The sequence below is a fragment of the Melanerpes formicivorus genome, unplaced genomic scaffold, assembly GCF_026170545.1.
Source record: "Melanerpes formicivorus ecotype bairdi unplaced genomic scaffold, bMelFor1.0.p_v2 SCAF_34, whole genome shotgun sequence".
Classification (NCBI taxonomy): domain Eukaryota; kingdom Metazoa; phylum Chordata; class Aves; order Piciformes; family Picidae; genus Melanerpes; species Melanerpes formicivorus.
The window spans coordinates 5,574,546-5,638,327 of record NW_027142386.1 but is presented as its reverse complement, the minus strand read 5'-3'; the positions used below and the strand labels follow the sequence as shown (position 1 = coordinate 5,638,327).

The 63,782-nt window shown below is 65.4% G+C and overlaps 8 protein-coding genes across 10 annotated transcripts in view; 6 read left to right on the top strand and 2 right to left on the bottom strand.

Annotated features, from left to right (window-relative positions):
* Window positions 1–26, top strand: part of PURB (purine rich element binding protein B) — a 2,303-nt gene extending 2,277 nt beyond the window's left edge. The window contains exon 1 of the mRNA XM_068156614.1: window positions 1–26. This exon is cut by the window's left edge and continues 2,277 nt beyond it. The gene's annotated coding sequence lies outside the window, so the exon portion shown is untranslated.
* Window positions 27–8,337: 8,311 nt separating this feature from the next.
* On the top strand, window positions 8,338–13,490 carry LOC137450284 (histone H2A.V). The gene is made up of 5 exons (XM_068156641.1): window positions 8,338–8,496; window positions 11,504–11,581; window positions 12,623–12,736; window positions 12,830–12,959; window positions 13,165–13,490. Exons 1-5 carry the CDS (start codon window positions 8,353–8,355, stop codon window positions 13,224–13,226), a joined length of 528 nt encoding a protein of 175 aa, XP_068012742.1. The 5' UTR covers window positions 8,338–8,352; the 3' UTR covers window positions 13,227–13,490.
* Window positions 13,491–15,317: 1,827 nt separating this feature from the next.
* MAT2A (methionine adenosyltransferase 2A) lies at window positions 15,318–22,141 on the top strand. Its single transcript, XM_068156597.1, has 9 exons — window positions 15,318–15,504; window positions 17,556–17,633; window positions 17,730–17,852; window positions 17,941–18,053; window positions 18,718–18,861; window positions 18,954–19,172; window positions 19,435–19,617; window positions 20,236–20,369; window positions 20,872–22,141. The coding sequence occupies exons 1-9, from the start codon at window positions 15,414–15,416 to the stop codon at window positions 20,972–20,974; spliced, it is 1,188 nt and encodes a 395-aa protein (XP_068012698.1). The 5' UTR covers window positions 15,318–15,413; the 3' UTR covers window positions 20,975–22,141.
* On the bottom strand, window positions 21,972–38,933 carry GGCX (gamma-glutamyl carboxylase). Its single transcript, XM_068156569.1, is given in 15 exon segments — window positions 21,972–22,360; window positions 23,130–23,325; window positions 23,970–24,117; window positions 24,192–24,322; window positions 25,311–25,480; window positions 28,244–28,395; window positions 30,182–30,313; window positions 32,584–32,846; window positions 33,522–33,642; window positions 33,644–33,686; window positions 34,861–34,967; window positions 35,065–35,143; window positions 36,562–36,727; window positions 37,821–37,979; window positions 38,851–38,933. Coding segments are annotated over 14 exon segments (2,031 nt in total). The 5' UTR covers window positions 37,972–37,979; window positions 38,851–38,933; the 3' UTR covers window positions 21,972–22,188.
* A 614-nt stretch (window positions 38,934–39,547) lies between these two features.
* VAMP8 (vesicle associated membrane protein 8) lies at window positions 39,548–42,755 on the top strand. Its single transcript, XM_068156658.1, is given in 4 exon segments — window positions 39,548–39,631; window positions 40,670–40,828; window positions 42,557–42,587; window positions 42,590–42,755. Coding segments are annotated over 4 exon segments (303 nt in total). The 5' UTR covers window positions 39,548–39,628; the 3' UTR covers window positions 42,700–42,755.
* Window positions 42,756–43,533: 778 nt separating this feature from the next.
* LOC137450236 (uncharacterized) lies at window positions 43,534–47,704 on the top strand. 3 transcript variants are annotated; one of them, XM_068156565.1, is made up of 3 exons: window positions 43,534–43,832; window positions 45,540–45,671; window positions 46,339–47,632. In XM_068156565.1, the coding sequence occupies exons 1-3, from the start codon at window positions 43,632–43,634 to the stop codon at window positions 47,251–47,253; spliced, it is 1,248 nt and encodes a 415-aa protein (XP_068012666.1). In that variant the 5' UTR covers window positions 43,534–43,631; the 3' UTR covers window positions 47,254–47,632. The 3 variants fall into 3 exon arrangements, with proteins under 3 accessions (XP_068012666.1, XP_068012665.1, XP_068012664.1); XM_068156564.1 differs by lacking the exon at window positions 43,534–43,832 and having other exon boundaries at window positions 44,011–45,671; window positions 46,339–46,737; window positions 46,895–47,704; XM_068156563.1 differs by lacking the exon at window positions 43,534–43,832 and having other exon boundaries at window positions 44,020–45,671; window positions 46,339–47,640.
* Window positions 47,705–48,771: 1,067 nt separating this feature from the next.
* CUNH2orf68 (chromosome unknown C2orf68 homolog) lies at window positions 48,772–50,960 on the bottom strand. Its single transcript, XM_068156652.1, has 4 exons — window positions 50,746–50,960; window positions 50,544–50,659; window positions 49,655–49,773; window positions 48,772–48,975 (listed from the first exon to the last, which is right to left on the bottom strand). Exons 1-4 carry the CDS (start codon window positions 50,838–50,840, stop codon window positions 48,853–48,855), a joined length of 453 nt encoding a protein of 150 aa, XP_068012753.1. The 5' UTR covers window positions 50,841–50,960; the 3' UTR covers window positions 48,772–48,852.
* Window positions 50,961–51,201: 241 nt separating this feature from the next.
* Window positions 51,202–62,232, top strand: USP39 (ubiquitin specific peptidase 39). The gene is given in 14 exon segments (XM_068156576.1): window positions 51,202–51,354; window positions 51,356–51,548; window positions 52,062–52,131; window positions 52,236–52,330; window positions 54,260–54,396; window positions 55,861–56,013; window positions 56,117–56,342; window positions 56,424–56,501; window positions 56,604–56,671; window positions 58,553–58,884; window positions 60,424–60,454; window positions 60,456–60,560; window positions 61,320–61,406; window positions 61,507–62,232. Coding segments are annotated over 14 exon segments (1,776 nt in total). The 3' UTR covers window positions 61,555–62,232.
* The last annotated feature ends 1,550 nt before the right edge of the window (window positions 62,233–63,782 follow it).

Sequence of the window (63,782 nt, the reverse complement as noted above, 5' to 3'; positions counted from 1 at the left end):
TTAAATCGATCTTTTTTTTCCCCACTCTCAAATGGTTTTTGTTCCAGAAGCTACATCGGCTGAATCCTGCCCTTTCCCAAACCCTTTTTTCTTTTGGGGTGGGTTGTGGTTTTTTTATCAGCCTCATTCTCCCAGGAGCTCCGCCCGGGCTCCAGCTCCCTCTCCATTCCAAAGCTCTTTGACGGTTTCTCCACTTCCACGATCGCTTGGGGTTGGTGTTTTGGTGTTTCCCCCTTCCTCGTTTCCGCTGTTTCCCTGCTTTTTGAGGGGAGCTTCGCCCCCTGCCTCCCCAACTTCTGCCGCCTCCTTAATTTATTGCCGCCCGTCCCGGTTGTTCCCTGCTTCACCGGGAAACGAGGACCGGCCGGCAGCGGCGTCGCCAGGCGGAGAGAGGCCCCGGGGTGGGGAGGACGCCGTCGGTGTTTCTCCTCCTCCTCGCTCCGAGCCGGCGGGGCGGGGACACACACAGAGCGGTTTGTCCATCCATCCATCCATCCATCCATCCCATCCATCCCTCTGTCCCCCGCGCCCCTTCCCCACCTCCGTAGCTCTTTTTTTAAGGAAAAAAAAAAACAAATAGAAAAGGGATTTTTACGGCGAAATTCCTTCGGTCGGTGCCGTTTTTAACTCTTTCCGTGCCGCACAGGACTCCGTTTTTTTTCCTTCAACTCTAGACGGGAGCAATATTCTTTCCTCGATGTCCGTACTGTATTTTGTACCCTCAGGCAGCTCTTTTTTCCGTGACGTCCTGCTGTGTTCACCCCCCCCCCCACCGGGATTGGGTTTTTGAGGTTTGGTTTTTTTTTGGGGTTGGTTTTTGTTCTCTTTTTTTTTGTTTGTTTGTTTTTAGTTGGCTTGGGTTTGAGGTTTTTTTTTTTTGGTCTTCATTCCTTTTGGTTCTTTGCCGCGGAGAAAACAACAACAACAACAAACCACCACCGAACCCCCCCACGAACGCAAACCACAAAACGACGACGAAAACTACAAGAAGAAAGGAAAAGGACGAAAAGAAACGAAACGAAACGACACCGACAAAAAAAAAGACAAAGAGACAGAACGACGACAAAACAAAACAAAACAGAACAGAAACAAAACGACAACAAAAAAAAAACGACGAGAAAAAGGCCGCGGGGAGGAGGAGGAGGAGGCTCCGGCTGGGGGCAGGCGGAGGGGGCTCGGGGGGCGCAGCTCGGCGGCCACCACCCCCCCGCGGCCGCGGACTTGCCGGCGTCTTGGCTGCAGAGACGCAGGCAGTTGACCTCTCCTTTTATTTTTGAAGAGGATGAGATATATATATATAAAAATATATATATATATATATATATTCTTTATTTCCTTTTTTCCCCTCCTCCCCCTCATTTTATTTTCTCTCTCTCTCTCTTTTTTTTTCTCCTCCTTTTTTTGTTGTTTTTTTTTGGGGCTGAATTGTTGTCATTTGGCCAAAACCTTTCCTAGGCCAGGAGAGAGATGGTTTGTTGAGGGGAGGGGGGGGTGGGGGGGGGGGGAGTGGCTGCTTGGCCCTGGCTTGGCTCTCGAGAGCCACTTAGGAAAAGTGTGGAATGAGGAGAAAAACGACCAACAACAGGCCAAGGGCAGCCGAAAGAAATAAAACTCAACCTCCCCTCTCCCACCCCCCCCACCCCTCCCTCAGAACCAAGGCCTGGGGCTGCTTGGGTGACGGCAGTCCACGTCCAGAGCCCTCCCAGCTCCGTTGAGACCCTCTTGTGACCCATTTGAGGAGCCAAGAGGGGCAGGAGGGAGAGAGCTCAGAGCTCACAAATGCAGCAGGAAAGGAGCAAAGTGGAGGGGGGGGGAGAAAAAAGCCCCCAGAGGTTTAAGCTGCGGCGAGAGCGGCACGGAAAGGGCAGCGGCGCCTCGGGCGCAGCCAGGACTTGAGGGGCTGCTGCCGGGGGGGGGGCTGGGGGTTGCTTTTTGGGGTGGGTTTTTTTCTCTAGTCAGTTGAAGGGGGGGGGGGGGGGGAGCCAAGGGGAGGCACCCACCCTGCACCGGTGAGGAGCTGGTGGGACAGTAGCGATGCCGGCACCAGTGCGGCCCCAGAGACGCCAAGGCTGGGGAGAGAGGCTTGGGTCTGGTCCCTTCTGGCCACCTGAGTGTACACAGCTCCACCTGCACCTGTGCTTGGGGGGAGTTCTGCAGGAAACAGGCAAACAGCTTTTTTTGGGTGGGGGGGTGGGGAGGATGGTTGATTGGTTTTAAGCAGAAGGGTGGGAGGGGAGGGGAGGGGAGGGGAAAACAAAGCCCTGAGGTCACTGGAGCTTCCAGACCTGTGTTGCCCCAGCAGGGTCGAGAGCAGGCCTATGGCTGTACAAAACCTGCTGTAAATCTTTGTATAGTGCCCCCAAACTCGCTGTAAATAGCCCCCCAAAAACGGCTGGGCTGGGAGCCAGGAGCTGGTGGAGAGTTGAAACTGCTTCCAAAAAAATTTGGGGGGGGGGGGGGGGTGTGGTGGGTTTGGTTTTTTGTTGGGGCTTTTTTACCCCCCTCCCCCCACTTAAAACTTGTGGAAGACAATGGGAAATTTCCTGCCCTGTTTCCAGGCCCGGGGGGAGGGGGGGGCTCCTGGTGGAGGGTTATGAGGTGGGAGGGAGGGATGGCCACCGGCTGGGGGACAGGCTAAGTGGTGGTTTTCTCTTTGTGGTGATAAAACATGACCTCCCCCCCCCACCCCCTGCCCCCTCTCCCCCACCCCCCCCTCCCTGCCGGCTTCTCTTGTAAAAAAAAAACAACAACAAAAAAAAAGAAGAAAAAAAGTTTAAGAAAAAAAAAATCCACAAAAAAACCACACAAAAAAAAAGGACAAAAAAAAAAGGAAAACCAGAAAATTGTGGAGGAGAGAAGAGAGCAGGAGGGGGAACCTGAGCTGTGCACCGGGAGGCCCTGCTCAGAGGCAGCCGGAGGGATGCTGGAACCTTCTGGCTGGCCTGGAGTCCCCAGCAGGTGCTGGGAGGGAAGATCCTGATGGGGCGAGGCTGAGGCAGCGCTGCCCTCACCCTTGTGGAGCCGGTCGGGCTGGCGGTGCTGGTGGGGAGCTGCTGGCACAGAGCTGGTGCTGGAATTGAGCTGGCGGTGTTGGAGTGGAGCTGCTGGCACAGAGCTGGTGCTGGAGCGGAGCTGGAATGGAGCTGGCGGTGCTGGAGTGGAGCTGGTGGTGCTGGAGTGGAGCTGCTGGCATAGAGCTGGTGCTGGAGCGGAGCTGGAGCGGAACTGGCAATGCTGGAGTGGAGCTGCTGGCACAGAGCTGGTGCTGGAGTGGAGCTGGAGCAGAACTGGCAATGCTGGAGTGGAGCTGCTGGCACAGAGCTGGTGCTGGAGTGGAGCTGGAATGGAGCTGCTGGCACAGAGCTGGTGCTGGAGTGGAGCTGGAGCAGAACTGGCAATGCTGGAGTGGAGCTGCTGGCACAGAGCTGGTGCTGGAGTGGAGCTGGAATGGAGCTGCTGGCACAGAGCTGGTGCTGGAGCAGAGCTGGTGGTGCTGGAGGGGAGTGGAACTGGAGTGGAGCAGATGCAGAGTGGAGTTAAGGTGCCAGTGTGGAGTGGAGCCAGTATGGAGTGGAACTGGCGGTGCCAATGAGGAGTGGAGCTGATGCGGAGCGGAGCTGATGCGGAGCGGAGCTGGCAGTGCTGATGCGGAGCGGAGCTGATGCGGAGCGGAGCTGGCAGTGCCGATGCGGAGTGGAGCTGATGTGGAGTAGAGCTGATGCGGAGTGGAGCTGGCAGCGCCAATGAGGAGCAGAGCTGATGCGGAGCGGAACTGGCAGTGCCAATGCAGAGCAGAGCTGATGCGGATCGGAGCTGGCAGTGCCAATGTGGAGCAGAGCCGATGCAGAGCGGAGCTGGTAGTGCCGACGTGGAGCAGAGCCGATGCAGAGCAGAACTGGCAGCTGCAGCACCACAGGAGATCCTGGATGCAGGCACTGAGCAGATGCCGGAGCAAGCCAGCAGAGCAGGGCTGGCAGGGAGCGTGGCACCGCAGCTGCCTCACCACGGCGGTGCCAGCGCCAGGCCAAGGGCCGCAGTGCAGGAGCTGGGAGCTGCCATGCCGGTGCCCCTCGGGGGACGCTGGAGGTCTCAAGGCCTCGAAGTCACAGCACCAGCGGCAGGCAGGCGGCCTCGGGGGGGGTGGCTTCGGTGTTCCCTACGGCAGCAGCGTGGGCAGAGCCGGAAGGCGCCAGTTTCACCGTGCCTGGCGCGTTGCTGAGAGACCAAACCACTCACCCCTGAGTACCCTGAGGAGAGAAGAAAGAAAAATAGAAAGAAAAAGGGAAAAGAAAAAAAAAAAAAAAGTTTTATTCCTCTTATTTTTTTAACGAAAGAAAAACAAACAATAAAAGCAATCCATGCACTTTAGGCTGCCGGCGCCCGGGGGGGGGGGGGGTGTCCCGGTTTTTCCCTTCCCCCCTCCCCCCCTCCCCCCCCCCCCCAAATCTCCATCCTCCCCCTCCTCCAACCCTTCCTCTGCGGCCGGCGGGGCGGCTTCGGGAGCGGCCCAGGGATGGGAGAGAGGGGGAAAGGAGGGATTGGGGCGGGGGGGGGGGGGGGAAGCGGCCGGCGGTTGCCGAAGGCAGGTCCTGGATTTGACCACTAAGCGCAGACGACGCCCGAGGTGAGGAACTCCTGACGCCGACAGCACTCCGACCCCGTAGCAGATTTTTGCAAATGGAGTTTTACAAGTCTATATTTAAAGAATTGTATGTTTGTAACAAATAAAAAGTATGCCGAAAAGTGAATGAAAAAAACCCAAGCCCGGCCCCGCCTCGCTCCTTGGGGAGGGGCCCGCCCCCGGGGGAGGTGGAAGAGATCTCCCCGGGTCCGGCTGGTGTCGGGGCTAAGGTTAAAGCCTGGCCCTCAGCACCACATCTCTGCAGCTTTGAAACACCACCCTCCAGGGATGGGGACTGCACCACTGCGCCCTGGGCCAGGCCTGGACAAACCTTTCCAGGAGGAAATTGTTCCTCATGGCCAGCCCAAACTTTCCCTCGAGGTGCAGCTTGAGGCCCATTGCCTCTCCTCCCATCACTTGTTCCTAGGGAGCAGAGCCCAACCCCCACCTGGCTCCAGCCTCCTCTCAGGAGCTGCAGAGAGCAATGAGCTCTCCCTCAGCCTCCTCTGCTCCAGCCTCAACCCCCCCAGCTGCCTCAGCTGCTCCTCCCCAGCCCTCTTCTCCAGACCCTTCCCCAGCTCTGTTGTCTTTCTCTGGCCCTACTCCAGCCCTCAAAGCCCTTCTGGCAGTCAGAGCCCAACCCTGACCCCAACTCTCAAGCTGTGGCCTCCCCAGTGCCCAGCCCAGGGACACACTCCCTGCCCTGGAGAAGTCTCCTAGGTGCCACCACCTTGGCAGGCAGACCTATGGCATTGGGGGGCTGGTTTGGGAACCCTCAGGGCTCTTGGGGCACACACAAATGTTCTGAGGGGGTGGAGTGGCACACTTGGGATCCCAGGTGTCAGTGCCCAGGTGGAATCAATCCTCAGACCTGTGGTGTGAGGGAGTGGCACTGGGGGGGAAGGGAGGAGCAGCTGGCACAGCACATGCATGTTGTGTGTGTCATGGCACTGCTGGCATGTGCAGGCCAGCCTGGCAGGGCGTGGGCACAGGCATACAGCAGGGGAGGGGCACTGCAGTCACAGCGGTGTGGCATGGGCACCGGCATATGCACAGCATGGTCAGTGCCAGACATGGGTGGCATCCTCATGGCTGTGCACAGAGCACGTTCCCAGCTGTGCCCATGGCCACACACGTGGATGGGGCACTGTTCTGCCTGGCATGTTCCCAGCTGGGGGTAGGGGCACATTCACAGCTCTGTCTGTGGTATGTTCACCAACATGCACATGGCACGTGCATGGCATGCCCACAGCCATGTCCACAATGTGCTCTCAGCTATGGCTGTGCCATGCCCACAGCTCTGTCCACAATGTGCTCTCAGCTATGGCTGTGCCATGCCCACAGCTATGTCCACAATGTGCTCTCAGCTATGGCTGTGCCATGGCCACAGCTATGCCCACAATGTGCTCTCAGCTATGGCTGTGCCATGGCCACAGCTATGCCCACAATGTGCTCTCAGCTACGGCTGTGCCATGCCCACAGCTATGCCCACAATGTGCTCTCAGCTATGGCTGTGCCATGCCCACAGACACATCCACAATGTGCTCTCAGCTATGGCTGTGCCATGGCCACAGCTATGCCCACAATGTGCTCTCAGCTATGGCTGTGCCATGCCCACAGACACATCCACAATGTGCTCTCAGCTATGGCTGTGCCATGGCCACAGCTATGCCCACAATGTGCTCTCAGCTATGGCTGTGCCATGGCCACAGCTATGTCCACAATGTGCTCTCAGCTATGTCCACAATGTGCTCACAGCCGTGTCCACGTTGTGCCCACAGCTATGTCCATGACGAGCTCACAGCCACGTCCACGCCGTGCCCGCAGCCGTGGCCGTGCCGTGCCCGCAGCCGTGGCCGTGCCGGTTCCACGGTCGTGTGCCCGGCGTGCGGCGGTGCCCGCAGGCAGGCGGCAGCCCGGTGCCGGCCGTGGCGCGGTGCAGGCGCCGCAGCTGCCGCCGCATTTAGCTCTGCGGCTCCCTGCGGGCTCGGGCTCATCTGAGGACACGGGCGGCAGCCGCCTGCGCATGAGCCGCAGCCGCCGCGCCGCAGCCCCGCCGCGGGCAGCCGGGGCCCGGCCTGACCCCGGGACCGGGGGGATGGGGGATGCTGGATTCCCGCCCGCCGGGAACGCCGGCCCCGCGGGGAGCAGCTGCCAGCGCCCCCGGGGACCCCGGCCCGCTCCGTGCCCCCGGCTGCGGGGCTGGGCAGCTGTCAGCGAGCCGAGGGGAGGCCGCGGGGGGGACAGCTGCGGGGGCCCCACATCCGCCGCAGCTGCTGCGCGGGGGGCAGGTGCGGGCAGCGCTTGGTGCGGGCAGGGCAGCGGGCGGGGCAGCGGGAGCAGCTGCGGGGCAGGGCGCGGGGGTTGGGGCCCGCGGTAGGGTCACCCCCGAGCCTCCCCCTGGCAGCTGCAGCAAGGGGCAGGGGCTGCCTAGCGCCTGACACAGCCTGCCTGGGGCTGGAGACGGGCAGCCGGGTGGAGGGCAGCCGGCGGGTGTCGGGGGCAGTGCGGTGCTGCCTTCCCTGCCCCCTGCTCTCTGCTGCCTCCCTGCCCACCCCATGCCCAGCGGGGCTGGGGCAGGGCCGGTCCCAGGGCTCCTTCAGCACCCCCAGGCTCGCAGAGCTGCTCCGTCCCTGGCTCGCTGCAGTCCAGGCTCTGCCTTAGGGCGCCGCCGGGGCTCGGCGTGACGCCGGGACGCGCTCACCCTGCAGAACTCATTCCACTCTCTCACGGCGCTTCTGCCCCGCACACCCCCTCCAGCCCCTGCCACTCCGGGACAGGAACGTCTCAAGCTTTTTTTCTTTGCCATGACCAGGAACCGACCCTTCAACAGCTGCCGGAGCCCCGAGCCCCGCCACGAACCTGCCAGGGCTGCGGGGTCGCTTTCGGCGCCCTGCTGCCGCCTCTCTGATCCCTCAGCCTGCAGGGCAGAGCCAGCCCTGGGTTCTGTGCTTCCCAGCAGACACAGGCAAGGGCTCGACAGCACCGCCCGGGGCCCGGCCTCGCCCGGCAGCGACTCCCCTGCGCCAGGCTCGGCGCAGTCTGTAACCCGGGGTTAGAGCTGCTCCCGGAGGGGCCTCAAGCCCGAGCCCTGCGGGCGGGGGTGGCGGGGTTGAGGCGGGGGGCTCCGTTCACCCCCGGCGGAGGGAGGCGTTGAGGCGGCGATCACCTCGGCGCGGTCGAGCAGCCCCGAGGCCGCGGGCCCTGCCCCGTGCCAAGCCCTCACCGCCACGGCAGACCCCGGCCCGCGTCCGAGCAGGCGCGGGGGAAAATCCGCCGAGGGTCCTAACGGAAACCTGGGACGGCAAAGCCAACCCCGTAGCGCGGTGCCCGCCTATAACGGCGGAACTGGGCAAGTCCCCCCCCCCGCCTACACCCCGGCGCTCACCGCCCCACCCCCCTCACAGCCGCGTCCGTCCCCGCCCCCTCTCGGTGCAAACAAACAACATGGGGGGCGGGGACAGAGAATGGGCGGGAAAGGGTTCTCGCCTTCTATTGGATAAATGAGCTGCCTGTCCGTCTAGCACCGCCTCTCGTGGGCCAGACTCTGCCTTTCTATTGGTGAAGAATCACGTCACTCCTCTGCACCGCCCACCGGCTGGAAGCCTTCGGGCACGGCCCCCCGCCCTCACCCCTGCGTGCCGTGTGCAAAGGAAAAACAGCCGTTAAACGGGCCGCTGGGCGGAGCCAGAGAGGGGCCAAGAAATGGCTCTGTGATTGGTGGCAGCGGCATGTTCAAACTAGCATGGGAACTGTTGATTGGCTGGAGGTGGCCGCGGCAGGCCGGGCTCCCTCCTCGCGCTCGGGCGGGTTATTGTCTGGAGGCTCCTGAGGCGGCTCCAGCGCGGACGTGGGACCGGAGCGGCGACACCATGGTGAGGGCCGAGGGGAGGCTGGGTCGGAGCCCTCAGCGGGGCTCCGGGACCGGGGGGAGCCTGGAGCTGGGGAAACCTCTTCCCCGCCGGACCCGGGGGTGACGGGGGACGAGGGGGGGGGGGCTAGAGCCGCCGCTGTCACCCGGAGCTGTGGCCAGGGTCCTGTGCCGCTCGGTGAGAGGCCGTGGAGAACGAACGGGTGTCTCCTGGAGCGGCTCACGTCACCTATGCGTGACCTTGGACACGGCGCCGCGCCCTGCCCTGCCCTCCGTGCGGGATCCCCGGGGGCCTCCCGCGGACCAGGCGGCCAAAGCCGCCTCAGCGTCTGCCTTCCTCACTCCCGGGGCCGCCGCTGCTGTCTCACCGCAGCCACCGGTGGCGAGGGCCCCTCGGGACGGGGTTTGAACCTCTTCCCCCGAAGCTCGGCCCCAGCGGCCGGGCCGGCGGGGCTGGGAGCTCCATTGTGCTGTCAGAGCCGGCGGCCGCCGGGACTCCTTTACTTGATCCTCTTCGGTTTTTTTTTTATTATTTTTTTTGAAGAAACAGCCTCTTTTACAGCCGCTTTCCGTGCTTAAGTCTTGTGAAAGTTGATTGCGTTGTAAGGAAGTGGCTGCGAGGGGCATGAGACGCAGCGGGCGGCTGGACGGCGGCTGTCAAGGGGCGCTGCCGCCCGCCCCGGCCCCGGCGGGGTGTTGCTTCCCACCCCTGCACCCTCTCTAAGGGCTCTGCGGGTTGCCAGAGCTCGCTGGTGGCTCCTCAAGGCAAACCCTCGTGCGGTGGTGGGGAGGCAAAGCCGGGGCCGAACCCTTCCCGGTGCCTCTTTGGGGGCCGAAGCCTGCGGGAGTGCCGCCTGCGGGGGTCTGTAAGCGGCGGGTAGGATCCCGGGAGGCTCCTGAGGGGCAGATCCGGGCTGAGGCTTGACGTGGAAACCTGCCGGGAGGTTATGCAACGCTGGCTGCAGGAAACTTGCGCTCCGAATTATCTCTCCCGACTTGCGGCGATGGAGACAAAGTTGCGTTTGGAGGCGTTTCACTGCGCTCTGAAGCACTACGGAGGGGGGGAAAAAAACCGAAGCTGTTTGCCTGCTGCGGGAGACCAGCGGCGAGTTGGAGGAGCGGCTCCCGCGGGGAGGAGGAGCCGAGGCGGCCCCGCGGCCCCGCGCCCCTCACCACCGGGCCCCCGGCTCTCGTTGTTCGAGGAGCCCGAGCTTCGGCAGGGAGCCGTCGGCGGGCTCGGCTGTTGCGGCGTTTCCTCTGCGAACCCTGCCGAGGGCTGGTGAAGGTGGAGACCAAACATCGAGACTTCCTTTGGCAGGCTGCTGCTTAGCCGAATATCGCTTAAGGAGCAGCCGGGTGGGGAGCTGCCGGATGGGAAACTTCACAGGGAAGTGGGGAAGTTTACAGCTGGCTGGTAAAAGCCCTTGGAGCGAGCAGGAAAGGCTCTCCTGGAGCTGTCAGATATATCACCGTGAGAGTGGTGAAACCCTGGAATGGGTTGTCCAGGGAGGTGGTCGAGGCCCTGTCCCTGGGGGTGTTTAAGACCAGGCTGGATGAGGCTCTGGGCAGCCTGATCTAGTGTGGGGTGTCCCTGCCCATGGCAGGGGGGTTGGAACTAGATGATCCTTGTGGTCCCTTCCAACCCTGAATGATACTATGATACTATACTATGATACTATACTATGATACTATACTATGATACTATACTATGATACTATACTATGATCCCAGAGTGAGGAACTATCCCCAAACCCCCTCCAAAATTTGAAGTGTGCTGATAAAAGGAGCTCCTGATGCTGTGGTGGTGCTGCAGAGTGGCTCTGGATCCCTCTTCCTCAGCCTCCCAGCAGAGCAGAGCCACCTGCTTGTAAGGCCCCCTCCAGGTGTGGTGTTGGTCACCAGACCAGAACAGGTTTGCTGGGTCCTGCAGCCAAACTTCTGAATTTCATCTTTGATTCCATATTTCCCTTTATTTCTTTGATGTCTGACTGAAACTCCCAGCTGGTGGTTGCTCCCAGCCTGCTGGGACAAAGCAGCCTCCTGTTAACCAGGGTCTTATTTTAACCACCTGCCCCTGGGCTCTCCAGGTTCCCCTGAAGGAGTGGAAGGGGCTGACAGCAGCTTCTGGCTCCCTTGCAACGAGCACAATTCCTGCTTTTTAGCAGGGGGTGGCAGCTGTGGGATCGATTTTTGGTGTAAACCCAGGGATTTGGATCCAGCTTGCCTGGGAGCTGCGCTTCCTCCCTTTGGCAGGGGCTCTGGGAGATCTTCTCCAGAAATCACAGGCTAGGAGATGGAATTTTAGGGATACCAGTGGTGGTTGTTCGTTGACCACATGAGATCTGGGGGTCCCAAGGTGATTTTTCAGGCAGAAGCAGCAGGGTTTTCCTGGCTGTCCCCTCCCCATCGTTAGGATCCTCTTCAGCCCTCAGCAGTGTTGCATTTCCTTCCATGTCCCTGAGACAGATCAGCTGCTCCAGGTGGATGCAGGATCCTGGCCAACCCTTGCTCAGCTCCTCTGTGTTTCTCAGCAGGTCCCAAACCCTCCTGCTTCAGGGGTTTCGGCCACCTCCCGCAGTGTGATTGTCATGATTTGGTTTGGGCTCTCTGGTGATTTTCCAGCCTGGAGCAGGGCAGGAATCTCCTTCAAATCCCACAGGCTGGGCTGCAGGTTCCTCCTGGCAGAGCCTCGCGTCGGCGCTCGCCTCTCGGTCTGGAACCAAACCGTTCTCCTGGCTGCCGCTGCAAACCCGCTGACAAACCTGCAGCTCTGGGGCTGTTTGCCTCCTGCCTGGCACTTTGTGGCAAGCTGGGGGAATACCCGGAGAGGGAAGTGAGGGAGAGGTGCAGCGGGGTTGGTGAAGCAGCTGCGGCACCCCTCCACTTTGGGTTATTTTGGGTCATTGGAGAGGCTGCACCTTGCCTGCAAGGAGCTGGCATGCTGAGGGCTGACAGCGCTGCGGGTCTCTCAGTTAATTAGGATTAATTAGCGACGCCTTTCTCTCTGGCAGGCTGGTGGCAAGGCAGGAAAGGACAGCGGGAAGGCCAAGGCGAAGGCTGTGTCACGCTCCCAGAGAGCTGGGCTGCAGGTATGGCACAGCCCAGTCCCTGGGCTCCTCAGAAACTGGCAGTTTTGGGGTAAACCCCACATTCTGGGAGGGAGCTCATACCCAAACCTCTCTTTTTTGGGAGGAAAACACAATGTTTGTGATCGGTGGTGTTACTAGGGGAAGGCTTAGTTACTAGGTCCTAGGTGATACTGGAGAGGTGTTACTAGGGGGGCACTTAGTTACTAGGTCCTAGGTGATACTGGAGAGGTGTTACTAGGGGAAGGCTTAGTTACTAGGTCCTAGGTGATACTGGAGAGGTGTTACTAGGGGGGCGCTTAGTAACTAGGTCCTAGGTGATACTGGAGAGGTGTTACTAGGGGGGCACTTAGTTACTAGGTCCTAGGTGATGCTGGAGAGGTGTTATATAATGGATTGGGGCAGACCCTTAGTTACTAGGTCTGAGGTGTTACTAGGGGAGGGCTTAGTTACTAGGTCTTAGGTGATACTGGAGAGGTGTTACCAGGGGAGGGCTTAGTTACTAGGTCTTAGGTGATACTGGAGAGGTGTTATGTAATAGGTTGGGGCAGACCCTTAGTTACTAGGTCTTAGGTGATACTGGAGAGGTGTTACTAGGGGAAGGTTTAATTGCTAGGTGTTTCTAGGAGGACCCAGGCTTGCAGGGCCCTTGTGTCCAGGCTCAGGGAGGGTGTGAGCATTAACTTGGATAATTATTAGTCAGAGGCTGGGCTGGAAGGAACCTCCAAAGGCCATCCAAGTCTGACTTCCCTGCAGTCAGCAGGGACACTCCCAACTAGATCAGACTGCCCAGGGCCTTGTTGAGCCTCACCTTGAATATCTGCTGGGAGGAGACCTCAAGCACCTCTCTGGGCAACCTGTTCCAGTGTTCCACCAGCCTCATACTCTGGGAAACGTGGTGGATATCTGCTGGTGCAGCAATTTGATATAGGAGCTCCTGGAAGCTGTGGGCAAGGGCAGGGTTGTGGGAACCTGGGCCAGAATGAAGGATGAAGTGAGGCAATGTGGTGGAGGCTAAGGAGGTGTCTCTTGCTCCCACCCCAGTTCCCCGTGGGGCGCATCCACCGGCACCTCAAGACTCGCACAACCAGCCACGGGCGAGTGGGCGCCACCGCCGCCGTCTACAGCGCGGCCATCCTGGAGTACCTCACTGCTGAGGTGAGTCCCAGGCTGCTCTCCCTGCCTCCCTCCTTCCCAGATCCCAGTTCCTTCTCCCTCGGGATCCCCAACACCTTCCTGCTGTCCCGGCAGGTGCTGGAGCTGGCGGGGAACGCATCGAAAGACCTGAAAGTCAAGCGGATCACTCCCCGCCACTTGCAGCTGGCCATCCGTGGGGATGAGGAGCTGGATTCCCTGATCAAAGCCACCATTGCTGGAGGAGGTGAGTGCTGCTCCCTCCTCCCTCTCCCAGACTGGGAATTTCCCTAAGGAGAAGGCAAGCCAAGCAGGAATTGGGCAGCGCCGACGACTGCCAGAGTGCAGCGGGGATCCGGCGCCAAACTCCAGAGGGGATCAGGGATTTCTCACAGCTTCTTTAGGAAGTGAGAAAGAATCCCATGGGAATTTTCCTCTTCTCTCCTCTCCAGGTGTCATCCCCCACATCCACAAGTCGCTGATCGGAAAGAAGGGACAACAGAAGACGGCGTAAGGAGGGGAGGATGCGCAGCGGCCTGCTCCCTCCTGCCGCCGGCACTGACCTGGGACAGCAGGAACCTTGGGAATCCCTGGGATTGGGTTTTTTAAGGCATAGTTGACAGGAGGAGCATAGACAACTGACTGTAGAGAGGAGGAGGCGGGCTGCAGGCTGTGTAGAGTGGAGGGGGGCCGCGCAGGTGTACCTGTGAGGGTGGTGGGCAGGGGCAGGGACAGGGGAGGGTCTTGGCTGCTCCCTGGGGTTTTATACAAATGTGGGCTGGATAAACCATTTTTTACAGAAAAAATCCCCACCTCGGCCCTGCTCTCGTCATGGGGGAAGCCCCAGGAGGGGCTGGCAAAGGGGTGAGAGCTGGGGCACACGCCCCCACCCCCGGCTGGGAGCCCCTCGGACGCTGGTGCAGGGACCGGCGCTTTCCCGCGCCATATGCAAATGTTTCTCCGCCCCTTATGGAAATTACCACCTCGTGCTGCTCCGCCCTCCATGCAAATAATGTGGGAGGGGTGGGGTGAGCCCCAGAGCTCCGCCTTCAGGCCCTGCCCTTGATGGCTCTGAGACAGCGCTGGGGAGAGGGGGAGTCGCGGGGGGGGGGGGGGGGGGCCCTCTGTCAGTCTGTCCTGGGTGTCTGTCCTGAGCATCGGGGTCCTGGGAATGTGGGCTTGCTATGCTGGGTCTGTGTGTCCTGGGTGTTCCATCTGCCCTGGGCATGTGGGTACCAGGTGTCCATCTGTCCTACGTGTCTCTTTATCCTGGGTACTGGGGTCCTGGCAAGGTGTCTGTCTGTCTGCCCTTAGCATGTGGGGCATAGGTGTCAAGTGTCTGTTACAGATGTCCATCTCACCTGGGTTTGGGGCCTGGGTGTCCCCTCTGACCTGGCTGCTTGGGTGCCAGCTGCCCATCCTTGGCATTGAGGTCTTGAATGCTCTTAGAATCCTGCCTGTGTGCCCATCTGACCTGGCTGGGTGGGTTCTGGGTGTCCTGTCAGCCCTGGGCACATCGATGCCCATCTGCCCTGGGTGTCCTGTCTCTCCTCAGCACGAGGCACTGGTGTTTGTCTGTCTGCCCTTGGTGTCCATCCCAGCTGGCTCTGTGCTTCCCAGGTGTCTGCCCTGGCTGCGCTGGTTCCTGCCCAGGCAGTCTCTAGCTGTGGCCCGTCCCAGCACACCTCGTGCTCTGGGCACATGCCTGGGCTCAGAGTGCTGGTGCCTGACCCAGGGAGGGGCCGGGCCCTGCCCGCAGGTGCTGCAGGGGGGGGGAGGGGGGAGGGAGCTGGGAAGGCTCCAGCAGTAGCAACACCAGCGGCTGGTTGCATCAGGTAGCGAGAGGCAGCGATCGCCCCAAGTGCTGCCATCACCCCTCTGCAGCCTGAGCCCCGGCCGGCTTGCAGGCTGCAGCCCCACCGAGCCGGGACCGGGCGCTGGGACCCGGCCTGGCCTGAGCCGCCTTGGCCGTGGTCCTGCCTGTGCCACAAGATGGTGGCAGGAGGTGTTGGGGTGGGGCGCGCAGCCTTGGGGCAGAGTGGGCGAGGCCGAGGGGCCGGTGGGCAAGCCCGGGGAGGAGGGTAGTGGGCCTGGAGCTGGTGCCGCGGGGAACGGCCGTGGGGAGGCGAGGTGGCGGGGACAAGGACAGCACAATGGCGGAGCCGCGCAGCCCGCAAGATGGCGGCGGGGAGGAACCGTCCTCGCTGCTCGCGGATCGCACATGCGCATGCGCGCTCCGCACCCCCCCCCAAGGCGCATGTGACCGCCGCCCGGCCGGGCTGAGAGGACGATTCTATGTGGCAGGACCGGGGGGGGGTTGGATAATGAAGGACGCCGCTTGCTCCTACTCGCCGTGACCCAGAGGCAAGGGGAAAAGCCTGACCGACCGTCCACCCTCGCTCGATGCCCGGCTGGCAGGGAGGGATGCGGCCCGGTGGTGCCGGGAGAGGCTGCGCTCGGAGTTACGTAACGCATTCCCCCCCCGTCCGCCGGCAGTCGTTCCACCGCTCGGCCCCCGCGGTGCGTTTGGCGTCCTCCATTGGCTGAGCGAGGCGGTGACGGCGGAGCCAGCAGACTATAAATAGCGGCGGAACGGCGGGCGCTGCTCTTAGTCTGCTGTGGCCGTCCCAGCGTTGCTTGCGTTCGTGCTCCGCCTGCCGCCGCCGAGTCGCTTCATCCTTGTTTTTATTTCTTCTGCGCCATGAACGGGCAACTCAACGGCTTCCATGAGGTGTTCATCGAGGAGGGCACCTTTCTCTTCACCTCTGAGTCTGTGGGCGAGGGGCACCCAGGTGCGGGCCGAAGCGGCGGGGAAGCCACCGCGCAGGCGCGGCCCGGCGGCGGGGCGGGAGGAGGAGGAGGGGGGACGGGGCGGGTTGGGGAGGGTCGGGAGCGCGCCCGGTGAGTGTCGGGGGATGGGGGTCGTGGTGGACAGGTTTGGGGGGGGGGGGGGGGGTAGGGGCAGCCGTGACGCCAGCGGGCGCGCGCGCAGTGCGGGGCGGCGCGCGCCGCATTGCGGGCCCCGGCGCGCACGTGCTTCCCGCCTTGGCGGGGCTGGGGGGGGGGGGCGGCCGTGGAACGGACACGACACGGGAGGACACGAGACGGGAAGACACGAGACGGGAGGACACGAGACGCCCCGCGGGTGCAGGGAGGGCTGGCTGGGGCTGTCTCTGTGGTAGCGGTTGACGTAACGGCGGCTGGGGAGGGCTGCCGTGACTCAGCCGTGACTAAGCAGTTCCCGGGGGGGCGGCAGGACCCCCGCGCGTGTCCCCCGCTCCATCCCCGCTGCGTTCCGGTGGTTCCTCCCCTTCTGACAGTCGCGGTGCCGCGGATCTGCCCCGGGCTGCCCTGCGTCGCAGTGTGGCTGCCGGGGCCGTGATAGGCCTGGCGAACACAGGCACCCCCTCCGCCGCTGCCCCTTCAGCACTGCCCCCCCACCGCTGCCCCTCCGCCGCTGCCCCACCGCCGCTGCCCCACCAACGCTACTCCTCCAGCGCTGCCCCTTCAGCACTGCCCTTCCAGCGCTGCCTCTCCGCCGCTGCCCCTCTAGCGCTGCCCTACCGCCGCTGCCCCTCCGCCGCTGCCCCTTCAGCACTGCGCTTCCAGCGCTGCCCCTTCAGCGCTGCCCCTCCGCCGCTGCCCCTTCAGCACTGCCCTCCCAGCGCTGCCCCTCCGCCGCTGCCCCTCCGCCGCTGCCCCTCTAGCGCTGCCCCTCCGCCGCTGCCCCCCCCCCACCGCTGCCCCTCCGCCTTCCAGAGCAGGGTGCCCCCCCCCCCCCCCCAGCGCCCGTCGTGGTGATGGAGCATCCCTGCCACCCTGCCTTGTCCCGATGTGCTGCCTGCCCCGCACCTGGAGCGCCAGGATCCCCGTGGGGACTGTCTGGGGGCGCTCCGGCCGGGTGCCGCTGCGGTGCCGCCGCGTGCCGGGCTCCCTGCTGCCTTTGTGCTCACGCTTTAGCCATCTGACTGCAAAGAGCTGCGCGGGCAGCCGCCAGCACCCGCTGCCGGGGGGCTCCCCGTGTCCTCCCCCGGCATCTGCTGCCCGGGGGCTCCCCGATTCCCCCCCAGCACCTGCTCCTTGCCTGCTCCCTGTTTTCTCCCGCACCTCGAAGTCGTCGTCGCGCCGCCTTGCAGCGTAGCTCACACCACTGCAGCCTCCGGCACCCGCAGGAGCCCCGTGGGCAGTTTGGGGCCTCCCCACCCCTGGAATTAGGTGTTGGCTGGAGGAGAACGGGGAGCTGAGCTCCTTTGTGTGGGTTTAAGGTCCCTTTCCTTGCTCTTCCCCCCGAAGTTGCAGCCATGGGAGCTGCTGTACCCCACCCCGGGCAGGCTCTGCCTCTTCCTCTCCACATCCAGCGGGAAAGGTCGCTGCCAAGGACGGCACAGGCGGAGCGCTGCTTGGGCAGCTCCTGGGGCAGAAGCTGGAGCTCTCCCCAAACAAATCATCCCAGGGGATGCTGGGGGGGAGCTGGGCATCCCCTGGGAGCTGCTGGCACCAAGCAGTCTCTGGGGAGCAGGGAGGGGGCAGAGCTGGCACACTGCAGGACACTGGGGCTGGGACGTTGGTCCCCTTTGGCACTGCAGAGGTGGCTGATCCCAGTTCCTGAGCCGACTGGAACTGGAGCTTAACTGGTAAATGCTTGAAATTCCAGGCTTACAACCCAGCTGGGGACAAGGCAGGGCTGTGCCTGGCAGGAGGCTTACAGGGAGGCTGGGGGGGGGGGGCAGGGCTCAGCCATGGCTCTGCTGCCCGGGGGCTGGCTGTGCCGAAGGCTGGCAGCAGGAAGGAAGGACTGGGCTGGGCTGGGCTGGGCTGTGACACTCTGTGTCCCACCCCCCAGATAAAATCTGTGACCAGATCAGCGACGCTGTGCTGGATGCCCACCTCAAGCAGGACCCTGATGCCAAGGTGGCTTGCGGTGAGTAGCTCCCTGGGGCCCGGCAGTGACGTGGGCACCGCGGGGGGCGGTGCCGGCGCTGACGCTGTCCTTGTGCCCTGTCCCCGTGCCCTGCAGAAACGGTGGCCAAGACAGGGATGATCCTGCTGGCAGGAGAGATCACTTCCAGGGCTGCTGTTGACTACCAGAAGGTGGTGAGGGACACTATCAAGCACATCGGTTACGATGACTCCTCCAAAGGTTGGTGCTGCTGGGGGTGGTGCCTGGCTCGGTGCCACCCTGGGGTTGGGTTCCCCAGGCTCTCACTGCAGCCTCTGCTCTGCCCCAGGCTTTGACTACAAGACCTGCAACGTGCTGGTGGCCCTGGAGCAGCAGTCCCCTGACATTGCCCAGGGTGTCCACCTGGATCGCAGCGAGGAGGACATTGGTGCTGGGGACCAGGTGGGTTTGGCTGGGAGGAGGCAAAGTAGAGTGCCCAGGGGGGCAAGGAGGGCAGCAGCAGCCTGGCCTGGGGCAGCAGTGGGGTGGGCAGCAGGAGCAGAGCAGGGAGTGTGCCCCTGAGCTGGGCACTGGGGAGGCCACAGCTGGAATCCTGAGGTCAGGGTTGGGCTTTGACTGCCAGAAGGACTTTGAGGGCTGGAGCAGGGCCAGAGAAGGCCAACAGAGCTGGGGAAGGGTCTGGAGAAGAGGGCTGGGGAGGAGCAGCTGAGGCAGCTGGGGGGGTTGAGGCTGGAGCAGAGGAGGCTGAGGGAGAGCTCATTGCTCTCTGCAGCTCCTGAGAGGAGGCTGGAGCCAGCTGGGGGTTGGGCTCTGCTCCCTAGGAACAAGGATAGAACAAGAGGAAATGGCCTCAGGTTGCCCCAGGGGAGGCTCAGGTTGGCCATGAGGAACAATTTCCTCCTGGGAAGGTTTGTTCAGGCCTGTCCCAGGCTGCCCAGGGCAGTGGTGCAGTCCCCAGCCCTGGAGAGGTTCCAGAGCCCTGGAGCTGTGGTGCTGAGGGCCATGGGGTGGTGGTGCTGGGGCAGTGCAGGGCTCAGGGCTGGACTGGGTGATCTGAAAAGACCTTTCCTATCTTTCCACTCACTTCCTCCTCTCTCTGCCCTAGGGCCTGATGTTTGGTTATGCCACAGACGAGACCGAGGAGTGCATGCCCCTCACCATCGTCCTGGCGCACAAGCTCAATGCCAAGCTGGCCGAGCTGCGCCGCAATGGCACCCTGCCCTGGCTGCGCCCCGACTCCAAGACCCAGGTGAGAGGAGTTGGCTGGCAGGGAGCTCCCTCCCAGCACCTGGAGGGTGCCCGGCAGCAGCCCCCCGGCGCTGACCCCCGCCTGTCCCGCAGGTGACGGTGCAGTACATGCAGGACCGCGGCGCCGTCATCCCCATCCGCGTGCACACCATCGTCATCTCGGTGCAGCACGACGAGGAGGTCTGCCTGGACGAGATGAGAGACGCCCTGAAGGAGAAAGTCATCAAGGCAGTGGTGCCAGCCAAGTACCTGGACGAGGACACCATCTACCACCTGCAGCCCAGCGGCCGCTTCGTCATCGGCGGCCCCCAGGTGCCGAGGGGGCTCACGGCGGCGTGGAGGAGGGGGCTGGGAGGGAGCTGCAGAGGGCAGCCGGTGCAGGGGCAGCCCCAGCTGGAGCAGGCTGCCCTCAGCCCTGCCCAGCCTCACCTTGGGTAGCTCCGGGGAACAGCAGCCTTCCGGTCCCACTGTGGTGGTGGTGGCACAGCAGTGGTGGCAATGGTGGTGCAGGGGTGGCATAGCAGTAGTGGTGGCACTGGGGCCATGGTGGTGACTGCTCCTGTTGCCTCGGCAGGGGGACGCAGGCCTGACCGGGCGCAAGATCATCGTGGACACCTATGGGGGCTGGGGGGCGCACGGGGGCGGAGCCTTCTCGGGCAAGGACTACACCAAGGTGGATCGCTCGGCCGCCTACGCCGCGCGCTGGGTCGCCAAGTCCCTCATCAAGGCCGGGCTGTGCCGCAGGGTGCTCGTGCAGGTGGGTGGTGCCCGGGGGCCTCTGCCATCCTCCAGGGATCTTCATCAGGCAGGGTTGGAAGGGACCACAAGGATCATCCAGTTCCAACCCCCCTGCCATGGGCAGGGACACCCCACACTAGATCAGGCTGGCCAGAGCCTCATCCAGCCTGGGCTTAAACACCTCCAGGGCTGGGGCCTCAACCACCTCCCTGGACAACCCATTCCAGGGCTTCACCACTCTCATGGGGAAGAACTTCCTCCTCACCTCCAGCCTGAATCTCCCCACCTCCAGCTTCATTCCATTCCCCCTAGTCCTATCACTGCCTGAGATCCTGAGCAGTCCCTCCCCAGCCTTCCTGTAGCCCTCTTCAGATACTGTAAGGCCACAATGAGGTCACCTCAGAGCCTTCTCTTCTGCAGACCTTCTCCTTTCTGGGGGAGCCCCTCTCCTTTTCCAGGGGTCCCCTCTTCACCTCCAGGGGGTTACCCTCTCCTCCTCCAGGGGTCCACTCCTCTCTTCAAGGGGTCCTTCTCCAGAGGTCTCCCTTTCATCCCCGAGGGGGCTCCCCTCCACCCCTCCAGGGGTGTTGTTTAGGGGAGGAAAACACTCTGAGAGTCGCTGTGCCCCTGCCCCCAGGTCTCCTACGCTATTGGTGTCTCCCACCCCCTGTCCATCTCCATCTTCCACTACGGCACCTCCCAGAAGAGCGAGAGGGAGCTGCTGGAGATCGTCAAGAAGAACTTCGACCTGCGCCCGGGGGTCATCGTCAGGTAACGGGCACCAGGCACCCGGGGGCACACAGCTGGCACCTGGGGAGGCTGCGCCGGGTACCGGGGGGGATACACCCACGCTGGCAGAGGACATGGTAGGGGGTGGGGTGTGTTGGGGGGAGGGAGATGGTGGAGGGCTGGGGGTGTCCCCCTCCCGCTCCCCCCCCGGAGCAGCCGCGGTCGCCGCAGAGGACCTGGGCAGAGAGAAGAGCGAAACGGGCACGGAGCCGGGGGGTGAGTACCGCCCTCTGCCCCCCCCAGCGCTTGGAGCTTCTCCTGGGAGACCCTCGTGGGAGGAGCAGCTCCAACCGTCTGCCTCCACCTCCCCTTCCCCTCCCTCCCTGCTCCTTGGTTGCTTTTTCTCTACTTCCTCTTTGCTCTTGGGGAGTTGGAAGCGGGGGGGAGGCGACACCAAGGACGGTACAGGCCGGGCAGGAGGGGGTGAAAACAAACCCAGAGGCGGTGCCAGGTGGGCACTGAGGGCTGGACTTGTATATTCCAGGGATCTGGATCTGAAGAAGCCCCTTTATCAGAGGACTGCAGCTTATGGCCACTTTGGCAGGGACAGCTTCCCATGGGAAGTGCCCAAAAAGCTAAAATATTAAGGAGGAAAAAAACACTTCCTAATCCCCTCCCCCCAAATTTTTTGTCAGGCCCTTACCCCCACCCCAGCTGAGCGTAGGCTACAGAGAAGCTCAGTGGGCTCTGGGCTTAAGAGTCCTCCCCCACATCCCCCCCTCCCTCCCCCCTTCTTTTTTTCTAACCCCCCTCCCCACCTCTCTTTCTCTCTCAGCATCATTTGGGCTGTGTGGGGACCCCCCCCTCTCCCCCCCCCCCCCCCAAACTGCTTTTAAACTCTCAAGTGTGAGGTCTGAGCTCAGAGATGGCAAAACAAAAGACACCCCCCCAAAAAAAATCCCCTTCATTGTTGGGGGGCCACCACCCCAATGATGAACTCCCAACCCCTTCCCTCCCCCCTTCAAAATCCCTCACTTGGTGCTGGTTCAAACCTCTCAGAGGATGCACATTTGGGAGGGGGGGGAGATATATTAACTCCCCCCTGCTCCCCCTCCCCCCCCCCCAAATGTGGAGGCAAAATGGTTTTGGTCTTTGATTTCTTTTCTTTGTAAGAAAGCTGAAGGTGGCCCCAAAACTGCACAGCTTCCCCCCCCCCCATTTTCCCTGGTGAGGGGGGGGACACACCAAGGATCCTTTGGGGGTGAAGAGGGGGGGGTTGTAGTCCCCTTTTTTTGATACTTGAACGATTTCCACCCCCACTCCTGTTATTTATTGTGTGCTGAGGCATGGGGGGGGGGTGTGAGTACAGAGAAGCTCCCCCCCGGGCTCAGACAGCAGCTGGAAGTCCTCCACCTTCCCCTTTCCTCCCCTGATCTCCAACCCCATTTTGGGGAGGGGGATTTGGGGGGGGGGAGGGGGAAAAGGAGGAGAGAGAGGGGGAGAGGGAGGGAGGGGCAGGCAAGGGCGTGGGGCTGCTGCACCCCTCGGGATGAGGCGAATTTGGTCGGTGTGGTACAGAGAAGCCGGCTTGTTTACCTTGCCCATCCTGGGGAGAGGAACCCCAAAAGTGCCTTTTTTTTGGGGGGGGGGGGGGAGGGGAGGGTGGTGCTCTTGGAGGGGGGGCTTGCTCCTCTTTTTTCTTTTTAATATTTTTCTGGAGATTTTATTACCTTTTTTTCTTTCTGGGGGGGTTTGTTTCTGCTTTCACCGATTCCACCCAAACCCGACTCAATAAACCCAAGGCTCGACCTCCAGCTTGCAAGGCACTCCTTTGGGGCTGGGGGGGGTGGGCAAGGGGGTTTTAGAGTTCAGGGTCACCCCCTTGGGCTTCCCCAGCGCTCCCCAGCCCCGCTGCTGCTGCTGCTTCCTCCTCCTGGCCACGCTGGTTGGCATAGGCCACCTCCCGTGCCAGCTGTGCCAGCGGCGGGCGGCCCAGCGCCAGGTTCCGCAGGGAGATCAGAGTCATGAGGGCACTGCCAGGGAGAGCAGAGTCATGAGGGCACTGCCAGGAAGAGGAGGGGAGGTGGAAGGGGAGGAGTGGAGGGGGAGGAGTTAAGCTGGGGGAAAGGGATTTAGTGGGGGTGGGGAGGAGGGGAAGGGAAGTGGAGGGAATTAAGGAAGAAAGGAATTAAGGGCAGGGGGGAAACGGATTGAGGAGGGGAAAGGGAATGGGGAATTAAGAAGGAAAAGGAGTTAAGGGGGAAGGGAATTGAGAGGAGAAAGGGGAATTAAGGGGGGGGGGGAAGGGGAATTTGGGGGGGAATTGGTGGAGAGGGGACTGGGGGCAATTGGAAAGGGACCTGGGGGCACAGTGAGAGGAAAAGGGTTTGGGGGATTGGGGAAGTGAGGGAGGGGAAGGGGGGCTGAGGGACATTGAGGGGGGAAAGGGATTTGGGGACAGGGAAGTAGAAAAAAGGTGGGAATAAAGGAATGTTTTAGGGCAGAAAGGGGAAAATTAAGGGGGGGGAAGTGGTTTTGAGGGTAAAATTAAAAGGGAAAAGGGATTTGGGGGGGTAAAGGCAGGGGGGAAAGGGATTTGGGGGCAGAAAGGGGAAAATGAAAGGGGAAAAGCAGCAAATTTGGGGAAAAAACCCAGAAACTGAATAGGGATAAAATGAATGTGGGAGATGAAGGGGGGGAAAAGATCAATCAGGGGCAGAAGGGGGACAAGAAATGTGCCCCCGGGGGTGAAGGGAGGACAGGGGGCAGGTGAAGGGGCAAGGGGGTGGTGCTGGGGCTGACCTGCGTCGGAAGAGGTAGAATTTCTTGGTGAGGAAGCGCTGCAGGCGCTGCCCCAGGCCGGCCTCCAGCCGCCGGCTCTGCTCCTCCAGCCGCCGCTGGCGCCGCAGGAAGGCCAAGGCCAGGGGGTCGGCGGTGACCCCGGCTGGCACCGGCTCCCCCAGGATGGGCCTCAGCTCGGGGGGCAGAGGCTCCTTCTCTGTGTGGGGAGCAGCCCGGGGTGAGGCTTGGGGGCTGTGGTTTGATGGCCAGGGCGGGGTTGGGTTGGAAGGGAGCTCAAAGCTCAGCCAGCTCCAGCCCCCTGCCATGGGCAGGGACACCTCCCACCACCCACGCTGCTCAGGGCCTCATCCAGCCTGGCCTTCAGCACCTCCAGGCAGGAGGCAGCCACAGCCTCCCTGGGCAGCCTGTGCCAGGCTCTCCCCACCCTCACACTCAACAATTTCTTCCTCATCTCCACTCTCACTCTCCCCTCTCCCAGCTCAAAGCCATTTTCCCTCAGCCTGGCAACTCCCAGCCCTTATGCAAAGTCCCTCCCCAGCTCTCCTGGAGCCCTTCAGGTACTGCAAGGCTGCTTTGAGCTCTCCTTGGAGCCCTTTTCCAGGCTGAACTCTCCCAGCCCATCCCCACAGTCGAGGGTCTCCAGCCTGTGATCATCTTGGTGGCCTCCTCTGGACCCATTCCAGCAGCTCCAGGTCCTTGTGCTGGGGCCCAGAGCTGGAGGCAGTGCTGCAGGTGTGGTCTGAGCAGAGCAGAGGGGCAGAATCCCCTCCCTGTGCTGCTGGGCCACACCTTTTTGGGGGTGGCTCTTTCCCCCGTGCCCTGCCCCCAGCCTGCTCTCACCGGTGCCGTTCCGGACCCTGTCCCTCAGCTCCTCCAGCAGGGTCAGGTTGCGCTCCAGGGCCAGGGCCGTGGTGTTGACGTAGAGGTACATGTAGCAGGAGGGCTGCTCCGACACGGTGTGCACCTTGTGGTACTGCCCTGCAGGCAGCTGGGCAGGGCAGGGGGGTCAGCCGGGCGCTGCACCCCCCTGCAGACCACCCCAGTGCCCCCCAGGCTCCGCACCTGCATCCCTTGGCCCTCCCGCAGGGAGTGGTTCTGCCCCTGCTCCACCAGCTCCACCAGCACCTCCCCACGCAGCACCTTCAGGCTGGTGTTGCCCAGGTCCTCGCTCACAAAGTTCTCCAGGTGCAGTCCTAGAGGGGGTTGGGAATGGGGGAGGGGTCAGGGGGGCAGATCACAGAGGCCCTCAAGTTGGAATGGATCCTCCAAGGTGACCTCATGCAACCCTCTGCGCCCAGCTGGAGCATGCTGGCCAGGGACACAGCAAGGCTGAGCCTGAACGTCCCCAGGGATGGAGCCTGCTCCAGTGTCTCACTGTGCAGAACCTCCCCCTGATGTCATGGAATCATGAGATGGTTTGAGTTGGAAGGGAGCTCAAAGCTCAGCCAGCTCCAACCCCCTGGACACCTCCCACCAGCCCAGGCTGCTCAAGGCCTCATCCAGCCTGGCCTTCAGCACCTCCAGGCAGGAGGCAGCCACAGCCTCCCTGGGCAGCCTGTGCCAGGCTCTCCCCAGCCTCACTCTCAACAATTTCTTCCTCATCTCCAGTCTCAGTCTCCCCTCTCCCAGCTCAAAGCCATTGTCCCTCATCCTAGCACTCCCAGCCCTTGTCCAGAGTCCCTCCCCAGCTCTCCTGGAGCCCCTGCAGGTACTGGAAGGCTGCTCTGAGGTTCCCCTGGAGCCCTTTTCCAGGCTGAACTCTCCCAGGCTGTCCCCACAGGGGAGGTTCTGCAGCCTCTGAGCATCTTGGTGGTCTCCTCTGGAGCCTCTCCAGCAGCTCCAGGTCCCTCTTGTGCTGGGGCCCAGAGCTGGAGGCAGTGCTGCAGGTGAGGTCCCCCTAGAGCAGGGGGGCAGGATCCCCTCTCTCCACCTCTGGCCACGGGCACTGGCAGCCCAGGAGTGATGCTGGCTCCTGCCCAGCTTCTCCCCCACCCCCAACCCCTGACCCAGGACCCCCTGCAGCATCTCCAGGTCCTTCTTGTGCTGCTGGGGCAGGGAGGTTCCAGAGCTGGAGGGCACAGCCCTGCAGCTGAGCTCTCCCTACCAGTTTGGGGTCTCCCCGCCCCGCAGCCCTAGCCCTGCCCCCTCCCCGCCCCGGGGGGCTGTCCCTGAGGGCCGTACCGGGGAAGTCGGCGATGAAGACGGCGTCGGTGTGTCTGTCCAGCTGCTTCTCCAGCTCCTGCAGCCGCTGGCGCCAGGGGGACAGCTCCAGCAGCAAGGGCAGCACCCAGGGCGTGGGGCGCCAGGGGGACCAGGGGGCCCGCACCAGGTCCACCCGAGGGTCCACCACCCTGGGGGGGAGACCTCCTCAGCACCCCAAAGTGTGCCCCCAAAACCTGCGTTTGAGGGTCACAGCCTGGGGTACCTCCCCAGAGAATTTCCAGCCGGGGGGGGACACCCCCACAGCCCTCCTCAGCACCCCCAAAAACCCTCTGCTTGAGGGTCACAGCCTGGAGGCACCACCCCAGTTCCACCAGCCTGGGGGGACACCACATCAGCACCCCCATGTCCCCTGTGTGCCACCAAATTGGGGGGGGGGGGAACCCCCTCAACCTCTACTGGAAGGTCAGCAGTGCCCCTCAGCACCTCTGTGGCCCTTGTCCCTCCCCCACGTGTGTGTCCCCAGCCTCTGGGTCCCCCAAAACCTCTGCTGGGAGGTCACCAGCATGCAGGGACAACCCACCAGCACCTCCCTGTGTGTCCCCCCAACCTCTGTCCCCCCCCAACCTATGCCCCCCTCTCCCTCCCCCCCGCCTCTGCTGGAAGACCCCCAGCCTGCAGACACCCCCTCAGCACCTCTCTGTGTCCCCCTCCAAAGTCAGTGTCCCCTCAACCTGGGGGGCCCCCTGAGGTTCTGCTGGAAGGTCAGCAGCCTGTGGGACCACCCCCCCAGCACCTCTGTGTCCCCCTGAACTGTGGGTTCCCCATAACCCCCTACTAGATGACCTGCACCTCCTGAAGCCAACCCCTCAGCACCTGTGGTCCCCCCAAACTGTGTCCCCCCCAGACCAGAAGTCCCCCCCAAACCTCTATCAGATGGCCACCATCCTGTGAAGCCAATCCCTCAGCACTTGTGTTCTCCCCCCACAAACCATGGGTCCCCCCAAACCTCTACCAGATGACCACCACCCTTTGAAGCCAACCTATCAATACCTCTCTGTGCTCCCCCAAACTATGGGCCCCCCAAACTTCTACTAGGAAGCCACCAACCCATCAGCACCTCTCTGTGTGTCCCCCCCCAGACTATGGGTCCCCCAAGCCATGGGTCCCCCCAGACCTCTACTAGATGACCACCACCCTGTGAAGCCAACCCCTCACCACCTGTGTGTCCCCCCCAACCTCTACCAGGTGATCACCACTCATTGAATCCAACCCCTCAGCACCTCTCTCTGTGTCCTCCAACCTGTGGGTCCCCCTAAACCTCTGCTGGAAGGTCACCAGCCCACAGGCACACACCATCAGCACCTGTGTCCCCCTAAACTGTGTCCCCCCAAACCTCTACCAGATGGCCACCATCCTGTGAAGCCAATCCCTCAGCACTTGTGTTCTCCCCCCACAAACCATGGGTCCCCCCAAACCTCTACCAGATCACCACCACCCTTTGAAGCCAACCTATCAATACCTCTCTGTGCCCCCCCAAACTATGGGTCCCCCCAGACTTCTACTAGAAAGCCACCACCCTGTGAGGTCAACCCATCAGCACCTCTCTCTGTGTCCCCCCAGACTATGGGTCTCCCAAGCCATGGGTCCCCCCAAACCTCTACTAGATGACCACCACCCTGTGAAGCCAACCCCTCACCACCTGTGTGTCCCCCCCAACCTCTACCAGGTGATCACCACCCATTGAAGCCAACCCCTCAGCATCTCTCTCTGTGTCCTCCAACCTGTGGGTCCCCCTAAACCTCTGCTGGAAGGTCACCAGCCCACAGGCACACACCATCAGCACCTGTGTCCCCCTAAACTGTGTCCCCCCAAACCTCTACCAGATGGCCACCACCCTGTGAAGCCAACCCCTCAGCACCTCCCTGTGTGTCCCCCAAGCCATGGGTCCCCCCAAACCTCTACTAGATGACCACCACCCTGTGAAGCCAACCCCTTAGCACCTCTCTGTGCTCCCCCAAACTATGGGTCCCCCCAGACTTCTACTAGAAGGCCACCACTTTGAAGCCAACCTATCAACACCTCTCTGCATGTGTCCCCAAACTATGTGTCCCCCCAAACCTCTACCAGATGACCATCACACTTTGAAGCCAACCTATCAACACCTCTCTGTGTGTCCCCCCACACTATAGGTCCCCCCCAACCTCTGCCAGATGAGCACCACCCTCTGAAGCCAAACCCTCAGCACCTCTCTGTGTGTCCCCCAAGCTGTGGGTCCCCCCAAACCTCTACCAGATGACCACCACCCTGTGAAGCCAACCCCTCAGCACCTCTCTGTGTGTCCCCCCAAATTATGGGTCCCCCCCCAACCTCTACTAGATGACCACCACCCTGTGAAGCCAACCTATCAACACTTCTGTGTGTCCCCCCAAACTATGTGTCCCCCCCCAAACTATGGATCTCCAATGCCATGTGTGTTCCCAACCTCTACTAGACGACCACCGCCCTGTGAAGCCAACCCCTCAACACCTCTCTGTGTGTGCCCCCAAACTATAGGTCCCCCCCAACCTCTGCCAGATGAGCACCACCCTCTGAAGCCAAACCCTCAGCACCTCCCTGTGTGTCCCCCAAGCTGTGGGTCCCCCCCAACCTCTACCAGATGACCACCATCCTTTGAAGCCAACCCCTCAGCACCTGTGTGTCCCCCAAGCCGTGGGTCCCCCCAAACCTCTACCAGATGACCACCACCCTGTGAAGCCAACCTATCAACACCTCTCTGTGCCCCCCCAAACTATGGGTCTCCAAAGCCATGTGTGTCCCCCAAACCTCTACTAGATGACCACCACCCTGTGACGCCAGCCCCTCAGCACCACCCTGTGACGCCAGCCCCTCAGCGCCCCTCTGTGCCCCCCCCCCCCCAGCCCGGGGTGCCGTCCCCCGGGCCCCCTCCAGACCTCTGCTGGAAGCGGTCGTTGATGGAGGCCCAGATGTCGAAGTAGAGCTGGGGGCTGCTGATGTTGTAGCGGGGCAGGAGCAGGCTGAGGCAGGCCGAGTACTGCTTCAGCATATCGGCGTGGTCCTTCCAGCGCCGGCTCTGCGTGAACACCTGCGGGCACAGCGCCGCCCCGCTGCCGCCACTGCGCCCGCCCCGGCGGCAGGACCCTGCCCTGCTCCTTAACCTCCTGAGGCTCTCCTCCCCCCAGCTCTGCTTGGATGGCAGCCACGCCTCCCCCCCCCGGGTATCGCAGAGCGTTAGAGGCTGGAAGGCAGCTCCAGAGAGCATCCAGTCCCAGCCCCTGCCAGAGCAGGGCACCCAGCAATGCATCCAGGGGGGGCTGGAAAGGCTCCAGAGCAGGAGACTCCACAGCCTCCCTGGGCAGCCTGCTGCAGGCACAGCACAGCCTCAGCACCCTGCTGCCCACCTCCCACCCCTGCCAGCACCCAGGGGGGGCTGGAAAGCTGAGCCTGGGGGCTTCCCCCCTCCAGCTCCTGCTGCAAAGCAGAAGCACAGACTGGCAGAGGGTGGAAGGCAGCTCCAGAGAGCATCCAGTCCCAGCCCCTGCCAGAGCAGGGCACCCAGGGCAGTCTGCACAGGAACACAGCCAGGGGGGGTTGGAAAGGCTCCAGAGCAGGAGACTCCACAACCTCTCTGGGCAGCCTGCTCCAGGCCTCTGCCTCCCTCACACCAAAGGAGTTTCTCCTCATGCTGAGCTGAAGGCTTCTCTGCTCAAGTTTGTGTTCATTGCTCCTTGGCTTCTTGCTGTGCAGCACCAAAGGGAGCTTGGCCCCCTCCACCTGACCCCCAGCCCTCAGCTATTGATAGGCATTGATCAGATCCCTCTCAGCCTTCTCCACACTGAACAGCCCCAGGGCTCTCAGTCTCTCTCCACAGGGGAGATGCTCAAGGCCCCTAAGCATCCTCTTGGCTCTCCCTTGGCCTCTCTCCAGCAGGTCTCTGTCTCTCCTGACCTGGGGAGCCCAGAACTGGACCCAGGACTGCAGCTGTGGCCTCAGCAGGGCAGAGCAGAGGGGCAGGAGAACCTCCCCAGCCCTGCTGGCCACACTTCTGCTGCAGCCCAGGCTCTGCTTGGCTCTCTGGGCTGCAAGTGCTCCCTGCTGGCTCCTGTTGAGCTTCTCCTCCTCCAGCACCCCCAAGGCCTTTCCTCCAGGGCTGCTCTCCAGCCAGTCCCTGCCCAGCCTGGATCAGTGCCTGGGATTGCCCTGCCCCAGCAGCAGGACCTTGCCCTTGGCCTTGCTGAGCTTCATGAGCCACTCAATCCTGGCCTGGGCTGGAAGGGACCTCCAGAGCTCATCCACTCCAACCCCCTGCGCTCAGAAGGGACTTCCTCCACCAGATCAGGCTGCCCAGAGCCCTGTCCAGCCTCACCTTGATTATCTCCAGGGATGGAGCCTCAACCACCTCCCTGGCAGCCTGTCCCAGTGTCTCCCCACTGTCCTGCTGCACAACTTGCTCCTCACATCCAATCTCACTCTGCTCTGCTCTAACCTCAAACCACTTCTCCTGCTCCTGTCCCTGCAGGCCCTTGAGGTCAGTCCCTCCCCAGCTCTGAGCTCTCCCTGGAGCCTTCTCCTCTCCAGGCTGAACAGCCCCAGCTCTCCCAGCCTGTCCCCACAGGGGAGGTTCTGCAGCCTCTGATCACCTTGGTGGCCTCCTCTGGACCCTCTCCAGGTCCTTCTTGTGCTGGGGGTCCCAGACCTGGAGGCAGTGCTGCAGGTGGGGTCCCCCCAGAGCAGGGGGGGAGGATCCCCTCTCTCCACCCTCTGGCAGTGGGCACTGGTTGCCAGCTTCTGGGCTGCCAGTGCCCATTGCTGGCTCCTGCCCAGCTTCTCCCCCACCCCCAGAGGCTCCCCCAAGCTGTGTCCCCACTCACCCCTGGTTTCAGGTAGCCAACCTCCCCTGTCAGCCCATCCTTGTAGGTGATCTTGACGTGCTGGTGGAACCTGGAGTGGACCATCATGTCCCAGGAGTAGCCATAGAGACCATTGGTCCAGTTGTTGTAGCCCTGCAGAAGGGGAGGTGGCACCAGGGGATGGCAGGGGACAGCCCTGGGGGGGCACCACTGCCAGGATGGGGAAGGAGGGGAGGGGCTGGGAGCCTGCTGGGGGCTCCAGCAGGTTCAGAGGTCCCTTCAGGAGGATCTTGAGGTCCTTTCAGAGGTCAACTCAGAAGGATTTTAGGTCCCTTTAGAGATGCCTTCAGAGATCACTTCAGAGGGATCTTAAAGTTCTTTCAAAGATCTCCTCAGAAGGATCTTGAGGTCCCTTCAGAGATCCCTTCAGAGGTCACCTCAGAGAGATCTTAAGGTCTTTTCAGAGGTCTCCCCAGAAGGATCTTGAGATCCCTTCAGAGGTCTCTGTAGAGGATCCTTCAGAGGTCACCTGAGAGGGATCTTGAAGTCCCTTCAGAGGTCCCTTCAGGAGGATCTTTAGGTCTTTTCAGAGGTCAACTCAGATGGATCTCAAGGTCCCTTCAGAGATCACCTCAGAAGAATCTTGAGGTCCCTTCAGAGATCCCTTCAGAGATCACCTCAGAAGGATCTTGGGTCCCTCTACAGATGCCTTCAGAGATCACTTCAGAGATCTCCTCAGAAGGATCTTGAGGTCTCTTCAGAGATCCCTTTAGAGGATCTTTCAGAGGTCACCTGAGAGGGATCTTGAAGTCCCTTCAGAGGTCCCTTCAGAGGTCCCCTCAGGGGGATCTTGGGGTGCCTTCAGAGGTCTCTTTAGAAGACCCTTCAGAGAGCACCTCAGGGGGATCTTAGATCCTTTCAGAGCTCCTTTGATATGGACCTGGAGGTCCCTTTAGAGATCCTTTCAGAGGTCACTTCAGAGGTCACCTCAGAAGGAGCTTGAGGTCGTTCAGAGGTCCCTTTAAAGGTCACCTCAGAGGCATCTTGGGGTCACCTCAGCAATCCCTTCAGCAATCCCTGCAGAGCTCCCTGCAGAGCTCTCTTCACAAGGATCTTGAGGTCCCTCCAGAGATCCTCTCAGAGGTCCCTTCAGAGATCCCTTCCAACTGCCACCACTCTGTGACCTCCTTTGCTCCAGGTGAGCTCTCCCCTGCCATGGCAATGCCCCCTCCAGCCCCTGGGGCTGTCCCCCCCCAGCACTGCCCCAACCACATCCCCCTCTGCCCTCTCTCAGCAGGCTCCTTTCGCCCCCTCTGTGCCCCCAAAACACCCCCAAAATGCCCCTCCTGGCCCCCAAATTGCTCCCATGTCGCCCAAAATGCCCCCATGCCACCCAAAATGCCCCCATGCCACCAAAAGTGCCCCCCAAAATGCCCTTCATGCCCCCCAAATATCCCCATGCCCTCAAATGCCCCCCCAATGTCCTCATGCGAACAAAAATGCCCTCACAATGCCCCCACGTCCCCTCAACTCCCCTCCCATGGACCCCCAGATTGTCTCTCATACCTTAAGTTCCTGCCCCCTGGCAGTGCCCCCCCTGGCAGCGCCCCCCTAGGCAGCGCCCCCCAGGCAGCGCCCCCCTGGCAGCACCCTCTTGGCAGCGCCCTCCTGGCAGTGCCCTCCTGGCAGTGACCCCCCGACAGCGCCCCCCCAGCAGCACCCCTTGGCAGTGCCCCCCCGGCAGTGCCCCCTTGGCAGCGCCCCCCTGGCAGTGCCCCCCTGGCAGTGCCCCCCGGCAGCGCCCCCCTGGCAGTGCCCCCCCGGCAGCACCCCCTTGGCAGTGCCCCCCTGGCAGTGCTCCCTTGGCAGTGCCCCCCCAGCAGTGCCCCCTTGGCAGCACCCCATTGGCAGCACCCCCTTGGCAGTGCCCCCCTGGCAGTGCTCCCTTGGCAGTGCCCCCCCCAGCAGTGCCCCCTTGGCAGCACCCCATTGGCAGCACCCCCTCGGCAGTGCCCCCCTGGCAGTGCCCCCCCAGCAGTGCCCCCTTGGCAGCACCCCCTTGGCAGTGCCCCCTTGGCAGCGCCCCCCCGGCAGCGCCCCCCTGGCTGTGCCCCCCGGCAGTGCCCCCTTGGCAGCGCCCCCTTGGCAGTGCCCCCCTGGCAGCGCCCCCCTGGCAGCATCCCCCCTTGGCAGCAGACCCCTGAGCAGTGCCCCCCAGCAGCACTCCCTGGCAGCGCCCCCTTGGCAGTGACCCTTGGCAGCGCCCCCCTGGCAGTGCCCCCCTGGCTCTGCCCCCTGGCAGCGTCCCCCCTTGGCAGCAGACCCCCGAGCAGTGCCCCCCAGCAGCACTCCCTGGCAGTGCCCCCTTGGCAGCGCCCCCTTGGCAGCGACCCCCCTGCAGCGCCCCCCGGCCGTGCCCTCACCGGGGTGATGAAGTGTGAGTAGGGCAGGAAGAGCTGCTCCAGGATGTAGAGGATGGTGAAGGCGGCAGCCAGGTGCTGGCGAGGCCGAAGGCCGGGGGCCGCCCCGCGGTGCCCTCCGTAGTGGCAGTCGGGGCTGGCGCGGGGGGCGCGGGCGCTGGGCAGCAGCCGCTGCAGCCAGGGCGGGCAGCGGGCACAGAGCCGCCGCGGCCAGCCCGGCTGGCAGAAGAGGCCATTGGTGGCCAGCATGGTGTAGGAGAACATCCCTGGGCGGGGGGCACCGCTTAGCCACCTCCTGGGGCACCCCCAGCCGCCCATGCCCACCGTGGGGCTGAGCTGGGGGGTGCCCAGGTGCCCCAGACCTGCCTCAGGGCATCTTGAGGGGTGCTCAGGTGCCCCTGCCCTGCGTGAAGGCATCCTGGGAGTGCCCAGGTGCCTCTGCCCTGGATGAGGGCATCCTGGGGGTGCCCAGGTGCTCCTGCCCTGGATGAGGGCATCCTGGGGGTGCCCATGTGCCTCTGCCCTGGATGAGGGCATCTTGAGGGGTGCCCAGGTGCTCCTGCCCTGGATGAGGGCATCCTGGGGGTGCCCATGTGCCTCTGCCCTGGATGAGGGCATCTTGAGGGGTGCCCAGGTGCTCCTGCCCTGGACGAGGGCATCCTGGGGGTGCCCATGTGCCTCTGCCCTGGATGAGGGCATCCTGGGGGTGCCCAGGTGCCCCTGTCCTGGATGAGGGCATCTTGAGGGGTGCCCATGTGCCTCTGCCCTGGATGAGGGCATCTTGGGGGTGCCCAGATGCCCCTGCCCTGGATGAGAGCACCTTGGGTGTGCCCAGGTGCTCCTGCCCTGGCTCAGGCTGCTCTGGGGTGGTTGGAAGGGTGCCCTGCCCTGGCTGTGGGGGTGCCCAGGTGCCTGTGCCCATGCCCCCCCCGGGCACTCACCGATGCTGAAGAGCTGGGAGTTCATGCAGTGGAAGTAGGTGACGAAGATCAGTGCCAGGGGCCGGCTGGCATCGAAGAAGAGCAGGAAGCCAGCGGAGAGGTCGAGCAGCAGCCCCCCCCCCGTGCACCACCAGCCTGCTGGTCAGCTCCTCCGACAGCACCAGCCTGTGGGCACCGCCTGGCATCAGCCTGGCACCCCCAGCCTCACCCTGGCACCCCCCTGAGTCACCCTGGCATCCTCCAGCCTCACCCTGGCACCCCCCCAGAGCCAGAGTCACGCTGGCACCCTCTAGCCTCACCCTGCCACCCCCCTCAGCCTCACCCTGGCACCCCCTAGCCTCACCCTGGCACCCCCCCAGCCTCACCCTGGCATCCTCCAACCTCACCCTGGCACCCCCTCAGCCTCACCCTGGCACCCCCCTCAGCCTCACCCTGGCACCCCCCACTGCTGTCCTTCTCCTCACCCTGTCCCTCTCACCCTCCTCCTCCTCACCCTGGCACCCCCTGACCATCCTCATCTTCACCCCTGGCTTTGTCCCCATTTCCCCCTTCCTCATCCTCACCTCCAGACCTTCCTCGCCTTGACCTCCTCATCCTCACCCCAGCCCTTCTTACAACCTTCACCCTCACCCTGGCACCTCCATCACCCTCCTCATCCTCAGCCCCTTCTCCCTCGTCAGCCTTCCTCCTCACCCTGGCACCTCCACATCTTCCTCACTCTCATGCTGACCTCACCCCAGCTCCATCAGCCTCTCCTCATCCTCTCCCTATCCCTTATCACTCTTCCTCCCCACCCTGGCACCTCCATCACCTTCCTCATCCTCACCCCAACCTTCCCCTCCTTAGAACCCTCCTGCCCCTGCCCCAATCACCTTCCTCCCCCTCCCCAATCACCTTCCTCCCCCTCCCCAATCACCTTCCTCTTCCTCCTCCTGTCCCAATCACCTTCCTCCCCCTCCCCAATCACCTTCCTCCTCCTCCCCCTGCCCCAATCACCTTCCTCCCCCTCCCCCTGCCCCAATCACCTTCCTCCTCTTCCTCCCCCTGCCCCAATCACCTTTCTCCTCCTCCTCCCCCTGCCCCTATCACCTTCCTCCCCCTCCCCCTGCCCCAATCACCTTCCTCCTCCTCCCCCTGCCCCAATCACCTTCCTCCTCTTCCTCCCCCTGCCCCAATCACCTTCCTCCTCTTCCTCCCCCTGCCCCAATCACCTTCCTCCCCCTCCCCAATCATCTTCCTCCTCCTCCCCCTGCCCCAATCACCTTCCTCCCCCTCCCCAATCACCTTCCTCCTCCTCCCCCTGCCCCAATCACCTTCCTCCCCCTGCCCCTGCCCTCACCTGAAGGGGGCAAAGAGCCAGTGCCGTGCCAGGCTGCCCATCGAGTGCCCTCCCACCCAGTCTGCGTCCAGCTTCTTCAGCCCCGCGATGAAGTAAACGATGAAGACCTGGGGGAGGGGTGGCAGAGGGGTGCCAGGGGTGAGAGGCGGCCCCGGGGGCACCCGGGGCGGGTGGCAGGGGCGCCCCAAGGGGCTGGGCACCCACCTGGGCACGCAGCAGGGTGTAGTTCCAGAGCGGGACGTGGGCATTGCGCTTGTGGGGCCGCAGGAGGCCGTCCACGGAGCTGTGGGGGCAGAGCAGGTTGGCACGGTGCCCGCCCCTGCCACGGGGCACAGGTGCCAGCACTCCTTAGGGACAGAGGGAAAGCCAGGGGACACAGAGTGACACTGCCAGCAGTGCCAGGGGGCACGCCAGGGCACAACCCCCCCGGGAACATGGCACTATGGGCACCCTGGTGCCAGCAGGGACATCCCAGTCTGTGCCACCCTATAGGCACCCTGGTGCCAGCAGGGTCTGTGCCACCCCATGGGTACCCTGGTGCCAGCAGGAACATCCCAGTCTGTGCCACCCCATGGGCACCCTGGTGCCAGCAGGGACAGCAGGGTCTCTGCCACCCCGTGGGCACTCTGGTGCCAGCAGGGACACCCCAGTCTGTGCCACTCTATAGGCACCCTGGTGCCAGCAGGGTCTGTGCCACCCCATGGGCACCCTGGTGCCAGCAGGAACATCCCAGTCTGTGCCACCCCATGGGCACCCTGGTGCCAGCAGGGACATCCAGTCTGTGCCACCCCATGGGCACCCTGGTGCCAGCAGGAACATCCCAGTCTGTGCCACCCCATGGGCACCCTGGTGCCAGCAGGGACACCCCAGTCTGTGCCACTCTATAGGCACCCTGGTGCCAGCAGGGTCTGTGCCACCCCATGGGTACCCTGGTGCCAGCAGGAACATCCCAGTCTGTGCCACCCCATGGGCACCCTGGTGCCAGCAGGGACCCCAAGGCCTCTGCCACCCCCAGGGGACCCACAGTCAGGTGGTGCTGGTGCCCTGGGGGCACCTGGGGCTGTGCATTCCCATGGGGACACCAAGCGCTGTGCCACCTCCCCGGGCACACAGAGCCAGGGGCACCCCTGTGCAGGGGAGGCTCTTTGTGCCACCCCACGGGCATGCAGTGCCACAGGGGAGACCAGAGCCTGTGCCACCCTGCAAGGGCCTCAACACCAGAGTGACCTTGATGCCCTGCAGGACCCTGTGCCACCCGGGATCCCCAGGGACATCCTGTGCCCAAGGGTACCCTGGCAGCACCCAAGGGTGCCCTGGGGAGCGGAGAGGTGCCAGCCGTCATGGTGGACCCAGTGCCACAGGGGGCACCAGTGCTTGTGCCACCCCACGGAGGACATGGAGGGTGGGTAACCCAACACCATGCTGACCTCGGTGCAGGACCCTGTGCCACCCCAAATGCCCAGTGCCACCCATTCACCCTCTGCCCTGGGTGCCTCAGGGAGCACAGGGTGCTGCTGACGGCTGTGGTGCCCCCGGTGCCGTGGGGCACACCAGGGCCTGTGCCACCCTGTGAGTGACCCCACACCACGGTGACCTCAGTGCCCTGCAGGACCCTGTGCCAGCCAGGACCACCCTGTGCCACCGCAGGGCGCCCTGGGCGCGAGGGGGCAGCGGTGCCCACCCGTAGCGGTCGGTGCCCACCCGTAGCGGTCGGCGCCCATCAGTGCCAGCTGGAATGCCAACAGCCCATAGAGGTAGGAGTGGTTGTTCCAGGAGGTCTTGTCCAGCAGCAGCACGTACCAGTAGGGTACCAGGAATGCCACGCAGCTCAGGCGGTAGCAGAACCCAGCCATGATGCCCAGCGCCCCTGCGGGCACCGCAGCGTCCCTGGGCCCGGCCCCAGACTCGGCCCTGCTCAGCCTCCCCTCCTGCTGCCAGTCCCCATCCTGCCCCCATGCCCATCCCAGCTCTTCCTGGTGCCCATCCCCACCGTGGGATTTGTCCCCCCACCTCCCAGTGCCCATCTCAGCGCCCATGCCCCTCTGCCACTGTGGTATCACCCCACTGCCAATCCCACTTCCCAGCCCCTCGTTATGGAACTTGTGCCTGTGCCAGTTCCAGTGCCCATCCCAGCCCTCATCCCAGTGCCAGTCCCCACCTCAATGCCCATCCCAGCCCTCATCCCAGTGCCAGACCCCCCTCAATGCCCACCCCAGTGCCCATCCCAGCCCTTCATCCCAGTGCCCAGCCCTCATCCCAGTGCCCATCCCCTCATCCCAGTGCTAGTCCCCACCTCAGTGCCCACCCCAGTGCCCATTCCTCATTTCAGTGCCCATCCCTAATCCCAGTGCGAGTCCCCACCTCTGTGCCCACCCCAGTGCCCATCCCTCATCCCAGTGCCAGTCCCCACCCCTGTGCCCACCCCAGTGCCCATCCCTCATCCCAGTGCCCATCCCTCATCCCAGTGCCAGTCCCCACCCCTGTGCCCACCCCAGTGCCCATCCCTCATCCCAGTGCCAGTCCCCACCTCTGTGCCCACCCCAGTGCCCATTCCTCATCCCAGTGCCCATCCCTCATCCTAGTGCCAGTCCCCACCCCTGTGCCCACCCCAGTGCCCATCCCTCATCCCAGTGCCAGTCCCCACCCATGCCCACCCCAGTGCCCATTCCTCATCCCAGTGCCAGTCCCCACCTCTGTGCCCACTCCAGTGCCCATTCCTCATCCCAGTGCCCATCCCTCATCCCAGTGCCAGTCCCCACCCCTGTGCCCATCCCTCATCCCAGTGCCAGTCCCCACCCGTGCCCACCCCAGTGCCCATCCCTCATCCCAGTGCCAGTCCCCACCCCTGTGCCCACCCCACCCTGGCACTTACCTCCTTCCAGTGCAGTGCCACCCCCCAGTTCCCTCCCCGTCCCCCCCCCCCCATCCCAGCGCGGGTGCCCGGTGCCCGGTGCCGGTACCCAGGAACATGATGGCATAGAGCAGGTACATCCAGTCGAGGGGCAGGGGCTGCAGGAAGGGCAGCAGGGGGAAGCGGCACACATCCAGCCCGTCCAGGTACCGCTGGTCCAGGTGCCCCAGGCCCCGCTCCTGGGGCACGTCCAGGGCCATCAGCAGCCCTGGCGGCACGGGGGGCACACGGGCGGGGGTCAGGGACCCGGCAGCACCCCCCCAGCGGAGCCAGCCAGGCCCCGGGGGCACCCGGACGGGCACTGACCCCGGCCACCAAAACACGGCCAGGACCTTTGCCCAGGGCTGATGTGGCCCAGCCTGGGGCCCCCCTGGCACCCGGGCCTCACCCCTGAGCCCTTGAGACCCCCCCCCCCGGTACCTGAGCCCCCCCCGGGTACCCTCCCCCCGAATGCCAGCTGGCTCCCCCCAGTCCCCAGACACTTCTGACCCCCCCAGCGTCCTTGGCACTCCCTTCACCAAGAGCCCTCCAAGCCCCCTCAGTGCCGCCCAGCCCCCGGGGCTCCCCCGGACCCCTCCATTTGCCCCAGAGCCCCCCGGCTCCGCAGGCCCCCCCGGGAGCCCAGCCCCTGTGCGCTCACCACAGCCCCCCCGGCGGCTCCGTCTCTGTGTCCCCCCCAGCTGCCCCCTTCCGAAGGTCCCCAGCCGCCGGTGCCCCCCGCCGAAGCTCCCTCCCGCGGACCCCCAGGCTCCAGTCCCCTCGGTCCCCATTCACCGAAGTCCCTCCGGCCTCACTCGTGTCCCCCGCTCCCTCCCGTGTCCCCCAGGCTCGGGTCCCTCCCGGTCCCTCCCGTGTCCCCCGGGCTCGGGTCCCTCCCGTGTCCCCCGGTCCCTCCCGTGTCCCCCAGGCCCGGGTCCCTCTCGGTCCCTCCAGTGTCCCCCAGGCTCGGGTCCCTCTCGGTCCCTCCCGTGTCCCCCAGGCTTGGGTCCCTCCCGGTCTCCCGGTCCCTCCCGTGTCCCCCAGGCTCGGGTCCCTCGGGGGTCCCCCCGGTCCCTCCCGGTCCCGCCGCTGCCCCGCACCGAAAGCCGCCCGGAAGGCGCCGAGCGCGGCGGGGTCCACGGGCCGGTGCAGCAGGCGGACGAAGCGGTGCCACCGCGTCAGGTCCCGCAGCTCGAAGCCCAGCAGCCGCCGGGCCAGGCTGGTGCCGGTACCGGGGTCCTTGGTGCCGGGAGCGGGGGTCCGGAGGGGTCTGATCCCCCGCCGCCTCCCCCCGCTCCGGCCGCCTCCGCCGCGCCGGGCCTGCGGCGGGACCAGGAGTCAGGAGGCACTGAGCCCCCCCCGCCGGGTGTCCCCAGCTCCGTTAACCCCCCCGAGCCCCCCTGCCCCTCGCCCCTCCGTTACCCTCCTCTCGTTACAGCCCCCCCGACTCCGTAGCCCCCAACTCCGTCCCCCCTCCCCCCGTCCCCCCTCCCCCCTCTCCGTTAAGCCTCCCGCTCCGTTTCTCCCCCCGCTCCCTGTCCCCCCAAACTCCGCTCCCCCTCCCCCGGTCCCCCCCCGCTCCGTTACCTGCCGCCGCCGCCGCCATCGCCACGGCGCCGCCCCCTCCCCCGTGACGTCACGCCACGTCACGGCGCGCGCGCGGGGGTCCCGCAATGCCCCCCCCGGCCCCGGGCACCTCCTGCCCTCCCCCCCCCGGCCCCCCTGACCCCGCCGCGACCTCTGCCCTGACCCCACCCCCGGCCCCGCCGCGCCCCCGGCCCCGCCGCCGCCGCTCCCGGAAGCTCCGAGCGGGGTGGGGTCAGAGGCGGCCGCGGGAGCCGGGAGCGGAACGGGACGGGACCGGCACCGGCAGCGGACATGGTGCGGCTCGGGGGGGCGTCCCGGGGGGCGCTTGAGGGAGTGCCCGGAGTGCCCATGGGGTGCCCGTGGGGGGTCCCGGGTACATATGGGGCACCTGTGGGGTGCCTATGGGGTGCCCGTGGGGGTCCGGGGTACATATGGGGCACCCGTGGGGTGCCCATGGGGGTCTATAGTGCCCAGGGATGGGTGAGGGGTACACATGGGGCACACCTGGGGTGCCCATGGGGTCTTGGGGCGCCTGTGGGGTACTTCTGGGGTGCCCATAGGGTGCCTGGGGAAGCGGCTGTGTGGTGCCTGGCAGGTGCGTGGGGCACCTCTGGGGTGCTGGGGGGGCACCCAGGGGTACCATAGGGTGCTGGGGGTGCCCATGAGAGGCTTGCTGGGTGCCCGGGGTGCCCCCGAGGTGCCTGGCAGCTGCCTTTGGGGTGGCCAGGGTGTACCCTGGGTGCCTATGGGGTGCTTGGAGAAGTGCCCTGGCATTATACAGGGTGACGCCTGGGGGGGCATGGGGTGCCTGGGGGGGGCTTGGGTGGTACCTCAGGGGTGCCCAGGGTGCCTGGGGTGTATATTGGGCGCCCATGGGGTGCTCAGGGGTGCTTGGGTGCTGCCTTAGGGATGCCCAGGGTGTGCCTACAGAGTGCTGGGGGGTGCCCAGGGGGTACTCAGAGGTTCATGTGGGGGTGCCCATGGGGTGCTTGGGTGGTGTCTTAGGGGTGCCCAGGGTGTGCCTGTAGGGTGCTGGGTCGTGCCCAGGGTGCCCATGGAGTGCTCAGGTTCATATGGGGGTGCTCAGGGGTGCATATGGGGTGCCCATGGGATGCCTGGGTGGTACCTTAGGGATGCCCAAGGTGTGCCTAACGGGGTGCTGGGGGGTGCCAGGAAGGTGCCAGGAAGGTGCCAGGAGTCTACACGAGGCTGCCCCTAAAGCACCCAGGACGTGCTTGAGGGATGCCAGGGCCTAGCTGGGGTGGAGGAAGGTGCTGGGTGGCCACGGGGTGCCAGCAGGTGCCCGGTGTGAGGCCTGTGTGGTGGCGGCAGGCGGGCACGGCGGGCACGGCGGGCGATGGGCGCGTGCAGGAGCTGCAGCGCGAGGTGGAGGGCGTCAAGACCATCATGACCCAGAACGTGGAGAGGATCCTGGCACGGGGAGAGAACCTGGAGCAGCTCCACAGCAAGAGCCAGGACCTGGAGGCCACGGTGCGGGCACCGGCGTGGGCACGGCGGGCACCGGGATGGGCGCCGGGGGGGAGCACAGGGTCTCCGGGCTGGGCACAGGGTTTCCAAGCTGGGCACAGGGCTCCTGAGGTGGCACAAGGTCCCTAAGATGGGCAGAGGGCTCCTGAGGTGGCACAAGGTCCCCAAGCTGGCTCAGGGTATTTGAGGTGGGTACAGAGTCCCCAGGGTGGCACCAGGAGTCCAGAGTGGCTCATGGGCGACTGAGGTGGGCACAGGGACCCTGAGTTGGGCATAAGGTCCATAAGGTAGATGTAAGGTCCTCAGGGTGGGCACAGGGTCCCCTTGGAGTTCTTGAGGGGGCAAAAAGCCCTGAGGGTGGCACAGGGTCCCCAAAGGGGGCACAGGGCTGAGGTGGTCGAAGGGTCCTGAGGGTGGCACAGGGTCCCCAAAGGGGGCACAGGGCTGAGGTGGTTGAAGGGTCCTGAAGGTGGCACAGGGTCCCCAAAGGGGGCACAGGGCTGAGGTGGTCGAAGGGTCCTGAGGGTGGCACAGGGTCCCCAAAGGGGGCACAGGGCTGAGGTGGTCGAAGGGTCCTGAGGGTGGCACAGGGTCCCCAAAGGGGGCACAGGGCTGAGGTGGTGGAAGGGTCCTGAGGGTGGCACAGGGTCCCCAAAGAGGGCACAGGGCTGAGGTGGTCGAAGGGTCCTGAAGGTGGCACAGGGTCCTCCCGAGCTGGACACAAGGTCCCCAAGGTTCCTCAGGGTCACTGAGCTGGGCACAGGGCCACTGAGGTGGGAGCAGGGGCTCCTGAGGTGGCACGGGGTCCCCAAGGTGGCACCAGCTCCCCGGGTGGGCACAGCATCCCCAGGAGGCTCCAGCGCTGCGGGCACCTAGGGTGGCACCAGGTCCCCTCAGGCTGGTACTGAGACCCTGTGGGGGCAGACATGGGGGGGGGACACAGTGCCCAAGGGGCTCTGGGCACTGGGTCCAGTTGGGCACTGGGAGCAGGGGCATGGGGCACAAAGGTGGCAGCAAGGGGTCCCCAGGGTGGCATTGGGAATCCCTGGGGTGGCAGTGCAGGTCCCTGGGTTGACAGTGGGGGTGCCCAGGGTGGCACTGGGGGCCCCTGGGGTGGCAGTGGGGATCCCCGGGGTGGCACTGGGGGTGCCCAGGGTGGCAGTGGGTGGTCCTTGAGGTCATGGTGATTGTCCCCAGGGTGGCAGTGGGGGTGCCTGGGGAGGCAGTGGGGGTGCCCAGGGTGGCACTGGGGGTCCTTGGGGTGGCACTGGGGGGTCCCTGGGGTGGCAGTGGGGGTGCCCAGGGTGGCAGTGGGTGTCCCTGGGGGGTCCCTGCAGTCACAATTGATGTCCTCTGGGTGGCAGGGGTCAGCCCCGGGGTGGCGGTGGGGATCCTTGGGGTGGCACTGGGGGTGCCCAGGGTGGCAGTGGGGGTGCCCAGGGTGGCACTGGGGATCCCCGGGGTGGCAGTGGGGATCCTTGGGGTGGCACTGGGGGTGCCCAGGGTGGCAGTGGGTGTCCCTGGGGTGTCCCTGGGGGTGCCCAGGGTGGCAGTGGGTGTCCCTGGGGGGTCCCTGCAGTCACAATTGATGTCCTCTGGGTGGCAGGGGTCAGCCCCGGGGTGGCGGTGGGGGTGTGCCCACAGGGTGGCCGTGGTGGCGGGGGGGTGCCCGGGGGGGTGCCCGGGGGTGCCCGGGGGGGTGCCCGCGGTGTCAGGCCGTGTGCCCTGCAGTCGGAGCACTTCAAGACGACGTCGCAGAAGGTCCTCGCCGCTACTGGTGGCGCAACGTGAAGCTGCTGGCGGCGCTGGGGCTGGCCGGAGCCATCCTCCTCCTCATCATCATCCTCCTGGCCACCGGAGCCATCCCCACATAGGCACCCCCCGGGCACCCCCCGGGCACCCCCCGGCAATACAGCCCTGAGACAGCCGAGCAGACTGAGTGCCAGACACGAGTGGGGACGGGGGGAGGGGAACATGGGAGAGGATTCAGGAGGGACATGAATGGGGGCAGGGGGGAGGGGGGACACGAGTGGGGATGCACGTGGGGAGGACACGAGTGGGGGTACACACATGGAGGGGACACACATGGGGACATGGGGGTCATGAGTGGGGATGCATGGAGGGGACACACATGGGGAGGACATGAGTGGGGACAGGTGACAAGTGGGGACATGGGGGGTCATGAGTGGGGACTCACACAGGGGACACATGAGTAGGAACACAGAGACATGGGGAGGACACCAGTGGGGACGTGGGGGAGACAGGAGTGGAGACACGAGTGGACACGAGTCGGGCACACACTGGGGTTGCTAGCGGGGCCACGTGATGCCATGCCACGGCGCGGGGGGAGCGGTGCCAGGCGGGCGGCTGGCGCCAGGGAACAAAGGACACAGTGTGGTGGCACTGCCAACCTGCCTCAGGGGAGGACATGGAGGAGCCTGCGGGGGGGAGGGGGCCCCAGCGACATAGGGGGTCCCTGGGGGGGGACACCCCCGTGTGGGGGGCTTTAGGTACATGGGGGGCGCTGGGTAAAGCTTGGGGGGTCAGGGGGTCCCGGGGGACCCAGGTGTGGGCCCCGTGTCTGGGCGGAGGGAGGGGGGTAAGGGACTCGGGGGCTCCCAGGGGCACATTTGGGAGGGGGGTTGGGGACATGAGGAGGGGGCCGGGGGGCTCCCCCCACCTCTGGGGGCTGTAGGGGACAGGGTGGCATCGGGGGGCTTGGGGGACCCCACGGCCAGGGCACTGCGGGGCGCCGCAGCTGCGGGACCGGGAGCGCCCTGCGGGGACCTGCAGGCTCCCGGGGACAATGCCCCCGGGGAAGGGACACGCAGGTGCCGGTCACGGTACCTCCCGCCGGAGGTGGCCACTGGGGCCCGGGGCGGGACCGGACGGCAGCAGACGGGACGGAGACAGGCGCTCCGGTACCGGTGCCCACCGGGGACCGATCCCCGGCACCCACCGAGCACCGACCCCCAGCACCCACCGAGCACCGACCCCCGGCGCTATGGTAAGCTCCAGCGCTTTCGCTTTCGGTTCCGGGGGCCCGGGGCTGGGCGGGACACGCAGGACCGCACGGGTCTCGGGGACCCCCCCCCCGCAGCCTCCCGGGGGTCAGGGACAACCCCCGGCCCGCTGCCGCGCCGCGGGGCTCTTTCTGCTGGCGGGAGGGGCGCGACCCCGGGCTGGGGCCGGGGGGTCCGGTGGAGCCGTTCCGTGTCCCTGCGTGGCGGCGGAGCTCCCCTCCCTGCCCCCGCACGCCCCTCGGGGGCCGTCCGCGCCCCCGTGCCACAGCCAGGCCACCCTCGGGTGCCCTGACCCCACCCTGGGTGCCCTCTGTCCTGTCCCCAAGGTCGTTACCTGCCCTGCCCCTTTGGTGCCCCTGTCCCCATGTGCCCCCTCCTCGCGGTACCAATGTCCCCACGGTGCCGCTGCCCCGGGTGCTCTCTCCCCACGGTGCCACTGCCCCGGGTGCTCCCTCCCCACGGTGCCACTGCCCCGGGTGCTCTCTCCCCACGGTGCCGCTGCCCCGGGTGCTCTCTCCCCACGGTGCCACTGCCCCGGGTGCTCTCTCCCCACGGTGTCACTGCCCCGGGTGCTCCCTCCCCACGGTGCCACTGCCCCGGGTGCTCTCTCCCCACGGTGTCACTGTCCCCCTGGTCAGTGCCCACTTCTTCCTGGTGCTCCTTCCCAGGGGGTCCCTTGTCCCTGTGTCCCCACAGGCCCTGTGCCCTCCTTGTGTCCCCAAGCCCCCGGCTCTGCCGTCCCCTTGGTCCCACAGCCCCCTGGCTGTGTCCGTCTGTCCCCAGGGTCCCCCTGTGCCCATTGTCCTGATCCTCACTGTCCCCGAGTCCCCTCGGGCCCCACCCCTCATCCCCACGGTTCCCTGGGGGTTCTGATGTCCCTGTGTGCCACCCCCCGTCCTGTCCCCAAGGTCCTGTGTGTGTCCCATGTCTCTGTGTCACTCTGTCCCAGGTGTGTCCCGTGTCCCTCTGTCCCCCTGTCCCTCAGTCCCCAAGGTCCCATGTCCCTCTGTCCTTGTGTCCCTATGGCCCAGGTGTGTCCCATGTCCCTCTGTCCCCATGGCCCAGGTGTGTCCCTGTGTCCCTCTGTCCCCCTGTCCCTCAGTCCCCCTGGCCCAGGTGTGTCCCTGTGTCCCTCTGTCCCCCTGTGCCTCAGTCCCCATAGCCCAGGTGTGTCCCTGTGTCCCTCTGTCCCCCTGTCCCTCTGTCCCCATAGCCCAGGTGTGTCCCTGTGTCCCTCTGTCCCCCTGTCCCTCTGTCCCCCTGTCCCTCTGTCCCCTTGGCCCAGGTGTGTTCCGTGTCCCTCTGTCCCCCTGTCCCTCAGTCCCCCGTCCCTCAGTCCCTCTGTCCCCCTGTCCCAGGTGTGTCCCTGTGTCCCCCTGTCCCTCAGTCCCTCTGTCCCAGGTGTGTTCCGTGTCCCTCTGTCCCTCAGTCCCCAAGGTCCCATGTCCCTCTGTCCTTGTGTCCCTATGGCCCAGGTGTGTTCTGTGTCCCTCTGTCCCCATGGCCCAGGTGTGTCCCCCTGTCCCTCTGTCCCCCTGTCCCTCTGTCCCCCGGCCCAGGTGTGTCCCCCTGGCCCTGTGTCCCCGTTGTCTCCTGTCCTGCTGTGCCCATGCTGCCCATGCCCCCCGGTTCCCCGCCCGCTGTCCCCCCCGCCCTGTGCCCGGGCTGCCCTCACCGGGGGCCGTGCCCAGGCGGGGCTGGCGCAGTGCCAGCGCCAGGCAGAGGAGGTGACGGAGCTGATGCAGAAGAACCTGGCACGGGCCCTGGAGAGGGAGGGGCGGCTGGCAGAGCTGGACGACCGGGCACAGGAGCTGCGTGCCATGGTGGGCACCCCAGGCACCCAGGGGAGCACCCACAGACACCTAGCGCCCAGGGCGGGGGGGGGATGGCACCTGAGGGGGCATAACTTCAGAGGGGGCACTCATGGGCACCTCTGGGGATGTACAACCCTGGGTGGGCACTCATGGGCTCCTATGGGTGGGCACTCATGGGCACCTATGGGGATGTAGAGCCCTGGGTGGGCACTCATGGGCACCTCTGACGATGTATAGCCCTGGGTGGGCACTCATGGGCACCTCTGGGGATGTATAGCTCTGGGTGGGCACTCATGGGCACCTCTGGGGATGTATAGCCCTGGGTGGGCACTCATGGGCACCTCTGGGGATATATAGCTCTGATTAGGCACTCATGGGCACCTCTGGGGATGTACAGCTCTGGGTGGGCACTCATGGGCACCTCTGGGGATGTGTAGCTCTGGCTGGGCACTCATGGGCACCTCTGGGGATATACAGCCCTGGGTGGGCACTCGAGGGCACCTCTGGCTGGGCACTCATGGGCACCTCTGGGGATGTATAGCTCTGGGTGGGCACTCATGGGCACCTCTGGGGATGTACAGCCCTGGGGGGGAGTGGCACCCTGCAGGGACAGGTGGCACAAGCAGAGGGTGCCCCCCGTGCCGTGTGCCCACCCCAGCCCCTCCCTGTGCCCTAGGGCCGGAGCTTCACCCGCAGCACACGGGCGGTGGCGCGGGCAGCAGCGCAGGGCACACCGCCGCTGGCGATTGGTGGCCTTTGGCCTCGCTGCCCTCCTCCTCCTCATCCTCCTCCTGGTGCTGGTGCTGGCACTGGGGCTGTCCCGGCCAGCCCCTGGCACTGCCAGTGGCACTGCCACCCCTGCCACAACGCCTGGAGGGCACTGAGCCAGCGGAGCCCCCACGGGAAATGGGGACCAGGACCTGCCTGGGGGAACCCCCAACACAAACAGGGACCAGGACCTGCCTGGGGGAGCCCCCAACACAAACAGGGACCAGGACTTGTTTGGGGGAGCCCCCAACACAAACAGGGACCAGGACCTGCCTGGGGGAGCCCCAACACAAACAGAGACCAGGACCTGTCTGGGGGAGCCCCCAAACACGAACAGGGACCAGGACCTGTCTGGGGGAGCCCCCAACACAAACAGGGACCAGGACCTGTCTGGGGGAGCCCCCAACACAAACAGGGACCAGGACCTGTCTGGGGGAGCCCCCAACACAAACAGGGACCAGGACCTGCCTGGGGGAGCCCCCAACACAAACAGGGACCAGGACCTGCCTGGGGGAGCCCCCAACACAAACAGGGACCAGGACCTGCCTGGGGGAGCCCCAACACAAACAGGGACCAGGACTTGTTTGGGGGAGCCCCCAACACAAACAGGGACCAGGACCTGTCTGGGGGAGCCCCCAACACAAACAGGGACCAGGACCTGCCTGGGGGAGCTCCCAACACAAACAGGGACCAGGACCTGCCTGGGGGAGAGCCTACAATCCCAAACCAGCAGCAGCAGCTGTGGGAAGACCCTGCAGGAAAGCAGCTCCAGGAGGTGCTCCAAGGAGACCCTGCCAGGACAACTCATCAGGACCTGCTTTGAGGAGCCCCCCCCAGGAAATGGGGACCAGGAGCTGTTTGGGGGAGACCCTACAGTAAGAGAGCAGTGAGATGGTCCCAGGGGAGACCCTACCAGAACTCATCAAGAGCTGTTTGGGGGAGAGCCTACAATAAACAAGGACCAGGACTGGTTTTGAGGAGCAAATCCATGAGCAGCACATCGAGATGGTTCCATGGGAGACCCTCCAAGAGACCGCCAGGAGCTGTCTGGGGGAGCCCCCACAGGAAACAGGGACCAGGACCTGTTTTGGGGTCACCCTGCAGTAACAAACCAGCAGCAGCTTTGAGCAGACCCTACAATAAACAATGCCCAGGAGCTAGCTGGGAGAGCTTGTGGGGTCACCAGAAGGTATCTCAAGGGGTTCCTGGGAGTGGTGGCTCCTCCAGGAGGTATCTAAGGTGGGGGGTTGGGGCCACCAGGGGATAGCTAAAGGAGCTTTGGTGGGCACCAGAAGGTATCTCAAGGAAGTTCCTGGTCTACCAGAAGGAGGTTGGGGGTCACCAGGAGGTATCTCAGGGGGTTTCCAAGAGTGGTGGCTCCTCCAGGAGGAGCATGGGGGTGGTTTGGAGCCACCAGGATGTATCTGAGGGGGGTTGGGGTCACCAGAAGGTATCTAAAGAGGCTTCCTGAGTAGTGGCACCTCCAGCAGGTACCTAAGGAGGGGCTTGGGGCCACCAGGAGGTAGCTAAAGAAGCTTTGGTGGGCACCAGAAGGTATCCCAGGAGGGTTCCTGGCCCACCAGAAGGAGGTTTGGGGTCACCAGGAGGTATCTCAAGGGGTTCCTGGGAGTGGTGGCTCCTCCAGGAGGAGCATGGGGATGGTTTGGAGTCACCAGGGTGTATCTGAGGGGGGTTGGGGTCACCAGAAGGTATCTAAAGAGGCTTCCTGAGTAGTGACACCTCCAGCAGGTACCTGAGGAGGGACTTGGGGCCACCAGGAGATAGCTAAAGAAGCTTTGGTGGGCACCAGAAGGTATCTCAAGGGAGTTCCTGGCCCACCAGAAGGAGGTTTGGGGTCACCAGGAGGTATCTCAGGAGGGTTCCTGAGTGTGATGGCTTCTCCAGCAGGTATCTAAGGGGGGCTTGGGGCCACCAGGGGATAGCTAAGGGAGCTTTGGTGGGCACCAGAAGGTATCTCAGGAGGGTTCCTGGTCCACCAGAAGGAGGTTTGGGGTCACCAGGAGGTATCTCAGGGGGTTCCTGAGAATGGTGGCACCTCCAGGAGGGGCTTGGGGGTGCTTTGGAGCCCCCAGGAGGTCCATGGGGGAGCCCTGGGGCCACCAGAAGGCTCTAGGGGGTTCGATGGGGTGGGGACAAGAGCTCCACGCTGGGGACACCTACTCTGCGTGCCCAGAGCTGGGGGCACATGGGCACACCACAGCGCCCAGGGCCCCTGGCAGGCTTTGGCAGGCAGCCTGGCAGGCAGGGCACAGCGCCACACTGCGGCGCCCAGGCGGCACGGCGCCGCTCCCTCCCCCGGGCGGCAGGCGGCAGGCGGCGGCACCTTGCAGCACCTTTATTGTGGGTGGCACAGCCGGCGGCGGTGCCCGGCGGGGCGGTGCCCGGCGGGGCGGCGCCAGGCTCAGCCCGTCCCTCGGCGCTTGCTGAGCTCATCCTGCACCCGCTGGCACAGGGCACGGCGCAGGGCAGGCTCCAGCGGGCTCCGGGCGCACACCCTGCGGGTCACCTCCTCCGCGCTGTCCCCCTGCGGCAGCCCGTCACCGCCTGTGCCACGGGGCACCCCCTGCCCCAGGGCACCCCCTCTGCCCCAGGGCAACACCCCCCTGCCCACGGGGCACCGCTCCCTGCACACAGGGCACCCCGCCCTGCCCACGGGGCATCCTGCACCGCCCACGGGGCACCCCCTGCCCACGGGGCACCCTCCCCTGCCCACGGGGCACCCCACCCTGCCCACGGGGCACCACAACCGCCCGGGGTGGCTGGCACCCGCTGCGCCCCTTGTCCCGTGGGGCACCCCTCAGCCTCCCGCTTCATCCCAGGGGAGCTGGCACCCACCAGGTACCCACTGCACCCCACTGCACCCCTTGTCCTGTGGGGCACCCCCCATCTTCCCACTTCACCCCAAGGAAGCTGGCACCCACCAAGTATCCACTGCACCTGTACCCAACGTGCCAGCCCCGTGCCCACAGCAGCACCCACTCCAAACCCACTTCATGTCAGGGGAGCTGGCACCCACTGCACCCCTTGTCCCGTGGGGCACCCCCCATCCTCCTGCTTCATCCCAGGGGAGCTGGCACCCACCTGGCACCCACTGCACCCCACTGCACCCCTTGTCCCGTGGGGCACCCCCCAGCCTCCCGCCTCATGCCAGGGCAGCTGGCAGGCCCTGCAGCCCCGGCCCCGGCGCGGTGCCCGGTGCCCACCTGGTGCACGACGACGGAGGTCACGCAGCCGTCGTCCCCTTCGTACTCCAGGCAGAAGAGCCTCGGCCCGCGGGGGTCGCCGGGGGGGGACCCGGGGCTGGTGCCCCCCCCCGAGCCGCCTGTGGCACCTGAACCCTCAGGGGGGCGCCAGGGCACACCTTGGCTGCTGCCCCCCCCGCCCGCCCCCCTGGGGGGTCTCTTTCTACCCCTTGCTCACCCTTGGGTGCCCCAACCCAGGCTGCCCTCCCCCAGCCCTTCCTATGCGGTGCCCTTCCCACGTCCCAGCCCCTCCGGGGGTCCCCTCAGCTTCCTTCCCACCCTAAGGTGCCCCACTCGCGGACCCCCACGAGTGCCCCCAGCACCCCCGTGGGTGCTTCCTCATGCCCCAAGCCCACCCGGGGGTACCCCAACTCCTTCTTCTACTGCCGGGTACTCCCTCAAGCCCCAGCCCACCCTCGGGTGCCCCCACACCCTCTGGCCCACCCTTGGGTGCCCCTCATGCCCCAACGCACCCAGGGATGCCCAACCGCCCCTCCCCCACCCTTAGGCGCCCCCTCCTCATTCATTCCCCCCTTGGGTGCCCCAGCCCAGGCTATTCCCTCCCCCCCAAGCCCCACCCAGGGGTGCCCCAAGCCCCTCGCCCACCCGCGGGCGCTCCCTCACTTCCCAGCGCACCCTGAGCTCCTCACCCTTGGGTGCCCTCCGTGCCCCAATCCACCCAGGGGTGCCTGACCGCCCCTCCCCCCCCCCGGGCGCCCCCTCCTCATTCATTCCCCGTGGGCTGCCCGCAGCGCCCGGCCGCACCCCTGGGCGCTCCTCGCGGGCCCCCTGCCGCCCCGCAGCAGCAGCTGGGCGCGCCGGGGCGCCCCCCCCGCGGGCCGGTGCTCACCGTGCGGCCGGGGCCGGTACACCTGCTGGTCGGGGCGGCGCGGCCGGGGGGGGGTGGGCGTCAGCCGGCCCCGCGCGCGCCCCCGCGCCTGCCGCACGGCCCGCTCGTAGGCGTCCCTGAGGGGCAAGCGGAGAGGTGAGCGGAGAGCAGCCCGGGCCGGCGCAGGGAGCGCCCGGGGCCCCGCCGGGGCCGGTGCCGGTACCTGGCGATCTGGTTGTGCCGGATGTGCCGCACGAAGCCGTGGCTCATGTCCAGCCGCCCGCCCGGCCGGCAGCGCCAGCCCACAGCCGCCTCCATCGCCGGGATAAGCCTTAAGGAGAGGGCGCGGGAGGGGCCGGGGAGCCGGTAACGGCACCGGTACCGCGGCCCCTTTAAAAGCCCCGCGGCGGCTGCAGGGAGCCGGCGCCAGGGGGCGCTCCGCTGCGCAGGCGCACAAAGGGCGGAGTCGGCCCGGGCCGCTGTGCGCAAGCGCGGTAGTGAGACCGTCCGGGTCCGCTGCCGGCCGTGCTGCGGCGCATGCGCAGAATCCGTTACTCTTCTGCGCATAGGGAGACGCAGGCCCGCGCCCAGGCGCATGCGTAGCGGCTGCGGCGCGCCTCTGGTCCCGCCCCGTTCTGGCGCCGGCGCGCTGCCCCTGCCGCGCAGGCGCGCTGCGGCCATGGCGAGCCGCGGGAAGCGGGACCGGGAGGCGCGGGCGGCCCCGCGGGGCACGGGCAGCGGCAGCGCAGCCTCCTCCTCCTCATCGTCGTCTCGAGGCTCGTCGCGCAGCCGCCATGAAGGGGATGCGGAGCGGTCCCGCGGGCGGCGGGAGGGGGGAGCGGGAGCGCGGGCGGCGGGAGGCGGCGGACGGCGGCCTGGCGCTACCGGTGGATCCCGCTCGTATCAAGCGGGAGCCGGGTACCGGGAGCGGGGCCTGGGAGCGTCCCGTCTCTGTAAGCGGCCCGGTGCGGGTCAAGCGTGAACGGGAGCCTGATGGAGACTCCGACCCGGAGCCGGAGCCTGCCGGTGAGCACCGGGAGTGCGGGGAACGGGGGGCACCGGCTGCCGGCGGCACCATGGGAGGGACCGGGCGGCCTCCGGCGTGTTGGGGGGAAGGACAGCGGGGTGGGAAGCCTGGACGTGGTAGGATGGGATGGAGGGGGGCTGCCGGGGGACTCCGGGGCCACCGGGTGTAGGGAGGAGTTGGCGTGGGGGGGCGGCACCGGGGCTGGAGTCTGCGGAGGGAGGGGGACACCGGAGGGGCTTAACGGGGGGCGGGTGTGGGGATTTGCTGTGTCTCTGATGGGAGACATCCCCCTCGGTGCTGGCGAGGTGCCTTGCCCCGCCTTCATTAGCGATCTGCGGTAATTAACGCTCCCGCGCGCTAACCACCCCCTCTCGATCAGGTAGTGCTGAGTGTACCTCACTGGTGACTCTCTGGGCATTAATGACCGCCAACTTCATTAGCCCACCCGGTCCCTTAATGAACGCCCCCCACCCCTCTTGCTAACGCCCCGCCCCTCGCCCCTCCCCCCCCAGTGCGCTACGGCCGCTTCGACCCCGAGGACCAGCGGAGTCGCCACTGCCCCTACCTGGACACCATCAACAAGTGAGCTGGGCTGGGGGGGACACACAGGGGGGGCTTTGGGGTGTGCCCCCCGCAGTCCTGGGGGCTGCCACAGCTCTGTTCCTTCCCTCCCCCCCCCCCCCCAGGAGCGTCCTGGACTTCGACTTTGAGAAGCTGTGCTCCATCTCCCTGTCCCACATCAACGTCTACGCCTGCCTGGTCTGCGGCAAGTACTTCCAGGGTGAGCTCCCCCCCCGACCCCGGGCCTTGGGGGGCTGCTGGGGGGGCATGGGGAGCACCCAGGGCTGGGGGGGAGCTGCTGGGGGTGCATGGGGACACCCAGAGCTGGGAGTCTGCTGGGGGATCTCTCTGAGAAGCAGAGTGCTGCTGGGGGGACACCCATGGGGATACCCAAGGGGACACCACATGTGTAGCAGGCAGGGGACAGGGCTGAGCATTGGGAGGACAGCCAGGGACTGGGGGGGCTGCTGGGGGTGCATAGGGAGCACCCAGGGCTGGGGGAGGGCTGCTGGGGTTCTGCTGGGGGATCTCTCTGAGAAGCAGAGTGTTGCTGGGGGGACACTCAAGGGGACACCCAAGGAGACACCACATGTGTAGCAGGCAGGGGACAGGGCTGAGCACTGGGAGGACAGCCTGGATCTGAGGGGGCTGCTGGAGGGGACAGAGAAGACACCCCTCTCCCCATGGGCCAGAAGTGGGTGGCAGCCTGACAGGGGACTCCCAGGGACCATGGTGACACAGGGGGGACACCCAAGTTGCAGCCAGGAGAGGCTCAAGTGACACCCACTGAGCAGGGGGCACCCAGGGGGGGCATAAAGAAAATTTAGAGGCCAGGGGGCACCCAGGAGGGCACAACACCCAGAGGAACACCCAGAGGCCAGGGGGGACACAGTGGGCACCCAGGGGGAGCAGGGTGCTGCCTGGGGCCCCAGGAGGGCTGTCTAGGAGGTGCTGCTGGGGGACAGCAGCCAGGGGTTGGGAGGCATGGGGGGGACACCACCCAGGGGTTGGGGTGCTGCTTGGATGGGGCTGGAGTCCTGTTGAGGGAGGGGCTGGGGTGCTGCTGGGGGAGGCATGGGGGAACACCACCTGAGGGCTGGGGCGCTGTTGAGGGAGGGGTTAGGATGCTGTTGAGGGAGGGGCTGGGGTGGGGCTGGGATGCTGTTGAGGGAGGGGCTGGGGTGGGGCTGGGGCGCTGTTGAGGGAGGGGCTGGGGTGGGGCTGGGGCGCTGTTGAGGGAGGGGCTGGGCTGGGGCTGGGGTGTTGTTGAGGGAGGGGCTGGGGAAGGGCTGGGGTGCTGTTGAGGGAGGGGCTGGGGAAGGGCTGGGGTGCTATTGAGGGAGGGGCTGGGGTGGGGCTGGGGCGCTATTGAGGGAGGGGCTGGGGAGGGGCTGGGGCGCTGTTGAGGGAGGGGCTGGGGTGGGGCTGGGGCGCTGTTGGGGGGGGCTGGGGTGGGGCTGGGGCGCTGTTGAGGGAGGGGCTGGGGAAGGGCTGGGGTGCTATTGAGGGAGGGGCTGGGGTGGGGCTGGGGTGCTATTGAGGGAGGGGCTGGGGAGGGGCTGGGGCGCTGTTGAGGGAGGGGCTGGGGTGGGGCTGGGGCGCTGTTGAGGGAGGGGCTGGGGTGGGGCTGGGGTGCTGTTGAGGGAGGGGCTGGGGTGGGGCTGGGGCGCTGTTGAGGGAGGGGCTGGGGTGGGGCTGGGGTGCTGTTGAGGGAGGGGCAGAGGTGGGGCTGGGGCACTGTTGAGGGAGGGGCTGGGGTGGGGCTGGGGTGCTGTTGAGGGAGGGGCAGAGGTGGGGCTGGGGCGCTGTTGAGGGAGGGGCTGGGGTGGGGCTGGGGCGCTGTTGAGGGAGGGGCTGGGGTGGGGCTGGGGTGCTGTTGAGGGAGGGGCTGGGGGAGGGGCTGGGGAGCTGTTGAGGGAGGGGCTGGGGTGGGGCGCTGCTGGGGACCACCCAGGCCCCGCTGGGCTGTGCAGGAGCAGCTGCAGGCAGAGCAGAGGTCTCCCTCGTGTCCCATCTGCACCTTCTGCCTCTCCCTGCTTCCTCCTTCGGGAGCCCCGGAGACCCCAGCCCCCCCTGCCACCCCCCCTTGCCCCCCCCACCGCCCCCCCTTGGCCCCCCCGGGCCGTGCTGACGCCTGGGGCGGGGGCAGGGCGGGGGCTGCGCTCCCATGCCTACATCCACAGCGTGCAGTGCAGCCACCACGTCTTCCTCAACCTCCACACTCTCAAGTTCTACTGCCTGCCCGACAACTACGAGATCATCGACTCCTCCCTGGAGGACATCACGGTCAGAGCCCCCCCCAGCCCCCAGCCCAGCCCTGAGCCCCAGCCCACGGCCCTCAGCACTACAGCTTCACAGCTCTGGAGCCCCTCCAGGGATGGGGACTGCCCCCCTGCCCACGAGGGGCATCCAGCACCTCCCACAGCAGAGCCCAACCCAGGGGGAAGGCAGTGTGGCCTCCAGGCCAGGCTTTGCCTGAGCCCTGAGCTGCAGAGAGGCACAGAAGGGTTTGGGTTGGGAAAGAGCTTTCAGAGCACCCAGCCCTGAGCCCTGCACTGCCCCAGCACCACCCCCCCATGGCCCTCAGCACCACAGCTCCAGGGCTCTGGAACCCCTCCAGGGCTGGGGACTGCACCACTGCCCTGGGCAGCCTGGGCCAGGCCTGGACAAACCTTTCCAGGAGGAAATTGTTCCTCATGGCCAACCTGAGCCTCCCCTGGGGCAACCTGAGGCCATTTCCTCTCCTCCCATCACTTGTTCCTAGGGAGCAGAGCCCAACCCCCACCTGGCTCCAGCCTCCTCTCAGGAGCTGCAGAGAGCAATGAGCTCTCCCTCAGCCTCCTCTGCTCCAGCCTCAACCCCCCCAGCTGCCTCAGCTGCTCCTCTCCAGACCCTTCCCCAGCTCTCTTGCCCTGCTCCAGCCCTCAAAGTCCTTCTGGCAGTCAGAGCCCAACCCTGACCCCAGGCTTCCAGCTGTGGCCTCCCCAGTGCCCAGCCCAGGGGCACACTCCCTGCCCTGCTCCTGCTGCCCACCCCACTGCTGCTCCAGGCCAGGCTGCTGCTGCCCTCCTTGCCCCCCTGGGCACTCCCTGGCTCCTCTCCAGCTGCTGGCACCCAGCACCCCCAGGGCCTTTCCTGCTGGGCACTTTGCAGCCACTCTGTCCCCAGCCTGGAGCCTTCCTGGGGTGGTTGTGACCCAGGGTCAGGACCCAGCCCTTCACCTCATGCATGGCTCCAGCCTGGCCAGGACCCTCTGCGGCTCCCTCCCTGCCCTCTGCGGCTCCCTCCCTGCCCTCTGCGGCTCCCTCCCTGCCCTCTGCCGCTCCCTCCCTGCCCTCTGCGGCTCCCTCCCTGCCCTCTGCGGCTCCCTCCCTGCCCTCTGCGGCTCCCTCCCTGCCCTCTGCGGCTCCCTCCCTGCCCTCTGCGGCTCCCTCCCTGCCCTCTGCGGCTCCCTCCCTGCCCTCTGCCGCTCCCTCCCTGCCCTCTGCCGCTCCCTCCCTGCCCTCTGCCGCTCCCTCCCTGCCCTCTGCCGCTCCCTCCCTGCCCTCTGCCGCTCCCTCCCTGCCCTCTGCCGCTCCCTCCCTGCCCTCTGCCGCCCCCTCCCTGCCCTCTGCAGCTCCCTCCCCCCCCAGGCAGACCAGTGCCATGCCCAGCTCGGTGCCTGCAGACTGCCTGCAGGTTGCCAGGCTGCTGCAGCTGAGGAGCTGCTGGAGGCCCCCGGTGGACCCGCTGCCCTTCCTCTCTCCACAGTATGTCCTCAAGCCTACCTTCACCACCCAGCAGATTGCCAACTTGGACAAGCAGGCCAAGCTCTCCCGTGCCTATGATGGCACCACCTACCTGCCTGGCATCGTGGGGCTCAACAACATCAAGGCCAACGACTACGCCAACGCCGTGCTGCAGGTGGCGCCTCGGCCGGGCACAGCCTGCCCGGCTCCCGCAGCCTCCTCCCTGCCCTCCCGCCGCTGGGGCCGGTGGGGATGGCCTTTCCTTGCCGGTTCCACAGGCTCTCTCCAACGTGCCACCCCTGAGGAACTACTTCTTGGAGGAGGACAACTACAAGAGCATCCAGAGGCCCCCCGGGGACATCATGTTCCTGCTGGTGCAGCGCTTCGGGGAGCTCATGAGGAAGCTCTGGAACCCCAGGAACTTCAAGGCCCACGTCTCGCCCCACGAGATGCTGCAGGCTGTGGTCCTCTGCAGCAAGAAGAACTTCCAGATCACCAAGCAAGGTGAGGAGGAGCCTGGGCTGGTGCTGCTGGGCTGGTGGGATCTAGGCCAGCTTGGTCCTCATTCTCCTCTCTGCTTGGCAGGGGACGGAGTGGATTTTCTCTCCTGGTTCCTCAACGCGCTGCACTCGGCCCTGGGCGGCACCAAGAAGAAGAAGAAGAGTAAGGAGAGAAGGAGAGGGGCAGGAAGGCTCCTTCCTGCCTTGGGACACCCTTTTGGGTGCCACTTGTGTCCTCCCTCCTGAGCTTTTGCTGCCCCCACAGCCATCGTCACCGACGTCTTCCAGGGCTCCATGCGAATCTTCACCAAGAAGCTGCCTCACCCCGACCTGGTGGGTGCTTGCCTGGGGGTGGGGGCAAAGCTTTGGGGGTGGGGGGTCTGCAGAACCCCTTCTCTGAATCCCTGCCTCAGCTGAGAGAGAGAGAGGTTTCCTCTTTCAGCTCTTCCAGAGGAACGAAAGGGAAAGGCTCAGAGGAAGCACTGGGGAGGGAGTTCAGGTGGAAATGGGCCAGGGGGTGAGGGTGGTGCCAGGGGGTGAGGATGGTGCCAGGGGGTGAGGATGGTGCCAGGGGGTGAGGTTGGTGCCTTGAAAAACCACAGAGTGCAGCTGGCCAGGGGCTGGAGAGAGGGCACAGGAAAATGTAGTCTTTGGGTGTTTCACACCCATGGTTCTCTTCCCTCACTCTGTTACAGCTGGCAGCAAAGGCAGCTCTGCCCTCTGCCCTGCCCTCTGCCCTGCCCTCTGCCCTGCCCTCTGCTCTGCCCTCTTTTCTACCTGCATGCAGTCAGCTTCCTTACCTGGTGGGGGGGAGGATGGTGCCAGACTTGGCAGCGCCCTTCAAGGCCAGGCCAGGCTTGGCAGCGCCCTTCAAGGCCAGGCTTGGTAGTGCCCTTCCAGGCCAGACCCATTTCTCCTGTGCCATCTAGGTCTCTTTGGGTCTGCTCTGGGGGGCTGAGCAGAGCCCTGGGCAGAGGAGCCCTGGGGGTTGTGGTAAGCCCCAGGTGGGGCAGCAGAAGATCCCTGGGGGCTTGGTCTGCTTTGGTGGTTTGGGGAAGGCTTTGGCTTGCTGGATTTGTGTCTTCCAGCTGCTGTCCTGCACTGCTCTGTGCTGTGCAGCTCTGAGCAGCAGCTTCCCTCTCCCCTTCCCATGGGCTCTGCTCCTCTCCACACCCTGGGGGAGCTCCTTTCTGGCTTTAATTGCTTGGAAGGGGATTTTGAGAGCCTGATTTTCCCCCCTGCTCATCAGCCCATGGGGAAAGGCTGCTTCCAGCTACCCAGAAGAGTATAAAGCAGATAAAATACAGCAAAAGCCCCAGGCTGGGCTTAACCCAGAGTCTGCTTCAGCCACAGCTGCACAAACCTCCCTCTAAACCAGGCCAAGAGACCCAGGCCTGCAGCCCCTGCCCTAAACCCCTCTGCCCTGCAGACCAAACCATTGTCATGCAGCTAAAATTCAGCTTGGCTGCTCCAGGCCCCCCTTGGGCTGCTCCAGTCCCCCCTTAGGCTGCTCCAGGCCCCAGCTGGGAGGCTCCAGGCCCCACTTAGGCAGCTCCAGGCCCAACTGGCAGCATTGCAGCCAAGGCTGCCACCAGGCCTCAGTGCCTCCCAAGAGCCTGAGTGTCCCTCTGGGAGGGGAGAGAAGGCAAAAAGGGCAGAAAAGGGAAGCTGCAGCCAGGTGTGTGGGGATGCAGGGCTCATGGGAATGAAATCCACCTCCTTGCCCACCTCCTGGCCCCTTTGGACCTCTGGGAGTGAAATCCACCTCCTTGCCCACCTCCTGGTCACTCTGGACCTCTAGGAGTGAAATTCACCTTCTTGCCCACCTCTTGATTCACCTCCTGGTCCCTCTGGACCTCTAGGAGTGAAATTCACCTCCTTGCCCACCTCTTGATTCACCTCCTGGTCCCTCTGGACCTCTGGGAATGAAATCCACCTCTTGATCCACCTCCTTGCCCACCTCCATGCCAATCTCCTTGCCCCTCTGGACCTCTGGGAGTGAAATCCACTTTCTTGCCCACCTCTTGATTCACCTCCTGGTCACTCTGAACCTCTGGGAGCGAAATCCACCTCCTTGCCCACCTCCTGGCCCCTCTGGACCTCTGAGAGTGAAATCCAGCTCCTTGCCCCTCTGGCCCCTCAGGAGCTGTGTCACTTGGTGGTGTCCCCGAGGCCCCCCCTGCTCACGCTGCCCCAACCCCCTGTGCCCCGCAGCCGGCCGAGGAGAAGGCTCAGCTGCTGCAGAACAGCGAGTACCAGGAGCTGATGGTGGAGTCCACCTTCATGTACCTCACCCTGGACCTGCCCACTGCCCCCCTCTACAAGGATGAGAAGGAGCAGCTGATCATCCCCCAGGTGCCCCTCTTCAGCATCCTGGCCAAGTTCAACGGCGCCACCGAGAAGGAGTACAAGACCTACAAGGAGAACTTCCTCAAGAGGTTCCAGCTCACCAGGCTGCCTCCCTACCTCATCTTCTGCATCAAGAGGTTCACCAAGAACAACTTCTTCGTGGAGAAGAACCCAACCATTGTCAACTTCCCCATCACGTGAGTCCAGGGGGCCCCCGGGGCCGCCCCCAGCCTGGCCTGGGGCTGGGCAGCAGCTGGGAAGCGTCCAGAGGAGGCAGCTGGAGGCCTGTGGAAGGGTCTAGGAGGGGGATGGAAGGGTCAAAAGAGGGTTTGAAAGGGTACAGGAGAGGGATGGAAGGGCCTAAAGAGGGTTTGAAGGATCCAGGAGAGGGATGGAAGGGCCTAAAGAGGGTTTGAAAGGGTCCAGGAGGGGTTGGGAAGGGCCTAGGGAGGGTTTTGAAAGGGTCCAGGGGGGGGTTGGGAAGGGCCTAGGGAGGGTTTTAGATACCTAGGGAGGGTTTTGAAAGGGTCCAGGAGGGGTTTGGAAGGGCCTAGGGAGGGTTTGTAGGTATCGAGGGAGGGTTTGAAAGGGTCCAGGAGGGCTTGGGAAGAGCCTAGGGAGGGTTTTGAAAGGGTCCAGGAGATGGATGGAAGGGCCTAAAGAGGGTTTGAAAGGGTCCAGGAGGGGTTGGGAAGGGCCTAGGGAGGATTTTAGGTATCTGGAGAGGGTTTAAAAGGGTCCTGAAGGGGTTTGAAAGGTTGCTTGAGGGCTTTGTAGGCAGCTAGGGAGGGTTTGAAAGGGTCCAGGAGGGGTTTGGAAGGGCCTAGGGAGGGTTTGTAGGTATCAAGGGAGGGTTTGAAAGGGTCCAGGAGGGCATGGGAAGGGCTTTAAGAGGGTTTGAAAAGGTCCGGGAAGGGCCTAGGGAGGGTTTAAAAGGATCCTGAAAAGGTGTTTGAAAGGTTGCTTGAGGGCTTTTGTAGGCAGCTAGGGACGGTTTTAAAAGGGTCCAGGAGGGCTTGGGAAGTGTCTAAAGAGGGTTTTGAAAAGGTCCAGGAGGGGGTTGGGAAGGGCTTTAAGAGGGTTTGAAAGGGTCTAGGAGGGGGGGGGAAGGTTGCTGGAGGGCTTTGTAGGCAGCTAGGGAGGGTTTTGAAAGGGTCTGGGACAGATTTGAAAGGGTTTAGAAGGGGTCTGGAGGCATCTCAGGAGGGTTTGTAGACACTTGGGAGGTGTGCAAGCACTCAGAGTTGCAGGCAGCTGGGGGGGCATTGGAATCACTGGGAGGGGGTTGGAGGCAGCTGGGAGGGGCTTGGAGGTGCTTGTTAGGGGGTTGGAGCCCCCTGGGTGGGGGTTGGAGGCCCTGGATGTGCTGGGCAGGGGGGGAGGGTGGATGTGTGGGGTGGTGGTCCCTGGGGGGGTGTGCAGGGTGAGGGTGGGGTGGTGGTCCCTGGGGGCGGCTGCGTGGGGGGGTCGTCCCTGGGGGTGTGCTGGGGGCTGTGCTGGGGGGGGCCGTCCCCGGGGGTGTGCTGGGGGGGGGTGGTCCCTGGGGGCTGTGTCGGGGGAGTGGTCCCTGGAGGTGTGCTGGGGGGGGTGGTTGCTGGGGGGATGGTCCCTGGGGGTGTGCAGGGTGAGGGTGGGGGTGGAGGTCCCCGGGGGTGGCTGTGTGGGAGGCAGCTGTGTGGGGGTCGGTCCCCGGGGCCGTGCCGGTGCGCTGGGCCCGCAGGGGAGGTGTGCCGCAGGAACGTGGACCTGAGGGAGTACCTGGCGGAGGGAGGCGCAGGCGGCGCACAGCAACACCACCTACGACCTGATCGCCAACATCGTGCACGACGGCAAGCCGGCCGAGGGCTCCTACCGCATCCACGTCCTGCACCACGTGAGCGGAGCGCCCGCCCCGCCCCCGGCACCGCCCCCCCGAGCCTGGCGCCGCCCCCTGCCCCCCGGGACCGCCCCCCGGCCTGGGACCGCCCCCTGCCGCCGGGACCGCCCCCCGGCCTGGCACCCGCCCCCTGCCCCCGGGACCGCCCCCGAGCCTGGCACCACCATCCCCCGGCCCCGAGACCGCCCCCCGGGCCTGGCGCCGCCCCCCGGCCTGGCCCTACCCCTAACCCTAACTCTCTTCCTCCCTTCTTGCCTCCTCCCCTCTCCCTTCTTGTCTCCTCCCCCTCCCTTCTTGCCTCCTCCTCCCCCCTCCCTTCTTGCCTCCTCCTCCCCCTCCCTTCTTGCCTCCTCCCCCCCCCTCCCTTCTTGCCTCCTCCCCCCCCTCCCTCCTTGCCTCCTCCCCCCCCTCCCTTCTTGCCTCCCCCCCCCTCCCTCCTTGCCTCCCCCCCCTCCCTTCTTGCCTCCTCCTCCCCCTCCCTTCTTGCCTCCTCCTCCCCCTCCCTTCTTGCCTCCTCCCCCCCCCTCCCTTCTTGCCTCCTCCCCCCCCCTCCCTTCTTGCCTCCTCCCCCCCCCTCCCTTCTTGCCTCCCCCCCCTCCCTCCTTGCCTCCCCCCCCCTCCCTTCTTGCCTCCTCCCCCCCTCCCTTCTTGCCTCCTCCTCCTCCCTTCTTGCCTCCCCCCCTTTTCCCCCTGCCCCTGGGGGGGTGACAGGGGGGCTGGCCCTCCTGACGTGCCCTCCCCCGTGCCCCCTGGCAGGGCACTGGCAAGTGGTACGAGCTGCAGGACCTGCAGGTGACAGACATCCTGCCCCAGATGATTACCCTCTCCGAGGCCTACATCCAGGTGAGGCCTGGGGGGCACTGCTGGGGGGGTGGAGGGGACATTTGTCACCCCCCCCCAGGCTCTCCCCTGAGCCTCCCTCCCTGCTCTGCCTCCCCCCCAGATCTGGAAGCGACGAGAGGAGGATGAGACCAACCAGCAAGGGGCCTGAGGGGCCCTGGGGCACCCTGCTGGGGGGGGCAGCACCCCTGCTGGGGGGGGAGCACCCCTGCTGGGGGGGGGCACCTCAGCCCCCCTGGGGGCACCTCAGCCCCCCTGGGCACTCCTGAAGTCTCTTGAGGGGGGCACCCAGAGCCCAGCCTGGGGGTGCTTGTTCCTCCCCTGGGGGCACCCCCAGTGTCCTTAGGCACACTCAGCCCCCACCAGGGGTACCTGCAACCCCCCCCCAGGAGCCCCCCTGGCACCTCCAGGGCCACCTGCAGCGCCCAGGCCACCCCCAGCTCCACCCAGGGTCACCCATACCCACCTTGGGGGCACCCACACAGTCAGTGTCCCCAGGGGCACCCCTAGCTCCCCTTGGGGGGCTGGTGGGGGGCAGCCCCAGCCCCACCCTGGGGACACCTGCAGCACCCAGGGCACCCATACCCACCCCCCCCCTGCCCAGGGCACCCATACCAACCCCCCCCTGCCCAGGGCACCACAGCTCCCTGCAGTGCTGCCCAGTCTGTCCCTGGGGGGCACCCTAGCAGCACCCATGCCCACCCTAGGGGCAACCCTCAGCCCACCCAGGAGCACCCCTGCCCACCCTGGGGGCACCCCCAGGGGCACACAGCTGCCACCAGGGGTCCCCCTGTGCCCCCCATTAAAGCCCCCAGCTGTATTTTTGTAACTGCTTTCTGCCTTTGCTCCTTTCTGAGGGCAGGCTTGGGGGGGAGGAGCGCCCTGGCACACCCCTGTGCCATCCCTGGCACACCTCTGTGCCCTCCTGGCCCCCCCCATGCCATGCCTGTCATCCTTGTGCCCTCCCTGCCCCCCCTGGCACACCTCTGTGCCCTTCCTGCCCCCCCATGCCATCCCTGTCACCCCTGTGCCCCCTTGTGCCCCCCCCGGCACACCCTGTGCCCTCCCCTGCCCCCTGGCACACCCCTGTGCCCTCCCTGCCCCCCTGGCACACCTCTGTGCCCTTCCTGCCCCCCCCCGTGCCATCCCTGTCACCCCTCTGCCCCCTTGTACCCTCCCTGCCCCCTGGCACACCCTCTGCCCTTCCTGCCCCCCCCCCCTGCCATCCCTGTCACCCCTCTGCCCCCTTGTGCCCTCCCTGCCCCCCTGTGCCATCCCTGTCACCCCTGTGGCCCCCCCTGCCCCCCTGGCACACCCCTGTGCCCTCCCTGCCCCCCCTGTGCCATCCCTGTCACCCTCTCTGCCCCCCTGGCACATCCCTGTGCCCTTCCTGCCCCCCTGGCACACCCCTGTGTCTTTTCTGCCACCCTTGTGCCATCCCCCCCATGCCATCCCTGCTGCCCCTGTGCCCTTCCTGCCCTCCCCTGTGCCCCCTTGTGCCCTCTCTGCCCCCCTGCCACATCCCCGTGCCCTCCCTGCCCTCTGTGCCCGCTGGCAGAGGCTGCCCTGAGGCAGGGGGAGGTTGGAGCTTTATTTGCGGCTGGGGGTGAGGGGGGCAGGGCTGGGGGGGGGGGGGGGGACCGGGCTCCTGTGCGCCCCCTAGAGCCAGACGTGGTCCTGGCAGTGCTGCAAGGCCTGGGGGCACAGCGGGGGAGGGGTGGTGAGGGAGGTGCCAACCACCAACCCCCTCCCCCCCCCCAAAACGTCCTCTTTGTGCCCCCTCCTCACCTGGCAGCGCCGGGCAGCAGCGGGGGAGGAGCACCAGAAGGAGGGACCCAGGGCACAGGCAGCCAGGGCTGGCTCCAGGGCCTGCAGGGGGCACAGGGCTGGGCACAGGGGGGGCACAGGGGGGGCACAGGGGGGGCAGGGTGGCCCCCAACCCTTCTCCCCCCCCAAAAGGCTGTGATGTCCTTGGTGTGTCCCTGGGGCTTCCCTGGGGGGGGGTCCAGGTGGCACCCAGCAGCTGCTCCTGGGGCTGGCACACCCTGGCACAAGTCCCCTGGGCCTGGCAGACCCTTGGGGACCCCCAGCAGCTGCCCCTGGGCCTGGCACACCCTTGGGCACCCCAGCAGCTGCCCCTGGGCTGGCACACCCTTGGGCACCCCAGCAGCTGCCCCTGGGCCTGGCACACCCTTGGGCACCCCAGCAGCTGCCCTTGGGGCTGGCACACCCTTGGGCACCCCAGCAGCTGCCCCTGGGGCTGGCACACCCTTGGGGACCCCAGCAGCTGCCCCTGGGCCTGGCACACCCCTTGGGCACCCCCAGCAGCTGCCCCTGGGGCTGGCACACCCCTTGGGCACCCCAGCAGCTGCCCCTGGG

Excerpts from the sequence above, each read along its gene's own strand:
- LOC137450284 (XM_068156641.1), top strand. The coding sequence starts at position 8,353 with ATGTTCAAACTAGCATGGGAACTGTTGATTGGCTGGAGGTGGCCGCGG. Across the intron at positions 12,737-12,829 it reads TGGAGTACCTCACTGCTGAG|GTGCTGGAGCTGGCGGGGAA; the intron begins GTGAGTCCCAGG and ends CTGTCCCGGCAG. Across the intron at positions 12,960-13,164 it reads AGCCACCATTGCTGGAGGAG|GTGTCATCCCCCACATCCAC; the intron begins GTGAGTGCTGCT and ends TCTCCTCTCCAG.
- MAT2A (XM_068156597.1), top strand. The coding sequence starts at position 15,414 with ATGAACGGGCAACTCAACGGCTTCCATGAGGTGTTCATCGAGGAGGGC. Across the intron at positions 19,173-19,434 it reads TCGTCATCGGCGGCCCCCAG|GGGGACGCAGGCCTGACCGG; the intron begins GTGCCGAGGGGG and ends TTGCCTCGGCAG. Across the intron at positions 20,370-20,871 it reads CGCCCGGGGGTCATCGTCAG|GGATCTGGATCTGAAGAAGC; the intron begins GTAACGGGCACC and ends TGTATATTCCAG.
- LOC137450236 (XM_068156563.1), top strand. The coding sequence starts at position 44,721 with ATGTCCCTGTGTGCCACCCCCCGTCCTGTCCCCAAGGTCCTGTGTGTG. Across the intron at positions 45,672-46,338 it reads CACAGGAGCTGCGTGCCATG|GGCCGGAGCTTCACCCGCAG; the intron begins GTGGGCACCCCA and ends CCTGTGCCCTAG.
- CUNH2orf68 (XM_068156652.1), bottom strand. The coding sequence starts at position 50,840 with ATGGAGGCGGCTGTGGGCTGGCGCTGCCGGCCGGGCGGGCGGCTGGAC. Across the intron at positions 50,660-50,745 it reads CGGCACAACCAGATCGCCAG|GGACGCCTACGAGCGGGCCG; the intron begins GTACCGGCACCG and ends CTTGCCCCTCAG. Across the intron at positions 49,774-50,543 it reads GTACCGGCCCCGGCCGCACG|GCGGCTCGGGGGGGGGCACC; the intron begins GTGAGCACCGGC and ends CAGGTGCCACAG.